This window comes from Mobula birostris, chromosome 13, assembly GCF_030028105.1.
Source record: "Mobula birostris isolate sMobBir1 chromosome 13, sMobBir1.hap1, whole genome shotgun sequence".
NCBI classification, from domain to species: domain Eukaryota; kingdom Metazoa; phylum Chordata; class Chondrichthyes; order Myliobatiformes; family Myliobatidae; genus Mobula; species Mobula birostris.
The window spans coordinates 90,273,842-90,345,930 of NC_092382.1; the positions used below are offsets into that span (position 1 = coordinate 90,273,842).

The window sequence follows — 72,089 nt, forward strand, 5'->3', positions numbered from 1 at the left end:
AAAAGTGGCATTAAAATCGTGGACCCTGTACAGATTAAAGAAGAGGAGATGTTTGCCTTCCTGAGGCAGATTACCATGGATAAATCTCCAGGGCATGGCAAGATGCTCCCTCGGACCCTTCGGGGCCCTAGCAGAGATAATTAAATCATCCTTAGTGACAGGAGAATTATCAGAGGATTGCAGGATAGCCAAAGTTACTTCACCGTTCAACATAGAACATAGAACACAGAAATCTACAGCATATTCCAGGCCATTCAGCCTACAATGTTGTGCCAACCATGTAACTTATTCTGGAAGCTACCTAGAAATTCCCTAACGCATAGACCTCTATTTTTCTAAGCTCCATGTATCTATCTAAGAGGCTGTTAAAAGACCCTATTGTATTTGCCTCGGCCACCACTGCTGGCAGTGCATTCCATGCACCCACCACTCTCCGCGTAAAAAACTTACCCCTGACATCCCCCTCGGTATCTATTTCCAAGCACCTTCAAACTATGCCGATCGTGTTAGCCAATTCAGCCCTGGGAAAAGCCTCTGGCTATCCACACGATCAATGCCCCTCATCATCTTATCCACCTAAAAAAGGCTCTAAGCATAAACAAGGAAATTATACATTGCTTTGAGGTTTTGTTGGAAGTATACAAAAGTATGAGGGTATAGATAGGGTAAATGCAAGCAGTTTTTTCCACTGATGTTGGGTGGGACAACAACCAGAAGTCGTGGATAAGTTACTTCCCCATTTAGATAACACAATACAGGCCCTTCGGCCCACAATGGTGTGCCAAACATTACTTACTTTGGAAATTACCTAGAGTTCCCCATAGCCCTCTATTTTTCTACGCGTGATGTATCTATCCAGGAGCCTCTTAAAAGACCCTGTTGTATCCAGCCTCATCACAGTCGCCGGCAGCCCATTCCACGCACTCACCACTTGCGTAAAAACTTAAAACTTGTGGTGATATCACGTGTCAGGACGTGACTGGACAGAGTTCCCAGCATGCGCAGAAATGAAGACTGATCGAGAAGCATGACAGTGTAAAACGCAGTTTTTGTTGCTGTTAAATAAAATCCATCGGTTCCCATTCCCTCATCGGCCGGAAGCTCCCTGAGGCCTGTGTACGGATCGTGGGGCTGAGAGAAAGGGAAGAGAACAGGACTGTCCTGTGATAGCGGGTCACGGTGTCCGGAGTCACAACGATTGTCCCGAAGTCGGTGTTGAAACCCCACCCCCCACCCCCTCCCCTTCTCCCTTACCCCTTACAAGCAGGAGACTCGCTCTTACCGGCAGTTGCTTTGCTGAGGCCTTTTGTGTACAAACATTCGGCAACGTCACAACCCTGACTCCTGCGCATTTGACGGTGCTTCGGCAACGGCGAAATTTTTAACGCAGGGCTTTACGGGTAATTACGGTGTCATTAAAAGTTTCTGTAACCACCTGTTCCATGCCCATACTCAGCAGCTGTTTTAACGCAGAAAGCGGCTCCCATAAACAATACACTTAATATCAATGTTTATCTAATGCCAAAGTACAATCCTCTTACAAGTGTAGGTATAAAACACAAGAGATTCTGCAGTTGCTGGAAATACAGAGACGCACACACACAAAATGCTGGAGGAACTCTGCAGTTCAGGCAACAACCTAGCAGAGGAGTACACAGTCTCGGTATGCTTAAGGGGCTCGGCCTAAATGTTGTCTATTTATTCCTCTTCACATTTGTTGCCTGGTTTGTTGATTTCCACGAGTAATTTGCAGAAAATAACCACCCTTTTTTCCAATCGATCTGTTTCAAAATGCTTCTGATCTTTCATTTGTAGCCACATCCTGCCGGTCTGATTCCTCTTCCTCCTTGTAAACTCTAGGTCCCATCTCTTTCTGGAGCTGCAAAGCCCTGAGTCAGGCTGATAACTCTTTGGTTTCTGACTCTGCTCCATCGAAGATTCACTCGCCAGTCCGCTGTCAGACTTTAGAGGCGCATTGCAACAACCCAGCTGTCTGAGGCACCTTCTTTTGAAATGAGTGAAAATGACACAAAACGTTGAAAAGAGCTGGGAAGAAGGAGTTTAACCAACTTCATCCAAAGCCCTGAAGGATGTCAAAACCACAAAACCATCGTCTTATTCAGCCTGGAGAGAAACATGCAGGAAATTCATGCAGATGTATAGAATGATGAGAGAAATTGGTCGTGTGTATAGCCAGAGGCCTTTTCCCAGGGCTGAAACGGCTAACACGAGGGGGCATAGGTTTAAGCTGCTTGGAAGTAGGTACAGAGGAGATGTCAGAGCTAAGGTTTTAAATAAAGAGTGGTGTGTGTGTGGAATGCACTGCCAGTGTCAGTGGTAGAGGCGGATACGATAGGGTATTTTAAGAGACTCTTAGATATTACATAGATGTTAGATAGTACATGGAGATTAGGAATATAGAGGGCTATGCAGTAGGGTAATTCTAGACAGTTTCTAGAGTCAGTTACACGGTCGGCACAACACTGTGGGCCGAAGGGCCTGTAATGTGCTGTAGATTTCTATGAATCTATGAAATTCAAGGGAAATCTCCTATCCCACGGAGTGGTGACTAGCTGCAACCTGTCATCACAGGGAGAGTGAGAGGGGAGCAGCAGGGATAGATTCTGATATACTGATATGGAACAGAAACATGGACAGGGACCAGATGGGCCAAGTGGTCTCTCTAGTGTACATTGTGAGTGCGATAGAGACAGTAAGTACCTGAGACACGGGATTTGATACAGAACTGATTTATCTTTCACAGATCCACAATATTAAACACCAGTCTAGTTTAAGGCTAACATCAGCAGAACGGACTTCCCCAATGCTCAGTGACCAGGGTTCAGTCCTGGGTGCGATGAGCAGCCGCAAGAACTGCAGAATCTGACAGTGACAGTTCCTCATGAACCTGCAGCTGCCTTCAGTCACCGTGATGGTTAAACATTTGACACAGAGCTCATCTGAACTTCCTCCCTTATGTGAATTGTAGTTGTAGCAGCCGGGATGATGAGTAAAACTCTTTGCTCACTCTGGACAGAAATGTGGCCTCTACTTATTGTGAACTCACTGGAGCATCACAAGGTGGGTTAACTGAATGAGTCTCTTCGCGCACACGGAGCAGGTGAACGGCCGCTTCCCAGTGCGAAGCTGCTGGAGTTTTGGACATAATGAATGATGTTGTCACGCTGCATCAATCGCAGGGTCAAACAGTTAAGCAAAGCTGGAAATTGCATTAACAAAAGAGAGAGAGAGAGAAAAAATAAACAAAACAGAACTTACAGGATACTGGATAACTCGGGCCGAAATTCACTGGGCAAGGATCAGGCGGACAGAGCCCCAGGAGTTAACACTGCCCCTTTAGATATACTCCAAGGCATGAAGGAATCCAAGCCCAGACTCGGGAAAAGTTTACATGGAACCAATCTGATGAGGGTCAAAAGTCCAAGGGCACTTGATTGGATACCTGCACAGTCTGAAGGAGAATTAATTAGAAGTATCCAAGGAAAACTGCAATGGGATGGAAAACTATAGAAGACACTAACATAAAAAACTCGAAGTGCAACAAGACATTACAACTAGAAATTAATAAAACTCAGACAACACACAAAAAAGAGCAAAAAAAAAAAGGCCATGCAGAGACCTGAGAATCCAGCACCGCCGACCCGAGGTTGCGACAGATCCCTTCCCACTATGGCCGGCACCTGACGGCCCAGTACTGTCCGGAATGTCCTTTGGAATTCTGAGTTAAGGACAGAATCCAAACCATCCCTGGATCTTCCGGACCAGATCCCTCCCAAATGACCAAGTGTTGTAGTTGTCCCTTTAATTTCCATGAATGAAGCAGTCCATGGACTGTGCAGACTGACTCACCGCTGATGATCCTTGGTGGTGAGGGGAGGGGGAGGCACGTGTGGCTTCCGATGCGGGGCCAAGTAGGGACAATGTAAATATTTAAATTCCAATACATGTAATGTGGAATGAATTCTTAGAGAACGAGGAAGATCTGATATGTATGTTGCAGGGGCAGATTTCCTTATGATTTTAAAGAGACCGATAAAGCGAGGGACTAGTTTCCGCGATTCCGGTTTGAGCGGACGATCTTTAGTTGAACAGAGACCCGCTTATCAATATTGAAAGAGTGGCCAAACCACCCATCTGTTGGCCTTGGTCTGCTGCCGGGCTGAACTTTCCTTCAGAGTCTTTTCCCATTGAGACACCTTTGAACAAATTACTCGGCGGAGGGGACTCCGACATCTAATTCCTGATCAGGAGACGGAGTGGGCAGAAACTCAATTTGACATTTGAATGGGGCCATACCCAGTGGTGAATGCTGAAGGGTATTGTGGGCGAACTCGGCCCAGATTAAATGGTTACTCCAAGAGGACAGATTTCTGGACAGAAGACAGAAGGCTCCAGGTCCTGGTTCGTCCTCTCAGCCCGTCCATTAGTCTGAGGGTAAAAGCCTGAGGAAAGAGAAGACGTAGTCCCGAGCAGCCTGCAAAGAGCTTGCCGGAGATTGGAGGTGAGTCAGGACCTCTGTCCGAAACAATATCTGTGTGAAAACCATGCATACGGAAACCCTGTTTATGAGAATTTCTGCGACCTGTCGGGGGAATGGTAGTTTGTTTCGAAGAATGTATTCAAAAGCCTTGGGAAACTTATGGAACATAACTGAAATAGTGGTAAAGGACTGTGATGGGGGCAGACAGATAATAATATCTACAGAAAGGTGAGACCGGGGCGTGAAGATATGGGTAGATCTTGTAGAGAAACTCGGCTTATCTCAAAAAACCCTGCATTCACCAGGCTCAGAAGGTTTAGTTCAAAAACATTGATAATTTCCTTTTCCATTTCAGATGATGCTCGACCCAATCCTCCATCAGTTGCGTCCAATAGCAGGTTCAGTAATTTAGCAAGTACACGGAAGTTAACGTGGATACTTGAGAAGCGGAGTTTACCCTTAGTACAAATACAGTTCAGGTCTGATTCTACAAACAACGTGAAACATTTGAATAGGTGTCAATGAGACGGCATGCTGGTGGAGGCTTCGTGGTCTGAGAGGGAGAGATTGACGGTGACTGGAACATCACGATACGTCTTACAACGAATCAGTGGCTATGATTTGAAAGGAGCTCTCTGATACTCTGATGGAGATGGGTTCACCAGGAGTCTTCAAAGGTAACTGCATACACAACTGACGGGCGATTTATGTGTAGATATCAAAAGGATATAGGAAGCACAGTTAGCGAGACGGCTCAAATGGTAGTCTGCGCAAAGGAGGTAAGACCATAATGTATAGGCGCAGAATTACTGCATTTGGCCGTCGAGTTTGCTCCGCCATTTCATCGTGGCTGATCCAATTTTCCTTTCAGCACTAATCTCCTGCCTTCTCTCCATTTCCCTTCATGCCCAACAATGAAGAACCAATCACCCCCTGCCTTTAATATTCAAAAAGACGTGGCTGCGAGTGGCAAATAAGTCCACAAATGCACCACTCTCTGGCTAAAGAAATTCACCTCATTGTCGTTGTAAAAGGACGCTGCTCTACTCTGTGGCTGTGTCCTCTGATCTTGGACTCTCTCACCAGAGAAAACATCCTTTCCGCATCCACTCTATCAAGGCCGTTCTTCACCATTCGATAGTTTTCAATGAGGTCACCCCTCATTCTCCTAAGTTCTAGTGAATACAGGTCCAGAGCCATCCAACGGTTTTCATATGACAAGACGTTCAATCCTGGAATCATTTTTGTGAATGAAACCCTCTGTAGTCTCAGCACATCCTTTCTCAGATAGTCCCTAAAACTGACAACAATACTTAAAGTGAGGCCTTACCAGTGCTGTATAAAGTCTCAGCATTAAATTAGATGGGCCAGTGACCTTTTTTGTACGGCTGACTGGGATAACTGGAGAAATTAGTTAGGCCAGAGGGTGGTAAATCAGTGGAATTTGTTGCCATGAGCAGCTGTGCAGGTCAAGTCATTGGGTGCATTTAAGGCAGAGATGGATAGTGTTGCACAGGGCAACTCAGGAGAACCCAAGTGCAGAACAACGGCACGTAGACGTGAACGTAGAACAGCAAACCGGAGGAACCTTGACAAGGAGACAGGATCTACAGGGACTATCTTGAAACTACAGCAGAACTTGGAGCTAAACTGAGAACTAACGGTTCTAAGCAGACAAGAGAACGAAGTATCACGCGAGTATAAACCAACAAACCAACAATCTATGATAGAAAAGCCATCGTATTTATTTCACAGTCTCTAATGAAAACCAGGTGTACTGTAATTAGGTAAACTAGCAGCAATTGGAAATCTAATGAATGAAATTAAGGCATAATCAGGGAGAAAGGAGCGTTAAAGGGGAACAGCCAAACGGAACCATGACAGATAGATTCTTGATTAGGGTATGGGGTGAAAGCAGGGGAGTGGGGATGACTGGATGAAGTGGATCAGCCCATGACTGAATGGCGGAGCTGACTTGATGGGCCGCATGCTATACCTCTGCCCTATATCTTATGATCTTATGGTCTTAATTCACCGGTGGTCACAGGTGCTCCTTTCTCAAAGTGTGACCATCTCTCTTTCTCTCCTTTTCCCTATTATGAATCAGATGATTCTCACTTTTATCGCCCTGATAAACCTGGCTTGTGCTGATACAATCAATGTTGACGTTTACTCCCGACGGGAAACCGCAGAATGCCGATCGAAGCAGCACCAGGTCAACATACCATCAGGGGGCTCCGTGGGAACGGCTGTTGTGGAGTTATGGGCCCACAGAATCGTTCAGTGCCTTGATCTTGTTTTTCTGGCCAGGCCAGTCATGGGGCGGAGAAGCGGGTCTGGTGCAGGTGGGAGAACCGCTTCAGAGTCTGGTGGGTGCGATATGGGCTGGGTGGGTGCTCGATAGTGGTCTGTGGTCACAGTGATATGCCTGGGAGCCGTGGGGTCTGCTGGGGCAGTCTGATCGCAGTGTGTGCTGCTGGGGAGGAGTAGAGTGAGTGAGAATATGGGATCTGTGTGGTCATTGGGGAAGCGGGGAGCGAGCTGTCAGTGGGAATTAATGGAGCAGCGGTTTATGGCCAGTAGGGTGGTTTACAGTGAGTGAGAATAGCTGGAGAGCTGTGCAATCATTTGGGACGTGCAATATTTGAGGGCAGTGGGGGCTGGTGGAAGTGTTGTGGTTTTAGTTATAACGTGGAGGCAGTATTGCATCAATGGGACCTAGAGGGGGTGTCAAGACATTCTGACGCGGGCCGCCAGTAGAAACTACTGGGGATGTGTGAAAATGTGTGGTATCGTGGGGGACCGGTGCAGGAGATGAGGTGTTAATTGGAACATGCAGGAAGTGTGAGGTCAGTAGGGAATGTAGAGCATTTTTTGGGTCTTGGGGATGTGGAGCAATGTGTGATCAGTGGGAAATGTTGATCTTTTTTGGGTCTTTGGGGAGTTGGAGCAATGTGTGATCAGTGGGAAATGTTGATCGTTTTTTGGGTCTTTGGGGACGTGGAGCAATGTGGGGTCAGTTGGGATTGCTGGGCAGATGTAGTGCTCTGTGCAATGTGGAGGAAATCTGCTGTCAGAGATAATCTGTGAGGAGATGAGTAACCAGTCGAGGTTGGCGGAGATGTGTGGGTAATTGGGAACCGTGGGTATGAGTGAGGTCAGTGCAGAATAGTAGGAACTGCGGTTTGTTGGGGAGATATGGATTCAAAGGAGCTGTTGCAAATGTGCTCGGTCAGAAGAGGCTGCCTCGGATGTGGAGACCGTGACGTCTGTGGAGCTTGGCGGGAGGATGGAGGCTGGTGGGGAGGTGGAGTCGGAGCGGTCAGGTGGGGAGGTGGAGTCAGATGGTTCCGACGGGGAGGTGGGGGAGGTGGGGTCGGAGGGGTCCGGCGGGGAGGTGGGGTCAGAGCTCAGCCGTTAAACTTCTCAGCACAAGCATAGCAACGCGCGTGTGACGTCAGGTACGCGCAAGGGGAAACCATGTGTGACGTCAGGCGCGTGGGAGAGCGCTCGTATTTAAAAGCACCTTAATGGCTGTTTCTTCTGATTTCAGTGGGACAACAACATTAATCACGGGTTTCATCACTGAATCCAGTGTTGTGAGATGTAAAGTCCCCTGTTATGTGTCCGGCTGTGCCGTGTTGTTGGTGGAGTGGGCAGCGTGGTGTTTGTCTCGATTCGGGTCACAACACCAGAATTGCCAGCGGGGTCCACACACAGTGTATTAGTGACCAGAAAACCTCCCGTCCCTGCAGTCTCTGTCTCCTGGTAAACTCAACACCCTGACAATGTGGACCATAGATACCCCTTCCTCACCCGCTCCGTTTCTATTCAGATATGTTTCCCCTTCCTTCTCGGTCCTAAAGAAGGGTCTAGTGGTAAAATATACATATATATATATATGTGTGTGTGTATGTATGTATGTATATATATACACACATATACACACACACACATATATATATATATATACACACACACACACACACACACACACACACACACACACACACACACACACACACACACACACACACACACATATATAGATAGTAACTGGGTTACCTGTCTGGACACGCCTCTCTGCTGACTGCCCTTGTGGCTCCTCCCATAGACCCCGAATAAAAGCGATTTCACCGTTGCTCCTCCTCCTCCGTCCAGGGGCAGACACTCAGCATGTTGGAAGTCACATTTTACTGTGAATAAAAGCCTTTCAGTATTTACCCTACTTCCAGTCTTTTGGAATTATTGATGGTGCATCAGGTCTCAACCGGAAACGTCGACTGTTGACTCTTTTCGATAGATGCTGCCCGGCCTGCTGAGTTCCGCCAGCATTTTGTGTGTGCGGTTCTGGATTTCCAGCATCTGCAGACTTTGTGGTATTAGTGATTTACCTTTTCGTTGTCCCTCCGGCCTCCGGCCACTGGTGGCTCTGTAGGGACCTCCGGCCACTGGCGGCGATGTGCAGCCCTCCGGCCACTGGTAGCGCTGTAGGGCCCTCCGTCCACTGGTAGCTCTGTAGGGACCTCCGGCCACTGGCGGCGATGTGCAGCCCTCCGGCCACTGGTAGCGCTGTAGGGACCTCCGGCCACTGGTGGCTCTGTAGGGACCTCCGGCCACTGGCGGCGATGTGCAGCCCTCCGGCCACTGGTGATGCTGCCGCGAACCCCCTGTCAAACGCGGGTGCGGTGCCCACCGCAGCTGTCACCGGCGGTTCTCCTCTGAGGCGGCGGTGAGGAAGGAACTGATCCCGGGATTGTGTAAGTCGGAGGTCGGTTGCATTGCGAAAGGGCCCAGGACCGAGTTCTACCGGACGGCTGCAGGCTCCGGGCTCTCCGGTCCCGCAGCCCCGGTTTTAGCTTTGCGCCCGAGCCCGGGCTGTGGGATCAGTTAGTTGTGGTTCCCAGGCTGGGAGGGGGTTTGGGGTGAAGAGGATCTGTCTGTGTGTGTGTGGGTAGAGGTTACGGGTGGACTGTGGGTGGGGGGTGAGTGGTCGGAAGGTTGTGGGGGCGGGTGGGGGGGGGGGTGGGGGCGGTGTTGCTGATGTGAGAAAGTGGGATGATCAGACGTTCTGTGACCCGGGTCAGATAAAGTTGTGAACAAGGGAGGATCCACTCCGTTGTATTGGATGCTCGGATATCCTTTGAGTGAGCAACAATTCTCTCTTCATATGAATTACTGATTAATCTTGCTGTTAACATTGTGTCTGGGAAGAGCTGTCACCGTCATGGGTTGTTAGTGCAGATTGGGAAGGTGGTGGGGTGTCAGTGACCTCTGTATCAGAGAAGGACACGGGTTTGTTCAGCCTTCTCTGAGATATAAATGTCCTTACGGTGGGTTCAGATCTGCTGGCATACCTGGAGTTTGCAAGGGGCAAGGGAGAAAGGAAGGGACTGAGAAGGGAGAGTTTTAAGCAGTGAAACATGGTCAGGGGTGGAGGAGTACAGGAGCTGTCTGATAGATCGTTTTAATTGTGTTTTTTTATGTATATAACCTCACAGATGGTGACTGAGGAAGAAGCTTGTTGAGGGAGGATACCCAGAGGTGAGTAGGTCAGGCATAATATCAGGAGAGTGACAGTGATGTGATTCCCTGTGTCACGGGTATAGACAGTTGTCTCAAGTGAGGAGTTTGTGTGGGGATGCAATTCCATTCGGATCAGTGAAGTGTCTATCTATCTAGCTGAGCGTACAATCTTTGGGATTCGCTGCCCTGAAGGTGTGAAGGTCGATAGCTGGCTACAAGACATAGAACATAGAATAGTACAGCACAGTACAGGCCCTTCGGCCCACAATGTTGTGCCGACCCTCAAACCCTGCCTCCCATATAAGCCCCCACCTTAAATTCCTCCATATACCTGTCTAGTAGTCTCTTAAACTTCACTAGTGAATCTGCCTCCACCACTGACTCAGGCAGTGCATTCCACGCACCAACCACTCTCTTAGTAAAAAACCTTCCTCTAATATCCCCCTTGAACTTCCCACCCCTTACCTTGAAGCCATGTCCTTGTGTATTGAGCAGTGGCGCCCTGGGGAAGAGGCGCTGGCAATCCACTCTATCTATTCCTCTTATTATCTTGTACACCTCTATCATGTCTCCTCTCATCTTCCTTCTCTCCAAAGAGTAAAGCCCTAGCTCCCTTAATCTCTGATCATAATCCATACTTTCTAAACCAGGCAGCATCCTGGTAAATCTCCTCTGTACCCTTACCAATGCTTCCACATCCTTCCTATAGTGAGGCGACCAGAACTGGACACTGAACTCCAAGTGTGGCCTAACCAGAGTTTTACAGAGCTGCATCATTACATCGCGACACTTAAACTCTATCCCTCAACTTATGAAAGCTAATACCCCATAAGCTTTCGTAACTACCCTATCCAGCTGTGAGGCAACTTTCAGGGATCTGTGGACAAGTACCCCCAGATCCCTCTGCTCCTCCACACTACCAAGTATCCTGCCGTTTACTTTGTACTCTGCCTTGGAGTTTGTCCTTCCAAGTGTACCACCTCACACTTCTCTGGATTGAACTTCATCTGCCACTTCTCAGCCCACTTCTGCATCCTATCAATGTCTCTCTGCAACCTTTGACAATCCTCTACACTATCTACACCACCACCAACCTTTGTGTTGTCTGCAAACTTGCCAACCCATCCTTCTACCCCCACATCCAGGTCTTTAATAAAAATCACGAAAAGTAGAGGTCCCAGAACAGATCCTTGTGGGACACCACTAGTTACAATCTTCCAATCTGAATGTACTCCCTCCACCACCACCCTCTGCCTTCTGCAGGATAGCCGTTTCTGAATCCACCTGGCCAAACTTCCCTGGATCCCATGCCTTCTGACTTTCTGAATAAGCCTACCGTGTGGAACCTTGTCAAATGCCTTACTAAAATCCATATAGATCACATCCACTGCACTACCCTCATCTATATGCCTGATCACCTCCTCAAAGAACTCTATCAGGCTTGTTAGGCACGATCTGCCCTTCACAAAGCCATGCTGACTGTCCCTGATCGGACCATGATTCTCTAAATGCCCAGAGATCCTATCTCTAAGAATCTTTTCCAACAGCTTTCCCACCACAGACGTAAGGCTCACTGGTCTATAGTTACCCGGACTATCCCAACTACCTTTTTTAACAAGGGGAAAACATTTGCCTCCCTCCAATCCTCCGGTACCATTCCCGTGGAAAATGAGGACATAAATATCCCAGCCAGATGCTCAGCAATCTCTTCCCTTGCCTCGTGGAGCACCCTGGGGAATATTCCGTCAGGCCCGGGGACTTACCCGTCCTAATGTGTTTTAACAACAGCAACACCTCCTCTCCCTTAATATCAACATGCTCCAGAACATCAACCTCACTCATATTGTCCTCACCATCATCAAGTTCCCTCTCATTGGTGAATACCGAAGAGAAGTATTCATTGAGGACCTTGCTCACCTCCACAGCCTCCAAGCACATCTTCCCACCTTTATCTCTCATTGGTCCCACCTTCACTCTTGTCATCCTTTTTTTCTTCACATAAATGAAGGATGCCTTGGGGTTTTTCTTTACTCTACTCGCCAAGGCCTTCTCATGCCCACTTCTTGCTCTTCTCAGCCCCTTAAGCTCCTTTCTTGCTTTTCTATATTCCTCAATAGACCCATCTGATCCTTGCTTCCTAAACCTCATGTATGCTGCCTTCTTCCACCTGACTAGATTTTCCACCTCACTTGTCACCCATGGTTCCTTCACCCTACCATTCTTTATCTTCCTCACTGGGACAAATTTATCCCTTACATCCTGCAAGAGATCTCGAAACATCGACCACATGTCCATAGTACATTTCCCTGCAAAAACATCATCCCAATTCACACCAGCAAGTTCTAGCCTTATAGCCTCATAATTTGCCTTTCCCCAATTAAAAATTTTCCTGTCCTGTCTGATTCTATCCTTTTCCATGACGATGCTAAAGGCCAGGGAGCAGTGTTCACTATCCCCCAGATACTCACCCACTGAGAGATCTGTGACCTGACCCGGTTCATTACCTAGTACTAGATCTAGTATGGCATTCCCCCTAGTCAGCCTGTCCACATACTGTGACAGGAATCCGTCCTAGACACACTTAACGAACTCTGTCCCATCTAAACCCTTGGAACTAATCAGGTGCCAATCAATATTAGGGAAGTTAAAGTCACCCATGATAACAACCCTGTTATTATTGCACCTTTCCAAAATCTGCCTCCCAATCTGCTCCTCTGTATCTCTGCTGCTACCAAGGGGCCTATAGAATAGCCCTAATAGAGTAACTGCTCCCTTCCTGTTCCTGACTTCCACCCATACTGACTCAAAAGGGGATCCTGCTACATTACCCACCCTTTCTGTAGCTGTAATAGTATCCCTGACCAGTACTGCCACCCCTCCTCCCCTTTTTCTGCCCTCTCTATCACTTTTAAAGCACTGAAATCCAGGAATATTGAGAATCTATTCCTGCCCTGGCGCCAGCCAAGTCTCTGTAATGACTACTACATCATAATTCCATGTATGTATCCAAGCTATCTGTATATTTGAGGTGGAGATAGATAAGTATTTAATGGAGTGAGGGGGATGGCGACAGAAGCATAGGTCAGACACGGCTGTGTTAAATAATCATAAGATCATGAGATACAGCAGCAGAATTTCTCCTCATTTCTGGTCTAAATTGATTTCCATCTCATCTCAGGGTGTGCCCCCGGTCCTGGGCTGTGCACTATGGGAAACATCCTCTCCACATCCTCTCTATCTCAGCTTTTCAGTGTTTGGGAACTCCCCCCTCCTTATTATTCTAAACTCCAGCGGGAGCAGGCACAGAGACATCAGATACCATGAGCTGTGATCTTGTTAGGCAGCCTCATGTGGAGCGCCTTTTTAAAGACCGTCTGAAAATCCAAACGAACAACATCCACCGCCTCTCCTTTGTCAATCCTGTCTGTTATTTCATCAAAAAATTCCAACAGATCTGTCAGGCAAGATTTCTCTGGAGGAAACCCATGCCGACTTTGGCTGTACTGTATCATGCACCTCCAACTACCCCAAATCCTCATCGTTAAAAGACTCCAACATCTTCCCACCTACTGAGGTCAGACTAACTGTCCTATAATTTCATTTCTTATGCCTCCCTCCCCTCTTAAAGAATGGAGTGGCATTTGCAACTTTCTAGTGCGCCATAACCATTCTCAAATCTAGTGATTCTTGAAAGATCATTACTTTTTCTTTAAGAGAAACATGAGGGGGAACTTCTTCACTCAGAGGTGGTGAGAATGTGGAATGGGCTGCCAGAGCAAGTGACAGGGTCGATTTCAACATTTCAGAGAAGTTTGGATGGGAGGGGTATGGGGAATATGGTCCCAGTGGAGCTTGCTGGAACTCGGCAGATTGATGGGTTGGCTGAAAAGCATTATTCTGTGCTGTAGTGCTCTATGTCTTCAATGTCTGCACAAACTCTTTAGGTACCCCTTCCTGAACCCTTGGGTGTACACCATCTGTCCGGAAGTCTTATCTACCTTCAGACCTTTCAGCTTCCAAAGCACATTCTCTCATTAGCAACCTATTCTCACTTCTCCTTTGATATTTTTGAAGTATTGGCATTTTTGTAATAAAAAAGATGCTAAGCCAGGGTAAGGAATGTAGAGGGAACAGGGGAGGAAGAAGTACAAGAGTCATGGGTGAAACTGGAGATGGGCAGGGGTGAAGTAAAATATCTAAGGATATATTTTTCCTCAAAGAAACCAGGATTCAGCACTCCATGCCAACCTGTGTAACACTAATAAGAAGTACACACCACTTAAGTTAAATGAAAGCACAATCCAGAAAACTGAAGAAATGGTGACTATAGAAGATCAAGTTCACCACTCATGTCCCTCCATAGAAGACATCCTGCAATCTGAGCAGACAGATTCCTCTCAAACTGAGAAGTGATTATGCTTTGCGATGCCTGCACCTCAAGTTTTACCAGCTGGAGCTGAGAAACAATAATTATTATAGGTTGACAAACTGTCTATTGACGGACAACTGTTAGACATAAAGTCTTAGTTTCCAGAACTGCCCGTGGCAATGAATTCCACAGAATCACCACCCTCTGTCTAATCTCATCTTCGTTCCAAAGGGACGCCCCTCTGTTCTGAAACTGTTTCCTCTGGTCCTAAACTCTCCCACCATGGGACATATCAGTCTATTGAGGCCTTTCAACATTCAATAGGTTTCAATTATATCACCCTTCATTCATTTGAATTGCAGTGAATACAGGCCCAGAGTCATCAAACGGACTTCATATGACAAGACTTCCAATCCTTTAAACTCACTCCAGTGTTAGCCAATCCTTTCTAAGATAAGGGGCCCAAAACTGTTTACAATATTCTAAGTGTGGCGTCACCAATGTTTTATAAAGCCTCAACATTAAGTTCTTGCTTTTATATTCCAGTCCTCTTGAAGTCACATTTGTCCTCCTCACCGCTGACTCAACCTGCAAATTATCTTTTAGGGAATGCTGCACAAGGGATCCTAAGTTTAGTCTATTTAGAAAATAGTCTACCCCGGTATTTCTTTTCGCAATGTGCATGATTGATTATACACTTCACTACACGGTATTCCATCTGCTACTTTTGTGCCCATTCCTCTAATCAGCGGTCCTTTTGTAGCCCCTCTACTTCCTCAAAACTACCTGGCCTCTGCCTATCTTGATATAATCGGCAAATTTTGCAACAAAGCTATTATTTCTGCCATCCAAGTACTGTGGGTCATCACTAGTCACCGGCAGCCAACCAGAAAATGTTCCCTTTATTACTATTCTTTGCCTCCTGCCAATCAGCCACTGTTTTATCCATGCAATAATCTTTCCTGTAATATCATGGGCTCATACCTAGCGAACCTGCCTCATGTGTGGCACCTTGTCAAAGACCTTCTGAAAGTCCAGGTGCACATCATCAACCGATTCTCTTTTGTCTATCTTGCTTATTACCACTTGAATAGATTCAAAGAATTTCAACACACTTTTCAGGCAAGATTTTCCCTTGAGGCAAACATGCTGAAAATGGCCAATTTTATCATGTGCCTTGAAATGCCCTGAAAACACATCCTCAACAACCAACACTAATATCTACCCAACCAGTGAGGTCAGAGGAACTGTCCTAAAATTTCCGTTCTTCTATCCCTCTCCCTTCTTGAATGGTGGAGTGACATTTCCAAATTTGCAGCTTTCCACAACCATACCAGACTTCACTGATTCTTGAAACAATCTCTTCGGGCACCTCTTTCCGAACTCTGGGTGTACACCATCTGGTTCAGCTGATCTATTTACCTTTAGATTTTTCTGTTTCCCAGAAACCTTCTCTCGAGTAATGGCAACTTCACACACGTTTAACCACCAACATCTGGACTTTCCACCATTCCACTAGTTGCTTCCACAATGAAGACAGATCTGAAATACTTATTCAGTTGATATGTTTATTAATACATCCATCTCATTGTCCCCATTACAAACCCCCCCGCATCGTTTTCCCCAGTCCGATATCTACTCTTGCCTCCCTTTTACACTTTATGCATCTAAAGAAACATTTGGTATCACCTTTAACGTAATTATCTAGCTTTGTATTCCACCTTTTCTTTCTTAATTACTTTTTTAGTTGCCTCCTGTTGGTTTAAAAAAGCTTCCCAATCATCTAACTTCCCACCAATTTTGCTCTGTTATCTGCCCTCCCTTCGGCTTTTATGTTGGCTTTGCCTTCTCATTAGCTGCGATTGTATGATGTTGTCTTTTGAATAGTTCTTCCTGTTTGGGAATGTATATATCCTGTGTCTTCCGAATTGCTTCCAGAAATTACAGCCATTGATGCTTTGTCGTGATCCCTGCCACTGTTCATTTCCTATCAAATTTGGCCAATTGCTCTCTCATGCCTCTGTAATTGTCCTTATTCCACGGGTGTACTGATACATCTCACTTTAGATTCTCCTTATTAAATTTCAGGTTGAATTCAATTATATTAAGATCGCTTGCCCCTATGGCTTCTTTTACCTTAAGTGCTCTAAATAACTCCAGTTCATTGCACAACACCAAATCAAGAATAGCTGATCCCCATCTGGGCTCAACCAGGAGCTGCTCTAAAAAGAATCTTGTGGGGATTCGAGGGATTCTCCCTCTTGGGATCCAGCACCAACCTGGTTTTCCCAATATGTCTGAATGACTATATTCCATAACTATTGTTGCATTGCCCTTTTGGCCAGCATTTTCTATCTCCTGTTGTAATTTGTGGGCAATATACCTACCTACTGTTTGGGGTGTCTCGATAACTCCCATCAGAGTCTTTTCACACTTCTTGTTCCTTAGTTCTTCCCAAAATGATTCAACACCTTCCAACCCTATGTCACCTTTCTGATGATTTGATTTGATTTTTTACCAACAGAGCCACAGCACCCTCTCTGCCTACCTGTGTGTCCTTTCCAGAAACATACAAGTCTATGATGCTGGAAGTCTAGAACAATACACGCAATGTGCTGGAGGAGCTCAGAAGGTCAGGCAGCATCCATCGGTAGCAATAACTGTTTTGGCCCAGGTATCTGGAATATTGACAGGCAAAGAAAATAGAAAATTGCGTGAAAATGAAAAAAAATAACATTTGACAAAATTTAATTCAGGGCTTACTAAGATTTGCCAAGCAGATCTTCATGGTATAGCGAATACAACAAAGGCAGTAAACACCTTTGTTTATATCCATATTAGCATATTCATTCAGCAAAATATCTTGGTCCCATTCCGATCTGGAAACTGTACAATGAAAAATAAAACACTATTTACCACTTAGATTAAAACTACCAAGGACAGAAGGAGGAAGAGCGATAACAAACATTCGTTAAAAATCACCCAGCAGTCCGATAAGATTTCTAAAGTATATATTTTCATACAAAATAAACAGGTTTCAGCATACCAGGCAGGTATACGTAATTCTGATAAGAAATGCAGACCAGAAAACTTAAATGACAGGCCAACTCAGAAAAATGAATCATCACTATGGAAAAAAGCATTAACCAGTGGAATGAGTATGACCCTGCATGGGAGACATCCCAATGATCTGAGCAGACTAGATGTTGACAAGGAAGCATCGAACTCAGAGAAACACAGATTCCTCGTGGAAATACAGGACAAGGTTAACATAAAGAATATCAAAAATACATAAAAGACAAACAAACAACACGACAAATGCAGAAAATGCCAAGACAAACCAGACACAATCCAACACATTCCAGGATCCTGCAGCAGTTTAACTCAATCTGATTACTTACACAGGTAAAATCAAGTAGCAAATATCATTCACCAAAATCTTACCTTAAAATACAAATTCATGAATGACCACTGTAACTTCATAAACGCACCATAAATTCAAGTCTGATCCAGTTTTAGAGTCAAAATCTTACAAATTATATGATAATCAATACATTGTTACAGATAGGACAATCCATAATAACCATCTGGATATAATATTACACGATAAACAAGCAGGAACAACTCCCTCAATAGATGTAACCATTCCCAACACAGACACGATCCTCGACCAATGGAGCACCTCACAACAGGCATTGTTTGTGTCATCAGTCAGGCAACCAAATTATTTTCTCTGTCAATCAGTTTCCAAATGTTGCTACTCTATCATTCATTGCCAAGCCCCACTACTCATTCCCTTCTCTTCATCATACGTTCTTACCCTGACTATCATCCAGAGCCCCAAACTCTGCCCTGTGCAGACCTGCCTCTGGTTTCTGACCCTGCTCCATTGAACATCAAACTAATGGTTTCCCATTCTGCTCTCAGACTTTAGGAGCAGGGAAAATGACCCACAGTGTGGAAATGAGCCATGATTAAGGAGGTTAACTAACAATGTCATTCTTCCTCAGCCCAGAGATCTAAGGGGTGAGGAACATATCAGACAGAACTGTAGTCAGCTCGACTTCTTCAGTCTGCAGAAAATTCAAGGGAAAGCCTCTTCACCCACAGAGTGGTAACTGTTTGGAACCCATCACCACACGGAGAGTGAGAGGGGAACAATAGGGGAGGATTTAAATGGATTGTCGTGGAACTGAATCACTGGCAGGGCCCAACCGGCCTGAGTTGAGTGTCTACTGTACACTAGGTGTGTTATAAATTCACTAAGTACGAAAGACAGAGTTTAAAATAGAACTGATTTATTTGTCTCAGATCCAGATGATTAAACTCCAGTCCCATTAAAGGTGAATATGCCGCAGAAGAAACTCCTCCCATGCCCAGCGACCAGGGTGCAGAACTGGGTGTGGTGAGCAGCAGCAATAATTGCAGAGTTCAGCATTGACAGTCACTTTTGAAATTGCATTCAGCAACGGTGATGGACAAATATCCGGCATGCAGCGTATTGAAACTTTCTTCCCAGTGTGAACCCGGTAGGTTAGATTACTGAGTCAATCCCTTCCCACAGTCACAACAGGTGAATGGCGTCTCCTCAGTGTGAACTCAATGATGCACATTTGGTGGAGATGGCTGAGCGAATCTCTTCCCAATGTCTGAGCAGTTGATTGTCCTCTAACCGGTGTGAACTCGCTGGTGTTTCAGTGGATGAGATGACCGAGAGAATCCCTTCCCATATTCACAGCAGGTGAATGGCCTCTCCCCGGTGTGAACTCGCTGGTGTACCAGCAGATCAGATAACCGAGTGAATCCCTTCCCACAGTCTGAATGGCCAGTCACCCGTGTGAACTGTCTGATGTGCCAGTTGTTTGGATGACTGAGTGAATCCTGTTACGTACCCCGTAACTGGGTTGCCAATCCAGCAGAAATGGATCACTCAGTTGGAGTCTGGATTACTGGAACTAAGAAAGTTTTATTAAAGAAATAAGCAACACAGTACTCTAATCAAAAGGATAACAAATACAACAGTTCAGCAATGATAAACACGCATGTACACAGAACTGGGATAATAGGATCAATCAAGCTCTATCGTCGTCTGGGGGTAAATGACCAGTTTCAAAGTGACGCAAAGTTCAATTCAATTGAGTTCAGTTCAGTTCACAGTAATCACTGCCGTGCTGGTGGACGGGGAAGTGGGGGGGAAGGAGAGAGAGGGCGAAAGCGAATGAATATTCAAAACGGCTTCCACACAGACCCTTGATATTCCTCGCAGTCAGCTTTCGGGCGAGCCCTTTGTAATGTCTTCTGAGGTCACCGACTGTGACCCCTCGGTTTCAGATACGATCGTTCCTCAGCGGTGAACCCGGCACCCAGGCAAGGGCGGACACACACCAGGTTCCCGCCGATCGTACCTTTCCATCCTGTGCGTCTCTGGCTTGGTCCCGTGACCAGCCCTCCAAAAACTCCCACCGACTTGTGGGAGGCACACCGCTTCCAGGGTCTTGTTACCTCGTGGTGTCGTGTGTGTCCTGCCTTAGCGAACCTGTCCCTTTTTATCCCCCTGCTGGGGTATCGCCTGTCCATCACACTTCAAACAGTTCAGTGTTCAAAAAGGAGCCGATCTTGACAGTTCTCAGACCGGTGTCTCCTTCCGTTAAACTCTCTCGTCTCTTCATTAACATTTCCAAATGCTGCTCCATTGTCTTCCTCATCTCTCTTTCTCCTGAAGACAGGTGGCAGATCAACTGCTGATCCCACTGGTGCCAGCACAGGACAGTTAACATCTTAATCTATGTGTACTTTTTGTAACCCTCTTTCGTCACAATCCCTTCCACAGTCTGAGCAGGTGAATGGCCTCTTCCCAGTGTGAACTGACTGGTGTCTCCGTAGGGTGGAAGAGTGATGGAATCTCTTCCCACAGTTTGAGCAGGTGAAACCCTTTCCCCAGTGTGAATTCGCTGGTGTCTCAGTAGGGTGGATGTCTGAGCAAATCCCTTTCCACAGTCTGAGCAGGTGAAATGCTTCTCCCCAGTGTGAACTCGCTGGTGTTTCAGTAAGTTGGATGACTGAGTGAATTTCTTCCCACAGTCTGAGCAAGTGAATTCCCTCTCTGCAGTGTGAACTGACTGGTGTCTCTCTAGGTTTAGATGAGCAAGTGAATCCTTTCCCACAGTCTGAGCAGGCGAATGTCCGCTCCCCGGTGTGAACTTGCTGGTGAGTCATTAGGTCAGATGACCGAGTGAATCCTTCCCCATAATTCAGCAGATGACCTGCCTCTGCCCAGTGTGAACTGACTGGTGTGTCCACAGGTAGGAAGACTGACTGAATCCCTTCTCACACACAGAAGAGGTGAATAGCCTTGCCAGTGTGAACTCGCTCATGTACCTTCAGTTGAGATGACCGAGTGAATCCATTCCCAGAGTCTGAGCAGGAAGGATGGTCAATTGAATCCCTTGCTCCACTTCTTAAATAATTAGACAGACAGCAAAAGTGGTGTGTTGTGTTTGAACTCTTGTAGGCAAATTCCTTGTCGTTTTTAACCTGTAAAAAGATTTAGAAAATCCATCAATGGGTGTCGCCGACAACATTTCAGATGAGATCACTTGAGTTGTCAAGGTGTGAACTGACATCATACTGTTACAGTGAAGTTCAACGCAAGTTGAAGACAGAAATCATCTTCTAACTGGGCACAGTGCTGGTATCTCGAATGACCATCAAACTCTCTGATGCTCTTCCTGTCTCTATAAGAATGGGCATTTCTGCCATCTCCAATCTGTGACCTGGCTCAGTCTGACTCTCTACATTGGTATTATTCCCTGTTCCCACTGAGCTGCATGGGTGCCTGGCCCCACAGTAACTGAAGCACTCTCACGCAAATAGTCTTTGTTGACGTGCAGCTGGGATTTTCTTTTATGTACTGTAAATTTAAAGTGCCAATTAAAATTTTAATACCATGTAACTATCTCCTAGTCAGATGTATGGTTGGTCTGCACAGCTGTTAAAAGGAATTCGAGGGAATGTAAGTATTATTTCAGGTTCTTGTCACAGTCGTAGAAAAGTACAACACAGAAAGAGACCCTTTGGCCCATCTAGTGGGTGTTGAACTATTTAAACTGTACTCCGTACCCCTACCATCCAGGTACCTATACAAACCTCTTAAATATTGAAATTGAGTTCACACGCACCACTTTTGCTGGCTGCTCATTCCACACCCGGATGACAGTCTGTGTGAAGAAGTTTCCCCTCATGTTCCCCTTAACGTTTCACCTTTCACCCTTAACGCATGACCTCCGGTTGTAGTCCCACCCAATCTCAGTGGTAAAAGCCAGCTTGCATTTACCCTATCTATAACGCTCATAATTGTGGTATACCTCCATCAAATCTCCCCTCAGTGTTCTACATTCCAAGGAATAAACCCCTGACCTGTTCAATTTCTCCTTATAACCCAAGTCCGCCAGACCTGACACCATCCTTGTGAATTTTCTCTGAACTCTTTCAAACTCTTTTACATCTTTCCTGTAGGTTGGTGACCAAAACTGCACACAATACTCCAAATTAGGCCTCACCAATGTCTTGTACAACGTCAACATAACATCGATCTCCTGTACTCAGTACTTTGGTTTATGAAGGCCAAAATGCCAAAATCTTTCTTTCCATCCCTATCTACCTGTGACACCAGTGTCAGTGAAATATAGACCTGCATTCCCAGATCCCTTTCTTCAACAACACTCCTCCATGCCCTACCAGTCACTGTGTAAGACCTACACTGGTAGGTCCTACCAAAGTACAACACCTCGCACTTGTCTGCATTAAATTCCATTTTCCATTTCTCAAGCCATTTTTTCAGCTGATCCGGTTCGCACTGCAAGCCATGATGGTCTTCTTGCAGTCCACTAAACCCACAGTCTTGGTTTCATCTACAAATCTGCTGATCCAGCTAGCTGTGTTATCATCCAGATTACTGATATAGATGACAAACAACAACAGATCCAGCACTGATCCCAATGACACACCACTAGTCACAGGCTTCCGGTCAAAGGCAGCCATCTGCTACCACACTCTGGCTTTCCCCAAAACAAGTGTCTCATCCAATTTACTATCTCCTCCTGATCGCTGAGCGACTGACCCTTCTTGACCAACCTCCAATATGAGACTCTGTCAAGTGTTACGTACCCCGTAACTGGGTTGCCAAACCAGCAGAAATGGACCACTTAGTTGGAGTCTGGATTACTGGAACTAAGGAAGTTTTATTAAAGAAATAAGCAACACAGTACTCTAATAGTAAGGATATAAGTGCAAGGGGTTAGCAATGATAAAACACACATGTACACAGAACTAGGATAATAGGATCAATCAAGCTCTATCGCAGTCTAGGGGTAAAATGATCAATCACAAGTGACAGAGTTCAATTTAGTTCAGTTCGCAGTAATCGCTGTTGTGCCGTTGAAGAGAGGGAGAGAACGAATGAATATGCAAATCGGATTCCAAACAGACCTTTGATATTCCTCGCAGTTAGCTTTCGGGCGAGCCCTTTCTAATGTCTTCTGAGGTCACCGACCGTGACCCCTCCGTTCCAGATACGATCATTCTCCTGCGGTGAACCCGACACCCAGGCAAGGGCGGACACACACACCAGGTTCCCGCCGACTGTATCTTTCCACCCTGTGCGTCTATGGCTGGTCCCGCAACCAGACCTCCAAAAACCCCCACCGACTTGTGGGGGCACACCGCTTCCAGGGTCTTGTTACCTCGTGGTGTCGTATGTGGTGTCTGTTGCCTTAGCGAACCTATCCCTTTTTATCCCCCTGCTGGGCTATCGCCTGTCCATCAAACTTCAAACAGTTCAGGGTTCAAAGCAGCCAGTCTTGACAATACTCAGACCGGTGTCTCCTTTCATTAATCTCTCTCGTCTCTTCATTAACATTTCCAAATGCTGCTCCATTGTCTTACTTATCTCTCTCCTGAAGACAGGTGGCAGATCAACTGATGATCCCACTGGTGATAGCACAGGACAGTTAACTTCTTAGTCTATGAGTACTTTTGTCACACAAGTGCCTTGCTAAAGTCCATGTAGACAACATCCACTGCCTTGCCTTCATCCACTTTCCTGATAACTTCCTTGAGAGACTCTATAAGATTGGTTAGACATGACCTACCATGCACAAAGCCATGGTGTCTATCCTTAATCAGTCCACATCTATCCAAATACTTATTTATCTGGTTCCTGCACATACGTTCCAATAACTTTCCCACCACTGATGTCAAGCTCACCAACATACAATTTCTTAGTTTATTTTTAGAGCATTTCTTGAACAGCAGAACAACATTGGCTGTCCTCTAATCCCCCAGTACCTCGGCTGTCACTAAGGATGATTTAAATAACTGTGCTTGTGCCCCGACAATTTCTGCACTTGTCTTCTGCAGGGTCTCAGGGAACAACTTGTCAGGCCCTGGGGATTTATCCACACTACTTTGCCTTAAGACAGCAAACACGCCCACCTCTGTAATCTGTACAGGGTCCATGAAGTTGATGCTGCTTTGCCTCACTTCTTTTGGCTGTGTCCATCTCCTGTGTAAATACGGATGCAAAAAAAAAATCTCCTCCATCTATTTTGTCTCCACATATAGATTATCATTCTGATCTTCTAGAGGAATAATTTTTTCCCTTGCAATCTTTTCACTCTTAACACATCTGCAGAATCCCTGAGGATTCTCCTTCACCTTGTCTGCTGGGCCCTTCTTTTATTTTTTTCATACGTGTTCACTTGAATTTCCTGTATTTCATAAGTACCCCATTTATTCCAATCTGCCTGTACCTGGTATGCAACTCCTTTTTATTGATCTGGGAGATGAAAGTCAAAGGGGTGATAGAGCTGCATGGTGGGAGGTGGGGGTGGTGGGGGGGTTAAACTGAAGTTGCAGGGGGAATGGGAGCCTGAAGAACAGAGCAGATAGTGGAGGGGTTGTGGAAACAGATGTTGTTCAGTCCTCAGACAAAGTCAGGAATGAAAAACGTTGAGCATGGTGCAGTGAATATGCTGAGCCCTGTATATCTCAATACAAGGAGCAGCGTAGGAAAGGCGGATGTGTTCGGGGCATGGATCCGCATCTGGAATTATGACACTAGGATCTGGCAACTGTGGACGGGGACAGGCTCTTTATGGCAAAGGTATACTTGGTAAATGGGAGGCCTTCAGAGTGAAAATTTGAAAGTACAAAGCGGGTATGTGCTTGTGAGAATAAAAGGTAAAGATAGAAACTCTAGGGAACCTTGGTTTGCAAGAGACATTGAGATCCTGGTGAAGCACAAAATGAAGTTGCAGAACGGGGATAGGCAGGTAGGTTCTTATGGAGTGTAAGAAATGCAAGAGAACAAATAAGAAATCAATCAGAATGGCTAAAAGAAAGCATGAGATTGCCCTCGCAAAAAAGATGAAGATTAATCCTGAGGGATTCTAGAGATAGATTAAAAGCAAAACAATTACAAGGGACAAAGTTGGTCCTGTGGAAGACCGAAATGGCAATCCACGTGTGGAACCAAAGCAGATGGGGGAGTTCTTAAATACTTTCTTCATCTCTATTTACTTAGGAGATGAACGTAGGGTCTATGGGAGTGTGGAAAAGTAGCATTAAAATCATGAACCCCGTACAGATTAAAGAAGAGGAGGTGTTTGCTGTCGTGAGACAGATTACGGTGGGTAAATCTCCAGGACACGACAAGGTGCTCCCTCGGACCTTACGGGAGGCAAGTGCAGAAATTTCGGGGCCCTAACAGAGATAATTAAATCATCCTTAGTGATGGGGGAGTTATCAGAGGATTGTAGGATCTACCAGGATTTATTTATTTTGCTGTTTGACATAAAACATAGAACATAGAAATCTACAGCATATTCCAGGCCATTCAGCCCACAATGTTGTGCCAACCATGTAACTTACTCTAGAAACTGCCAAGAATTTCCCTAGTGTATAGCCCTCTATTTTTCTAAGCTCTATGTACCTATCTAAGAGGCTGTTAAAAGACCATATTTTATCTGTCTCGACCACCACGGCTGGCAGTGTATTCCATGTACCCAGCAATCTCTGTGTAATACCCGGAGAAGTGTGAGGTGGTACACTTTGGAAGGACAATCTCCAAGGCAGAGTACAAAGTAAATGGGAGGATACTTGGTAGTGTGGAGGAGCAGAGGGATCTCAGGGTACATGTCCACAGATCCCTGAAAGTTGCCTCACAGGTGGATAGGGTAGTTAAGAAAGCTTATGGGGTGTTAGCTTTCATAAGTCGAGGGATAGAGTTTAAGAGTCGCGATGTAATGATGCAGCTGTATAAAACTCTGGTTAGGCCACACTTGGAGTACTGTGTCCAGTTCTGGTCACCTCACTATAGGAAGGATGTGGAAGCATTGGAAAGGGTACAGAGGATATTTACCAGGATGCTGCTTGGTTTAGGAAGTATGGATTATGATCAGAGATTAAGGGTGCTAGGGCTTTACTCTTTGGAGAGAAGGAGGATGAGAGGAGACATGATAGAGGTGTACAAGATAATAAGAGGAATAGATAGAGTGGATAGCCAGCGCCTCTTCCCCAGGGCACCACTGCTCAATACAAGAGGACATGGCTTTAAGGTAAGGGGTGGGAAGTTCAAGGGGGATATTAGAGGAAGGTTTTTTACTCAGAGAGTGGTTGGTGCGTGGAATGCACTGCCTGAGTCAGTGGTGGAGGCAGATTCACTAGTGAAGTTTAAGAGACTACTAGACAGGTATATGGAGGAATTTAAGGTGGGGGCTTATATGGGAGGCAGGGTTTCAGGGTTTCAACATTGTGGGCCAAAGGGCCTGTACTGTGCTGTACTATTCTATGTTCTATGTTTAAATTCTCTCTCTTCAGGTCCAGTACTGAAATCTCCAACAATTATCGTGACATTGACTTTCTGAGATGCCTTTTCTATCTCTTGCTAAATTTGCAATCCACAACACCACTGCAGTTTGTAGGCCCGTATACAACTGTTATTAGTGTCCTTTTACCCTTGCCATTTCTTAATGCAACCTATAGAGACTCCACAATCCTATGCAATCTCTTTCCAATGATTTAATTTTATTTCTTGTACACAGGGCCACACCACTTGCTTTGCCTACTAACCTATCTTTCTGATACACCGTATATCCTTGGACGTTCAGCTCCCAATGGCAGCCATCCTTTAGCCAAGTTTCAGAGAGGGCCACAATGTCATATTTGCCGATCTGTAGCTGGATTTCAAGATCGTCCATTTTATTCCCTACGTTGCATTCAAATACAACAGTCTCAGTCCAGTATTTGTTGCTTCCTGTTTTATTTGTACCACGCCTCCGTTGCCCTGTAACTTATGCCAGTGGCTTTGATTAAGCTTTATCTCCTGCCCGTTCTTTCTATAATCTCTGTTGCACGCTATATTTGATTTATTTCTGTTTTTCCCTTCCTCAACCCAATCACTCTGGTTCCCCCCTGCCAAATTGGTTTAAACCCTCACTAACAGCTCTATTAAATGTGCCCGCTAGGATATTGGACTCTTTGGGTTCAGGTGTAACCTGACCTTTTTGTACCGGTCGTATCTCCCCCAGAAGAGACCCCAATGATCCAGGAATCTGAAGCCCTGCCCCCTACACAAGTATCTCAGCCACACATTAATACGCCTGATGATGCTATTCTTACATGGCTAGCACGTGGTGCAGGCAGCAATCCTGAAATTACTACCCCAGAGGTCCACAGGGGTCTGTGTTGGCAACGTTTCTGTTTGCGTTCTATGTCAATGCATCGGATGACAGTATTGATGGCCCTGTGGCCAAATTTATGAATGAAGTCAAATATTGAAAGGCCTGGGTAGAGAGGTCGTGGAGGGCTATAGTATCTGGTTATCACAATGTTATAACTTACAACTTAAATATACAAACGATAGGCTTGCTCCCTGGCTTGAGATTCTAAATTGGAGAATGGCGCTTTATTCACAAAGTCCTCACAGCCCACAGTGACTGTACACTGGTCCCAGCAGTGGAACCTGCCACGGCAGCCGCACAGTGCACTATGTACTGATTGCAAAGCTACGAAATTGCATGTGAATAGCCTCCCCTCCCCAAACTCCACTGTTTCTGCATCATCGGCAGACTGGGACATCTCACATCTCGCTGCTTCCGCCAGGCCATTAAACTGTGAACAACTGTGGTCAGGGACTGATCTCTGGGGAACTCCAAACGTTACCTCGTTCCAGTCTGAAAATGACCCACTCATCCAGCCACACACTACCGGCAGTTTATCAATCTCCAACAAAAAAGTCTAATCACCTACTCCTGAGGTTCAATACCATGGCTGACTCTGAGTTTACCACCGTTAAATGCCAGGAGGGACTTAATAATCAGAAAGTCTCTTGTCGCAGCCGTGTAAATAAAATGTGATGTTAGTGGGTGTGTGGGTGCACGTTCAGAATGCGAAGGAGACAGACAAACTGAGCCAAGTCACAGACTGATGAAGGGGAGGAATGATCCATTTTGATACAGAGAGGGAAGCAGAGAGTTTGATATTGTTCCTGATGCCGGAACTGTAGCCAGCTAGAAGATGAAGTCTTGTTCCTCCAATTGTTTTGAGCTGTGACAGTGTTTTTATCAGAAGGCACCATGGAGACTAAAATTATCTGAGTTGAAATGTTGGAATGCCGCTGATCCTTGAATGTGGAGGCGGAGATGCTGGAGAAGACAGCGCCCCACTCGCTACAAGGAGACCCCGATCACGTGCCCATGTCCGTGATCTGATTGGATACATTGCTATGATGTTGACACAACCAACGCCTCTTATCATCCTATGCACCTACATGAATTTCCTGCATGGTTTCTCTAGACTGAATAAGACAGTGAGCTCACTGTGGTTTTGACCTTCTTCAGGGCTCTGGACGAAGTTGGTTAAACTCCTTCTTCCCCACTCTTTTCAACATTTTTGGTCATTTTCACCAATTTCCTGTGCCTCAGACAGCTGGGTTGTTGTATTGCACCTCTAAGGTCTGACAGCAGACTAGCGAGAATCTTCGGTGGAACAGAGTCGGAAACCAAAGATTGCCAGCCTGAGTCAGGGCTTTGGGATTCCAAGAGAGATGGGATCTAGAGTTTATGAGGAGGAGGAAGAGGAATCAGACCAGTAGGACATGGCCACAAATGAAAGATCAGAAACATTTGTTAATTGGTTGACCGAAAAAAAGGGTGGTTAATTTCTGCAAATTACTGGTGGAAATCAACAGATCAGGCAACAAATGTGAAGAGGAACAAATCTAAGTTTAGGCACAGCCCCTTCAGCATGCCTAGACTGTGTACTCCTCTGCTTAGTTGTTGCCTGACCTGCTGTGTTCCTCCAAAATGTTGTGTGTGTGCGTCTCTGTATTACCAGCAACTGCAGAATCTCTTGTGTTTCAAATCTGAATTTGTAAGAGGATTGTACTTTGGCATTAGATACACATTGATATATTGAGTATATTGTTTATGGGAGCCGCTTTCTGCGTAAAAACAGCTGCAGAATTCTTTGAAAAACTGAGGTATGGACATGAAACCGGTGCTTGCAGAAACTTTTAATGGTAACCTAATTACCTTTGAAGCCCTGCGTTAAATATTCCGCTTTTGATTAAGCAACGATCAAATGCGCAGGCGTCATGGTCGACGTCAGCGGATATTCCGCATTCGCGCAAGAGACTGAAGGCCTCCGCAGCAGGGTGACAGGTAGGGAGTGGGAGCTGGGGTGGTGGTAGCTTCTCTGAGAGCGAGTTTTGACCACCGACTGAGGAACAATTGCTGTGAACTCCTGACAATGTCACCCACAACCCCGTTATAGTCCAGTTCTCTTCCCACGATCCGTACACGGGCCCGGGGGAGCTTCCGGCTGATGAGGGAATAGGAACCGATGAGCTCCAGCTGTCTAAATGCAAGGATTGGGAACTCGGAGAAAGGGAACAAAATCTTTTACATCACCAGTTAAGAAAATCACCTTTGTTCTGCCTCCAATCACAAACAAGACATAATCTGCAGATATTGAAAATTCAAGCAACACACACAAAATGCTGGAGGAATTCAGCATTAGTACTGTTTTGCATAGATGCTGCCTGGCCTGCTGAGTTCCTCCAGCATTTTGTGTGTGTTGCTTGTTCTACATCCTCTTGTTCTGGACTTTTCTACCCGTGAGAACATGTTTTGACCCATTCTCTCTGGGTACATAATGATATCAAACACCTTTGCCCTGGGCAACAAGAAGCTTTCACGTCACAAATGTGCCAGACTCCAATGAGGCTACGTCCTCACTACGCTGGATAATTTTGAAAACGAAGCTTTTTGTCTTTATTTTGACCCTCCATCCACACTGAAACGGTGTTTTCATCCCCCGAAAACGGAGCTTTTCTGAAACATTCTCCAGAGTGTGTAAATTTCAAAACGATTGTTCGGCGTTGCAGTGTGGACGGGGTAAACAGAGATGTCTGAAAACACAGTCATGACAACACCACAACAACAATGCTTTTTCTGCTTCTGCTTGGTACTGCGCAAGCACTGCCGGGCGGCTGTTATAACGCGCAATCGGTGTGAACAGCGTGAGAGTTAAATTGTAAAGTGAGCTTTTTTGACTAGATCCCCTAAATTGATTTGAGTCTATCTTTAAAAATATTAATGTCAGAAATACTGCTCCGGTCTGGCAGCAGAAGATTCCAATCTCTTGTTGATCTTGGGTAGAGGACGGCTTCATGCATGTGTTGTTTACTTTATTGTCTACGTTAATAGCTTGTTTGGAGTTAAACGTCTCCACGTTCTCCACTGCTTTGTTGACTTTGTAGTCGTTTGTAACTCGCAGAAACAGCTCGACTTCATTGTCTGTCTAAACGAAGAAGTCCGGTCTAATTTTTCCAGCGGAGGTTTTCTTTGTATTCCTCGAAGACATTGTTGAAAACTTTGTTTCGCTGTTCTTGTTGGTACTCTAGTTTTTGACCAATGGAAATAGCACAACGCCACTGCTGAAACGTAAATACTATACCATTTCCTCTTCAGTTGTTTTCTGTAGATGTGTCTGCGTATGCCCAGTAGAAGTAGCTTCGCCCAAATATGCGTTCTGTGTGGACAGAAATATTTTGAAAAATGCGTGGTGTGGACGCCTGTCATTTTTACTCGAAACCGTGTTTTCAAAATTATCTGATCTAGTGTGGGCGTAGCCTGAGACAGACTACTGCCCTTACCTACATATTCATTGGTGATTGCCATCACTGAGTTCACCACCATCAATCACATGGGGGAGGTTTCAGGGGAAATATTTATGTACAATATAGAAACTGGTGGTACCTGTGTGTATTGTGGCAATGCAAAAGTTGCTTGAGAATTTACAAGTGGGAATAATTGGAGTGATATTTGGAAATCTGACTTTTTAAAGCGTCATTTAGCAAGCAAACCACATGGACGGTGTGCAAAAGCTCTGGTGAGAAAATCCTTCATTACCCATTACAGGCCTGCTACATAGGTTGTGTGAGAGTGCAGATGAACTCAATCATACCCAGAGGAGATTGAAGTTCTTATCGACAGTGATTTGCTAGTTGTTAAAATGAAGACCTCTCTATATAAACTTCACTGTACACATGTTATCACTGAGTAAAGGAATGCACAGTACAAGATTTATGTGCACACTGGTCATTACAAATTAGAGGGGACATTGGTGGGAAGGTGGGGAGACCTCCAGTGTCCCTGATGCCCTAACCTACAAGATGTGCATCCAGCTGCAGCTTGTAGTAACCCTGCACTTTAAGGAGTTGGAACTTGAAATGGATGAATTCTGGATCATCCAGGTGTTTGAGGGGGTGATACATATGACATGAAGAGAGGTTTAGACCCAAGGTGCAGGACACAGGAAACTGGGTGAGAGTCAGGAAGGGGAATGAGGTTAAATAGCCATTGCAAAGTACTCTTGTGGCCAACCCCCACAACAACAGGTAGACCGCTTTAGAAACTGTTGGGGGGATTACCTGGCAGAGGAAATTCAAAGGGGTGATAGGGGATTCCTTATTTAGGGGAACAGAACAAGAGGGGACTAATATTGTAGTGATAAGGCTTGTTAGTGCTAGTGTGGGGGGAGGGGGGTGATGTGGTTAAAGTAAGTTTTTGTGGGAATGGGAGCCAGAATGACAGAACAGATAGTGGAGAGGATGATATGAATTGAATTGACTTTATTACATACATCCTTCATATACATGAGGAGTAGAAATCTTCACATCAGGTCTCTGTCTAAATGTGCAATGTGTAATTTATAATAAATAGTTTGCACCTAGGACAGTCAATATAACATAGAAATTCAATTGTATCAGCATGAATTAATCAGTCTGATGGCCTGGTAGAAGATGATGTCCCAGAGTCTGTTGGTCCTTTTGCTGTGGTACCATTTCCTGGATGGTAGCAGCAGGAACAGTTTGTGGTTATGGTGAATTGGGTCCCCAAAATCCTTTGGGAACATTTTACACACCTGTCTCTGGAAATGTTCTGAATAGTGGGAATTCACATCTACAGATGTTCTGGGCTGTCTGCACCACTCTCTGCAGGTTCCTGTGATTAAGGGTAGTACAGTTCCCATACCAGGCAGTGATGCAGCCAGTCAGGTTGCTCTCAATTGTGTCCCTGTAGAAAGTTCTTAGGATTTGGGGCCCCATACTTCTTCAACCATCTGAGGTGAAAGAGGTGCTGCTGTGCTCTTTTCACAACACAGCTGGTACGTACAGACCATGTGAGATCCTTGATGATGTTTATGCTGAGGAACTTAAAACTGTTCACCCTCTCAACCCCAGATCCATTGATGTCAATATGGGTTAGCCTGTCTCCATTCCTCCTGTCGTCCACAATCAGCTCCTTTGCTTTTGTGACAATGAGGGAGAGGTTGTTTTCTTGACACCAGTCAGATTTTGTTCAGACCTCAGATAGAGTCAGCAATCAGAAGGTTGAGCATGGTGCGATGAATGTGCTGAGCTGTTTATATCACAATGCAAGAAGCGTCGTAGGAAAGCCAGATGAGCTCAGGACAGGGAATTATGATACTATAGCCAGTATTGGGAATTGGTTGCACCCAACAGTCTGAGGGATTTAGAGGAACAAATTTGTAGAGAGATTGCAGACCATGCTAAGAAACAAAGTTTGATTCAGTAAGTGATTATAACTTTCCATATATTGACTGAGACTCCCATACTGTAAAAAGACTAGATGGGGGTACAGTTTGTCAAATGTGCCCTTAATCAGTACATAGAATTCCCGATGTAGAAGTGTGCAATATGCTGTTCGGAAATGATCCAGGGCTGGTGACAGAAATGAGTGATCATAATGCCATGAAATTCAAAGTAAATATGGAAAAAGAGTGGTCTGGACCACGGGTTGAGATTCTAAATTGGAGAAAGGTCAATTTTGATGATATCAGAAAGGATCTGACAAATTTGATTTGGGACAGGCTGTTTTCTGTCAAAGGAGTACTTGGTAAGTGGGAGGCTTTCAGAAGTGAATTTTTGAGGGTGCGGTGTTTGTATGTGCCTGCCAAAATAAAAGTTGAAAGGTAACCGGTGCAGGGAACCTTGGTTTTCAAGAGAAATTGTGGCCCGGAATATTTTCTTCCTCTAAATGCCTCAGACTGTTGGGTGCTACCAAGACTCATTAATGACTACAATATAATTCCACGCCCTGAGCTCATCTGACTTTTATTTTAGTCGTCTTCTGTTGGTTTCTAAAAGTTTCCCAACAGTTTTTGCTCTTTTGTTTGCCCTCTCGTTGGCTTTTATGTTGGCTTTGGCTTCTCATTTCTGCCACAGTTCTGTCCTCCTGCCTATCCACTGCTTTCACTTCTTTGGGATGTATCTATCACTCAGCTCCCGAATTGCTCCCATTGCTGCTCTGTTGTCACTCCTACCTTTCCCTTCCAAACAAGTTTGGCCAGCTTCTTTGTCATGGAAACATGGGGAAAGTTCAGTACAGAAACAGGCTATTTGGCTCATCCAGTCAATGCCGAAAAAGCATTTAAGCTGTCCAATACAACTACCTGCACTGGCACCATCGCCCTCCGTACCCCTACCATCCAGGCTCCCATCCAAACCTCTTTGAAATGATGAAACCGAGCTCATATTCACCACTTGTGCTGGCATCTCATTTCTCATTCCACATTCTCACGACCATTTCAGTAAAGAGCTTTTCCAAATGTTCCCGTTAAATTTTCACCTTCCCCACTTACCCATGACCTCTGGTTGTCATCCCATCCAACCTCAGTGGAAAAAGCTGCTTCCATTTACCCTATCTATACCCTCATAATTTTGTATACTTCTAATAAATCCTCAAAGCAATGCATAATTTCCTTGTTTATGTTTAGAGCCTTTTTTAGTTGTATAAGATGATGAGGAGCATTGATCGTGTGGATAGCCAGAGGTTTTTTCCCAGGGCTGAAATGGTTAACACGAGGGGGCAGAGTTTTAAGGTGCTTGGAAATAGATACCGAGGGGTGTCAGGGGTAAGTTTTTTTTAACACAGAGAGTGGTGGGTGTGTAGAATGCACTGCGGGTTATTTGTGTGAGAGTGTTTCAGTTACTGTGGGGCCAGGAAACCCATGCAGCTCAGTGGGAACAGGGAATAATACCAATGGAGAGAGTCAAACTGAGCCAGGTCACAGATTGGAGATGGCAGAAATGCCCCATTCTTATAGAGACAGGAAGAGCATAAGAGAATTTGATGGTCATTCCAGATACCAGCACTGTGCCCAGTTAGAAGATGATTTCTCTCTCCATCTTGGGTTGAACTTCACTGTAACAGTGTGATGCCAGATCACACCTTGACAACTCAAGTGATCTCATCTGAAATGTTGTCCTTCACCCACTGATGGATTTTGTAAATCTTTTTACAGGTTAAAGATGACAAGGAATTTGTCTACAGGGATCTTGAACACAACACGCCAGTTTTGCTGTCTGTCTCCAGATATTTAAAACGTGAAGCAAGGGATTCACTCGATCATCCTTCCTGCTCAGACTGTGGGGAGGGATTCACTCGATCATCTGACTGACTGACACACCCGACATTTTACTCAGGGGGAAACCCATTCAGAGAGTGGGAATGGATTCACTCGGTCATTTCAACTGAAGGTACATCAGCAAGTTCACACTGGGACAAGGCCATTTACCTGTTCTGTGGGTGAGAACTGATTCAGTTGGTTTTCCCACCAGTCAGTTCACACTGGGCAGAGGCTGGTCATGTGCTGAATTTGTGGGGAAGGATTCATTCGGTCATCTGACCTAATGGCTCACCAGCGAGTTCACACTGGGGAGCGGCCGTTCACCTGCTTGAACTGTGGGAAGGGATTCACTCGGTCATCCAACCTAATGGCTCACCAACGAGTTCACACTGGCGAGAGGCCGTTCACCTGCTTAGTCTGTGGGAAGGGATTCACTTTGTCATCTCATCTACTGAGACACAAGTCAGTTCACACCGGAGAGTGGCCATTCACCTGCTTAGACTGTGGGAAGGGATTCACTGAATCATCTCAACTGAAGGTACATCAGCGAGTTCACACCGGAGAATTCACTTGCTCAGACTGTGGGAAGGGATTCACTTCGTCATCTCAGCTGAAGGTACATCAGCAAGTTCACACTGGGGAAAGGCCGTTCACCTGCTCAGACTGTGGGAAGGGATTCACTTGCTCATCTAAACTGAAGGTACATCAGCTAGTTCACACTGGAGAGAGGCCGTTCACCTGCTCAGACTGTGGGAAGGGATTCACTCGTTCATCTCAACTGAAGGAACATCAGAGAGTTCACACTGGGGAGAGGCCATTCGCCTGCTCAGACTGTGGGAAGGGATTCACTCGGTCATCTGAACTGAAGGTACATCAGCGAGTTCACACTGGGGAGAGGCCGTTCACCTGCTCAGACTGTGGGAAGGGATTCACTCAGTCATCCCAACTGAAGGTACACCAGCGAGTTCACACTGGGGAGAGGCCGTTCACCTGCTCAGACTGTGGGAAGGGATTCACTTCGTCATCTCAACTGAAGGTACATCAGCGAGTTCACACTGGGGAGAGGCCATTCACCTGCTCAGACTGTGGGAAGGGATTCACACAGTTAGCTAGCCTGCAAGCACACCAGTCGATTCACACTGGGGAGTGGTCGTTCACCTGCTCAGACTGTGGGAAGGGATTCACTCGGTCATCTCAACTGAAGGAACATCAGCAAGTTCACACTGGAGAGAAATCTTTCATCTGCTCAGACTGTGGGAAGGGATTCACTCGGTCATCCACCCTCATGGCACACCAGCGAGTTCACACCGGGGAGAGGCCGTTCATCTGCTCGGACTGTGGGAAGGGATTCACTTGCTCATCCCAACTGAAGGTACATCAGCGAGTTCACACTGGGGAGAGGCCGTTCACCTGCTCAGACTGTGGGAAGGGATTCACTTTGTCATTTCCATTCCTGAGACACCAGTCAGTTCACACCGGGGAGTGGCCATTCACCTGCTCAGTCTGTGGGAAGGGATTCACTTTGTCATCTCACCTACTGAGACACCAGTCAGTTCACACCTGGGAGTGGCCATTCACCTGCTCAGACTGTGGGAAGGGATTCACTCGGTCATCCCAACTACTGGCACACCAGTGAGTTCACACTGGGTAGAGGCCAATCTCCTGCTCAGACTTTGGGAAGAGATTCACTCAGCCAAATCAACCAAATATGCATCATTGAGTTCACATTGGGGAGATGGCATTCACCTGCTGTGAATGTGGGAAGCGATTCACTCAATCATCTAACCTATCTAACTCTCACTTCAGCTAGCAGCTTAATATAGGGGGTGATAGCCCCCAGCCCGGCCAAACTTAAGAAATCTCATTTGGGTGGAAGCTGCGTGATGTGTCCCCTGTTACAAATCAGTACTCCGAAATTACAAACAGTACACAAAATGTGATTAAATGATTGACTTTTATAATTCTTACTTTGAGGATTTGGTTAGAGAAGTTAACAAAAAAAAAAGCAAAAAGGGCCCACTCTCTCCATTTGCGTCTTCTCATCTCTCCCCAGCAAAAGACACGAAAATCTCTCTTCCGGACTCACAAGAAAGAACAACATTTCTCTTATTGGATAGCCCCGCATTCCAAAACCCTTTTATCTCTAGTTGTAACCTAAACATTTTCATTTTAAAATCATTTTATTAATATATAATCTTCTACAGAAATTCAACAAAGTATATATATAAAATTAATAAAGCTGAAGAAAAACATATATGCTAATGAAAAAAAAAATTATAAAAGAAAAAGAAGGAAAAAAGAGAACCCCAGCTAACTAAAAAAAAAACCCACTAACTATAAAACAAAAAAAAAGAGAGAAAAAAACCATTAGGAACCAACTCCCTGAGCCATACATCTTAGAATCATATATATATATATAAAATTACATGTTGGTTTGAAAATGAACTACTCTGAATATGATGCGAAACTATTCCAAATAGAAGACAATGTATTAGGTTGTAAATTAATTTTCAAAGCTTTAGAAATTGTAGAAACTAAAGATTTCCAAAAAGATTTCAATGAGGGACATGACCAGAACATGTGTGACAAAGTAGCTACTTCATTTTTGCACCTATCACAGTAATTATCTATATTAGCAAATACTTTGGATAGCCTCTCCTTTGTTAAATAATAGTGGTGAACAATTTTAAAGTGAATTAAACAATGATTGGCACATATTGAAGAAGAATTAACCATTTTCAAAACCCACGACCAGTCTTCATTAACAAAAGTCATATTAAATTCTCTCTCCCAATCTTGTTTAATCTTAAGTGAGAGGTTATCTTTTTGTAGTAAGAATAAATTATAAATTCTGCCAATGGAACCTCTCACTAGGGGATTCATATTCAAAATAGTGTCCAACAAATCAGATTCTTTTATATATGGAAACGTAGAAATATACTTTTGTAAAAAATGTCTGACCTGTAAATATTGCAAGAAATGTGTGTCAGAGAGAGAATATTTACTAACTAACTCTTCAAAAGACATCAATCGACCATCACTAAATAAATCTGCAAAAGAACAAATCCCCTTATTTCTCCATAAAAGAAAGATGGGATCAGTAATTCAAGGTTTAAATAGCAAATTTCAAAATACAGGACTAGACAACTTAAATTGTTTGAAATTAAAAGAATTGCGAAACTGAAACCAAATCCGTAAGGACTGTTTAATAACGGTAGAAATTTTAGCAAGTTGTGAAGGTAACGGAGCTCCTAATAGTGAAGTTAAATAAAATTGATTAATAGTTGATTAATAGCTTTAAATTCTACATCAATCCAAGCTGGTTTTTGGTTCTTATCAAGCCAATATAACCAAAAACATAATTGTCGAATATTAACAGCCCAATAATACAATCTTAAATTAGGTAGCGTGAGTCCACCTTTTTTAGATTTTTGTAAATGAAACTTATTAACTCTTGGTTTTTTATTTTTCCAAATAAAGGACGAAATACTAGAATCAATTTGATCAAAAATTTTTTAGTTAGAAAGATAGATATATTTTGAAAAATATATAAAAATCTAGGTAAGATCATCATTTTCACAGCATGACCTATTAAAGAAAGTGTAAGAGGATTCCATCTGGAAAATAATTGTTTCACAGAGTCCAATAAAGGAGCTACATTAGCTTTATAAAGATCTTTATATTTTTTTGTAATGATAATACCCAAATATTTAAAAGAATTCACAATTCTAAATGGTATGTCCTTGTATATAAAAACAGGAACATTGAAATGGAACAATTCACTTTAAATTAAGTTTATATCCTGAAAATTTTCTAAAATCATTCAATAATTCCAAAAGATTAGGAATAGACATTGCTGCTACAGGGAAACCATTACCTCAGCAGTGAATCATTGCAGAGCGGCCATTACATTAGCAGTGAAACCGTACAGCACGTTATACTTGTGACACACTGCCGGGTTCACACTGGAGAGAAAGTTTTAATAAGCTGCATGCTGGATATTTGTCCATCACCGTTGCTGAATGCAATTTCGAGAGTGACTGTTGGTGCTGAACTCTGCAATTATTGCTGCTGCTCACCACACCCAGTTCTGCACCCTGGTCACTGGGCATGGGAGGAGTTTCTTCTGCTGCACACTCTCTTTTAATGGGACTGGAGTTTAATATTCTGGATTTGAGACAAATAAATGAGTTCTATTTTAAACTCTGTCTCCAGTACTTAGTGAATTTATAACACACCTAGTGTACAGTAGAGAGTCAACTCAGGCTGGCTGGACCCTGCCAGTGATTCTGTTCCACAACGGTCCTTTTAAATCCTCCCCTGTTGTTCACCTCTTGCTCTCCCTGTGGGATGGGGTCCAAACAGTCACCACTCTGTGGGTGAAGAGGTTTCCCTTGAATTTTCTGCAGACTGAAGATGTCGAGCTGACTGCAGTTCTGTCTGAGATGTTCTTTGCCCCTCAAGTCTGTGGGCTTGAGGAGGTTAACCTACTTATTCAGGGCTCATTTCCACATTATTGGTCATTTTCCCTGCTTCTAAAGGGCTGTTAGAAAACTCTACTGGCCTCTAAAGATTGAAAGCAGAATGGGAAACCATTAGTTGGATGTTCAACGGAGCAGGGTCAGAAACCAGAGGCGGGTCTGCACAGGGCAGAGTTTGGGGCTCTGGACGATGGTCGGGGTAAGAACATATGATGAGAAGGGAATCAGCAGTGGGGCGTGGCAACGAATGACAGAGTAGCAACATTTGGAAGCTAATTGGCAGAGAAAATAATTCCGTTCTCTGACTGATGACACAAACAATGCCGGTGGTGAGGTGCCCCACTGGTCGAGGACATGTGTGAGTTGGGAATGGTTATATCTATTCCTGCATGTCTATCCAGTAATATTATATCTGGATGGTTATTTTAGATTATCCTATCTGTAATAATGTATTGATTATTGTAAAAATTGTGAGATTCTGCCCTAACTGGATCAGGCTTGAACTTATGGTGCCTTTATGTTGTGGTGATCATTCATGAGATTCTATTTTAAAGCAAGATTTTGGTGAATGATATTTGCCACTTGATTACTTACTTGCATAAGTAATCAGATTGAGTTAAACTACTGCAGTTTCCTGGAATGTGTTGAATCGTGTCTGGTTTTTCTTGGCATCTTCTGCATTTATTGCCTTGTTTGTTTGTATTATATGTATTTTTGATTTTTTTTTTCTTTTTGTTAAATACCTTGTCCTGTATTTCTGCAAGGAACCCCTCTGTTTCTGGGAAGAGGTCTCCAACTCTCAGTCAGGTGCTCGATGCTTCCTTGTCAAAATCTCGTCTGCTCAGATCGTTGGGATGTCTCCCATGGAGGGTCATACTCATTCCACTGGTTAATGTTTTCTTCCATAGTGATGATTCATTTTTCTGAATTAGCCTCTCACTTAAGTTTTCTGGTCTGTATTTCTTATCACGATTGCATATACACACATGGAGCGTTGAATCCTGTTCATTTTTGATGAAAGTATATACTTAGAAGTTTTATCTGACTGTTGTGTGATTTTTTTTTTTCGTGTGCTTATTCCTCTTCCTCCTCCTGTACATGGTAGTGTTAATCTAAGTGGGTCTGAGTGTAAATAGACTTTTCTAAAGTTGTCATTTCAGTTCTTATTTATCTTTGTAATTCTTACTGATTGAAATGGGACCAAGATATTTTCATTAAAAAGTCAATGTCAATATTGATGAGAGTGTTTATTGCCTTTGTTGTATTTGTTATCCATTGAGCACTGTTTGGCAGGGTTTTTTTTCGGCCTTGAACTGAATTTTGTCAAAGGTTTTCCTCATTTTCCGCTACTTTCTATTGTCTTTGCTTGTTGATTTTCCAGATAGGAGGAAGCGAAGATGGTGGCGTGACGCAGTTTGCGCGGCCACTCCCGTGAATGATATCTGTAATCTGTCAAGTAGGGTGCCTTGCACAATCCTGATTTGATGGAGACAAACATGAGAGAACAGAGGAACATCTGGAGAAACTTCTGAAATGCCTTTTTTGCTGCCACTGTTACTGTGTGGTCCTGAATCTCCGGAGGGGAATCCTCAGCTTTGCTTGTTGCTCGGTGGCCAGGACGGGGTCGAGGCGCTCAGCAGAGATGGTGCTTGGTGTCGAAAGGCTGGTCGGAGGCTCAAAGTTTTCGGATGGACTCAGGGTCGGCTGTGGTTGGGTGCTTCCAATGCATCGACAGTTGTCGGTGCCTGGAGGTTTATGGCAGAGAGAGTTTTTCCCTTCTGCCGCCTGCTATCAGGGACTCTCGGGAGTTGATCGGAACTTTGAGACTTTTTTTTTACCTTTCCCATGCTCTGCTCTTTATCAAATTATGGTATTGCTTTGCACTGCTGTAACTATATGTTATAATTATGTGGTCTTGTCAGTGTTAGTCTTTGGTTTGTCCTGTTTTTTTGTGATATCACTCTGGAGGAACATTGTATCATTTCTTAATGCATGTATGCATTTCTAAATGACTATAAACGGGGACTGAGTGTCCTCATAATCTAATCCAGCGGTCCCCAACCACCAGGCCGCGGACCGGTACCGGGCCACGAGGAAACGATATGATTTGGCGATATGAGTCAGCTGCACCTTTCCTTATTCCCTGTCACACACTGTTGAGCTTGAACGCACGCGAGGTCATTATTCGCGCGTCATCCATGTCAGCGCGGAAAGAAGATCAACTCCTTGAGCTTGCAAATGACGGCGGACTGAAAAGTATGTGTGACATAACATCTCTGCCGGCATTCTGGATCAAAGTCAAGGCTGACTATCCTGAGATAGCCACGAAAGCACTGAAAACGTTGCTTCCATTTCCAACGTATCTGTGCAATGAATGCAATGAAAACTAAATTGTGGAATAGACTGGACATAAGGAACCCAGGTCGAGTATCGCTGTCTCCCATCACCCCTTGATAGGACTGTCTTGTTGCAGGAAAACAAGCCCAGGGCTCCCACTGATTCAGCGATATTGGTGCGTTGCAATGATTTTATATGTTCATATGGGGAGAATATGTGCTGTGTGTTTAATATCCAAACGTTACTTAAAATATTATGATGCTATTGACTTACTTATATAACCATATAACAATTACAGCACGGAAACAGGCCATCTCTGCCCTTCTAGTCCGTGCCGAATGCTACTCTCTCCTAGTCCCACCGACCTGCAATCAGCCCATAACTCTCCATTCCTTTCCTGTCCATATAGCTATCGAATTTTTCATTAAATGATAATATCGAACCTGCCTCTACCACTTGTAATGGAAGTTCATTCAACACTTACTTCAGCTCCCCTGATAATTGACTTATCACTATATTCATGCGAGGAAAATATGCGCTGTGTGTTTAATATAAATTCATCAGAGAACCCTTTTAGAAACAAAATTGAGTGTATTAGCAATTTATCACCTATATTCCGGTCGTGATTAACACCCCCCTCCCCGGACAGAATTGCCAAAAAGGATTTGCAGAGAGAATTTCGGCATGTACGCGCATGCGCACTGGTGCCCACGCAAGGCTTCATGGTCATTGTAGTCTTTCTCGGGGTAAACCCAACGTATTTGACTGCTACTCTTGTCTGTCCCACTCCCCCGGATCCGCCGGTCCACAGGAATATTGTCAATATTAAACCGGTCTGCAGTGCAAAAAAGGTTGGGAACCCCTGATCTAATCTAATCAAGAGTCCCAAAGGAGGGTCTTGGCCCGAAATGTTGATTCCCATCCGTAGATGATGCCTGACATGCTGAGCTCCTCCAGCACTTTGTGTGTAGTTCTCTAGATTTCTAGCATCTGTAAGTCCTCTTGTTTCCAAGATACTTATATGTTTCTTGAAAGAACAAACTGGTAGTGGGATTGTGTGGCTCTGTTGGTAAAATATTAAATAAAATCATTAGAAAGAGGTGGCAAAGGGTTGGAAGGTATAGAATCTGTGGGTAGAACTAAGGAACAGCAAATGTAAAAAAAAATCCCTGATGAGAATTGTATAGAGACATCCAAACAATAGTGAATATGTGGTCCACAAATTACAATGGGAGATAGAAAATGTGTGCCAAAAGGGCAATGTTACAGTAGTCATGGGGGATTGTCATGCAGGTGATTAGGAAAATTAGGACGGTGTTGGTCTCAAGAGGAGGAATTCATAGAATGCCTACAAGATGCTTTTTTAGAGCAGCTCATGGTTGAGCCCAGTTGGGGATCAGCTATTCTGGATTGGGTGTTGTAACTGTCACTTAACTTCAAAGAACCCTTAGGGGCAAGTGACCTTAATATGATCAAATCCACCCTGACATTAGAGAAGGAGAAGCTAAAGTCAGATGTGGAATGAGGCATGAGAGAAGAATTGGTTTGAAAAGAACACAGGCAGGGATGAAAACAGAGCAGCAATGGCTGGAATTTCTGGAAGCAATTCTGAAGGCACAGGATCTATACATCACAAAGAGGAAGTAGTATTCTGAAGGTAAGGTGACAAAACCATGGCTGATATGAGAAATCAAAGACAACATAAAAACCAAAGAGAGGGCATAGAGCAAAAAATTACTGGGAAGTTAGAGGATTGGGAAGCTTTTAAAAGTCAACAGAATGCAACTAAAATAATTAAGGAAAAGATGGAATACATAGGTAAGCTAGCCAGTAATATTAAAGAGGATACCAAATTTTTCTTCAGGGACATCTTGTGTAAAAGAGAGGCGGAAGTGGATATCAAACCACTGGAAAATGATGCTGGAGAGGTAGTAATGGGGTGGGGGTGCAAGGTGATGAACTGAATAAGTATGGTACATCACTCTTCTCTGTGGAAGACCCTGCCAGGAATATGGAAGTCGCAGATGTCAGTGGTCAGAATGTGTAAAGTTATATTACTCGGGGAGAAAGTTCTTGGGAAACACAAAGGTCTGAAGGTAAATAGGTCACCTGGACCAGATAGTGAACACCCAGAGATCTGAAAGAGGTGGCTGAAAAGATGTGGAAACATTAGCAATGATCTTTTGAGAATCGTTAAGGAAATTATATCCTAAGAAGTCTTTTCCTTCACTACTCTCCCTCTCCTAGTTTCACCTATCACCTTCCATTTCTTCCACTTCTTTCACCCCCACACTTCTTCCACTGATGTCTCATCTTTTTTTCCCCCAGTCCTGATGTAGGGTCTCTGCCCAAAACGTCGACTGTTTACTATTTCCCATATATGGTGCCTGGCCTCTTAGGCTCCTCGAGCATTTTGTGTATGTGTTGCTTGATTTTCAAGCATCCACAGATTTTCTCCTGTTTTTGATAAAAGCAAAAACAGGGTCATATAATATAGTAAGAAAATAGTGAAGTTAGAGGGTTGGAAAGCTTTTACATAACCAACAGGAGACAACTAAAAAAAAAACACACAGGAGAGACAAGATGATAAATTAAGGTAAGTGAGCCAATAATATCAAGTATCAAAAGTTGTTCAGATATATAAAAAGTAAAAGAGAGACAAGTTGATATTGTACCGTTGGAAGATGATGCTGGCAAGTTAGTAATAGAGCAAAGTAACAGCCGAATGTAATAAGTATTTTGTGTCAGTCTTCACTGTGTCAGAGAATTCCACAGATTCACTGCTCTCTGACTAAATAAAATCCTCCCTTAACTACTCTAAAAGGTCACTCCTCAGTTTTGGAATCATCTTCTTGAACATCCATCGGACTCTATCCAATGACAACACACCTTTTCTGAGATACGGGTCCGTGTCTTATAAAGTATCAGCATTATCTCCTTGCTTACATATTCTACTTCACTTTAAATAAATGCCAGCACTGCATTTGCCGCCTTTGCCACAGGCTCAACCTGTAAATTAACCTTCTGGGAGTCTTGCCCAAGTACATTTCCTTCTGTACTTCTGTTGTTTGAACTTCCTCCCCAATCAGATAATAGTTCACTGTTGTTCCTTTTGCCAAAATGCATTATCGTCCATTTCCCAATATTGTATTCCATCTGCCACTTCTTTACCCATTCTTCAAATTTGTCTGTGTCCTACTGCCCTCATGCTGTGCATTGCTTCCTCAGCACTACCAATGCCTCCACCTATCTATGTATCTTCCGCAAACATTGCCACAAAGCCACCAATTTCATTATCCAAGTCATTGAGAAACAATGTGAAAAGTAGCGGACCAAATACTGACCCCTGAAGACCACGAGTCACTGCTAGCCAACCAGAAAAAGCCCCTTTCATTCCCACTCGTTGCCTCTTCGCTGTCAGCCATTCCTCTATCCATGCCAGTATTCCTTCTGATTTTTATCCTGTTAAGCAGTCTCATCTGTGACACCTTATCAGAAGCCTTCTGAAAATCCAAGTAAATGATATCCACTGCCTCTCGTTTGTCCATCCTGCTTATTACTTCCTCGAAGAGCTCTAACAGATTTGTCAGGCAAGATTTCCCTATACAGAAGTTATGCAGGCTTTGACCTATTTTATCATTAGTCTCCCAAAACCTCATCTGTTATAATAGACTCCAACACTTTCCCAGCCACTGAGGTTCGGCTAACTGGACTATAATATGCTTCCTTTTGCCTTCCTCCCTTTTCAAAGAGTGGAGTGACATTTGCAATCTTCCTGTCCTCAGAACCATGCCGGAATCAAGTGATTCTTGACAGGTCATCTGTTATCTCTTCAGCAAACTCTCTCAGGTCTCTGGGATATAGTCCATCTGGTCCAGGTGACTTATCCACTTTAAGAACCTGAGTTTGACTAGCACGTTTTCCTTCGTAATAGCAATAGCACTCACTCCTGTTCCCTGACACTCACGGACGTCTGGCACACTACTAATGTCTTCCACAGAAAAGATGGATGCAAATCAAGTTCATCTACCATCTCTTCCCCATTCCACCTCATGAGCGTCATTTTCCAGCAGTCCAATATAAACTCTCGCCTCCCTTTCACATTTTTTATAACTAGTTTATATTATTTTCTAGTTTGTCCTCATATTTCACCTTTCCCCTTCTCATAGATTTTTTTTTTAGTTACCGGTTGTTGGGTTTTAAAAGCTACCCAATTATCTAACTTCTACTCACTTTTGCTACCTTATATGCTTTTATACAGTACTTAACTAACTTTGTCAGCCACGGTAGCCTAGCCCCACCATTTGAGAAGTACTTCTGTGGGACATATCTATCCTGTATATTATGGACTCTTCCCAGAAACATCAGCCATTTCTGCTCTGGCGTCATCCCTACCAGAATCCTTCTCCAATCCACCTGGGGAATCACCAAGTAGGCTCAACTGCTCTGAAAAGCCATTTCATAAGTATTCAATACATTCCCTTTCTTACGATCTCACACCAATCTGACTTTCCCAATCCTCCTGCAGATTGAAGTCACCCACTACAATTGTGTCATTAAATTTATTACATAAATGCCAAACATTCAGGAGTATCTGGGGCAGAAGTGAGGATAAATGCGTTCACCAAGGAGAGAAGGTGTTTTGGAAGCTGAAAGGCCTAAAGGTAGATAAGACTCCTGGACCAGAAGGTGAACACCCCAGGGTTCCGAAAGAGGTAACTGAAGAGTCATGAAACACTACAACACAGGAAAATGCCATTTGGCCAATCTAGTCCATGCCAAAGCATTAATCTGGCAAGTTCCAACAACTTCCAACTGGACAATAGCCCTTCATATATATGCCTCTCATTCATGGACTTAAAAAAAAATCTGAAAGGTTGAAATCGTCCCTGCCATTTGCTCTGGCAGCTCGTTGTACACCCTCCCTGCCTCTGAATGAAGAAGTCCCTCCGTAGTATTCTCTTAAAGTAATGAGTAATGATCTATCACGAATCACTAGATTTTGGAACGGTTCTGGAGGACAAGAAAGTTGCAAATCTCACTCCACTCTTTAAGAAGCGTGGGAGGCAGAAGAAGGAAAATTATAGGACAGTTATTCTGACTTCAGTTGTCAGGAAGATGTTATAGTGTATAAGTTAATCAATATTTGGGAATTAAAATCTCCCATCACGACAACTCTTATTATTACAAGATTTGTTTCCCTATCTGCTCCTCGATATCCAGGTTGCTATTGGTCAGCCTATTAAAAAAACACCCTGTAAAGTTATTGACCCCTTCCTGTTCCTGTTCCTGTTCCTAACCTCCACCCACAGGGACTCCGTAGACAATCCATCCATGGCGTCCACCGTTTCTGCAGCCATAACACTATCTCTGATCAACATTGCCACGCCCCCACCTCTTTTGCCTCCCACCCTGTCCTTTCTGAAACATCTAAAACCCGACACTTGAAGTAACCATTCCTGTCCCTGATCCATCCAAGTCTCTGTAATGGCCACCACATCATATCATATACAGAATGAAACACACACCCTCACACTGTGCACTGTAGCAGAGACTGACAGATACTGAATGAATTACACACTATCACACTGTAGCAGAGACTGACAGATACAGAATGAAACCCACACTCTCACACTGTAACAGAGACGGACAGATATAGAATTAAACCACAGACTCTCACACTGTGGAACAGACCGACAGATATAGAATTAATCCTACACTCTCACACTGTAGCAGAGACCGACATACAGAATGAAACCCACACTCTCACACTGTAGCAGAGACTGACAGATACAGAATGAAAGTCACACTCTCACACTGCAGCAGAGACGGACAGACACAGAATAAAACCCACAGTCTCACACTGTAGCAGAGACTGGAATTTACAGAACTAATTCACTGAACCAGAGAGTGACACCTACAGAACCCCACACTCTCAGTCTGTACCAGGGACTGATTTAAAATGATCCCCACACTCTCACATTACGCCGGAGACTGGTGGGTACAGAATGAACCACCCCTCTTCACACTGTACCGGCGACAACAAAGTGCAGAATGAAACGCACACACTCATATTATCCGACTGAATGTCTCCCGTTCATTGATGGTCTCTGCACTGCTGACCTTCTCTACCACTAATCCGTATTTTATGTGAATTTCATGGCAACACCCTCCTTATTTTTGGATTGAAACGTACTCTTTGTTCTCCCACCTCACTTTTTTTTATTCAAGCTGCTACCATGGCATTCTTTCTGCAGCATGGCCGTATGACAGTTTCAATGTTGTTTCTGTTTTTTACTGTCCCTTAATCTACTTGCAGACTCAACTGTTAAATATCTTTCTAATGCCTTCGGTATCGGGAGAGAAAGGCATGAACAGGGACATTGGCAAATAGTTTAATACGTGAACTGCCGAGAGATCAAGCGCGTGAGTGAGAGAGAGCGAGAGAGTGATATATATATATATATTTATTTATTCACATACGGGGGGGGGAGGGGAGGGAGAGAGAGAAAGAGATGAAGGAAGTGAGTGCGTGTGTGTGTGAGAGGGTGTGCGTCTGCGAGTGAAAGATGCAGAAAGTGTGTGTGTGTGTGTGTCTGTGCGTGTGTATCTGTGATGATAATGGTCTCTAATTTTAATTTATTTGGTGTGTGACCTGGTTTGGCTGTCCAGCGTCTATTTCCACCAGGACACTGCGGTGATAATCCCAAGTACACCAGTATTTTATGATAAAGCAGGAGATGAAGGCATTTGTTTACTGATTGAATCTATAAATAGCAGAAAATATCATGCCAGTATTTACACCAGAGTCAAACATGTTGATTGCTGTGCTCATAACTCACAGGGCAGAGAATGGCAGCCTTATCAGCCCATTGTATTCCTACAGACAATTGAACACCACTGTATTTCAGCATCAAACTGTTCCTCAGGTGGATTCAACAGCGGCTGTCTCCGTTACTTTACCGTTTCAGAATCCATGGCAGGAATCGGAAATTTTATTCATATTCTTTATAAGATATATAAGAGGTACTTCTACACACAAACACTCATATAGTCACACATACATATATATATATATACACACACACACACACATAAACGCGCATACATATAGATACAGATACTACAGATGTGGAGAAGATAGCTTAAGAACTGAACTGAAGAAAACTGTGGACAGCTCTGGACATCAATAGACAATAGGTGCAGGAGTAGGCCATTCGACCCTTCGAGCCAGCACCACCATTCACTGTGATCATGGCTGATCATCCACAATCAGTACCCTGTTCCTGCCTTTTCCCTATATCCCTTGACTCCGCTATCTTTAAGAGCTCTATCTAACTCTCTCTTGAAAGCATCAGGAGAATTGGCCTCCACTACCTTCTGGGGCAGAGCATTCCACAGATCTACAACTCTCTGGGTGAAAAAGTTTTTCCTCAACTCCATTCTAAATGGCCTACCCCTTATTCTTAAACTGTGGCTTTTGGATCTGGAATCCCCCAATGTTAGGAACATGTTTCCTGCCTCTAGCATGTCCAATCCCTTAATAATCTTACATGTTTCAATCAGATGCCTTCTCATCCTTCTAAATTTCAGTGTATACAAGCCCAGTCACCCCAATCTTTCAACATATGATAGTCCCGCCATCCTGGGAATTAACCTCGTGAACCTACGCTGCACTCTTTCAATAGCAAGAATGTCCTTCCTCAAATTTGGAGACCAAAACTGTACACAATACTCCAGGTGGTCTCACCAGGGCCCTGTACAACTGCAGAAGGACCTCTTTGCTCCTATACTCAACTCCCCTTGCTATGAAGGCCAACATGCCATCAGCTTTCTTCACTGCCTGCTGTACCTGCATGCTTACTTTCAGTGACTGATGAACAAGGACACTTAGATCTCATTGTACTTCCCCTTTTCCTAACTTGACATCATTCAAATAGTAATCTGCCTTCCTGTTCTTGCCACCAAAGTAGATAACCTCACATTTAGCCACATTAAATTGCATCTGCCCACTCACCCAACCTGTCCAAGTCACCCTGCATTCTCATAACATCCTCTTCACATTTCACACTGCCGCCCAGCTTTGTGTCATCTGTAAATTTGCTAATGTTACTTTTAATCCCTTCATCTAAATTATTAATGTATATTATAAATAGCTGTGGTCCCAGCACCAAACCTTGCGGTACCCCACTAGTCACCGCCTGCCATTCTGAAAAGGACCCGTTAATCCCTGCTCTTTGTTACCTGTCTGCCAACCAATTTTCTATCCATGTCAGTACCCTACCCCCAATACCATGTGCTCTAATTTTGCTCACTAATCTCCTATATGGGACTTTATCAAAGGCTTTCTGAAAGTCCAGGTACACTACATCCACTGGCTCTCCCTTGTCTATTTTTGCCAGTTACATCCTCAAAAAATTCCAGAAGCTTAGTCAAGCATGATTTCCCCTTCGTAAATCCATGCTGACTCGGACCGATCCTGTTTCTGCTATCCAGATGTGCCGCTATTTCATCTTTTATAATTGACTCTTCCCCATCACTGATGTCAGGCTAACTGGTCTATAATTCCCTGTTTTTTCTCTCCCTCCTTTCTTAAAAAGTGGGATAACATTAGCTACCCTCCAGTCCACAGGAACTGGTCCTGAATCAATAGAACATTGGGAAATGTTTACCAATGTGTCCATGATTTCTAGAGCCACTTCCCTAAGTACCCTGGGATGCAGACCAACAGGCCCTGGGAATTTATCAGCCTTCAGTCCCAGCAGTCTACCCAACACCAGTTTCTGCCTAATGTGAATTTCCTTCAGTTCCTCCATTACTCTAGGTCCTCTGGCCACTATTACATCTGGGAGATTGTTTATGTCTTCCCTAGTGAAGACAGATCCAAAGTACCTGTTCAACTCATCTGCCATTTCTTTGTTCCCTATAATAAATTCACCCGTTTCTGTCTTCAAGTGCCCAGCTTTGGTCTTAACTAATCTTTTCCTCTTCGCATACTAAAGAAGCTTTTACTATCCTCCTTTATATTCTTGGCTAGCTTACCTTCGTACCTCATCTTTTCCCCCCATGTTGTCTTTTTAGTTACCATCTGTTGCTCTTTAAAAGTCTCCCAATCCTCTGGCTTCCCGCTCATTCTTGCTATGTTATGCTTCTTCTCTTTTATTTGTATACTGGCCTTGAATTCCTTTGTCAGCCACGGTCACCCCTTACTCCCCTTAGAATCTTTCTTCCTCTTTGGGATGAACTGATCCTGCACCTTCTGTATTGTTCCCAGAAATACCTGCCAATGTTGTTCCACTGTCATCCCTGCTAGGGTATCTTTCCAATCAGCTTTGGCCAGCTCCTCCCTCATGGCCCCATAGTCCCCTTTGTTCAACTGTAATACTGACACTTCCGATTTTCCCTTCTCCCTCTCAAATTGTAGATTAAAACTTATCATATTATGGTCACTACCTCCTAATGGCTCCTTTACCTCAAGTTCCCTTATCAAATCCGGTTCATTACACAACACTAGATCCAGAATTGCCTTCTCCCTGGTAGTCTCCAGTACAAGCTGCTCTAAGAATCCATCTGTGAGGCATTCCACAAACTCCCTTCCTTGGGGTCCAGTACCAACCTGATTTTCCCAGTCTACCTGCATGTTGAAATCTCCCATAACAACCGTAGCATTACCTTAGCAACATGCCAATTTTAACTCTTGATTCAACTTGCACCCTATATCCAGGCTACTGTTTGGGGGCCTGTAGATAACTCCCATTAGGGTCTTTTTGCCCTTACAATTTCTCAGTTCTATCCATACTGACTCTACATCTCCTGATTCTATGTCGCCACTCACAAGGGACTGAATTTCATTCCTCACCAGCAAAGCCACCCCCTCTCCATCATCATTTCTCTTTATCTTCCTCTTGTTTTCTTCCCTTCAATCTTTCCCATAATTACCATGCATTCTAACTCCTCTTTCCTAATCACATGTCCAATGAAGTTATGTTGCCTTTTCATGATCTCATACATTATTTCTCTTTTTGTGTTTGCTCTGTTCATGACATCCTCATTAGATATTTGTTTCATCCATGATATTCTTTGCATCTTCCTCAAAAACCACATCTCTGCTGCTACAATTCGTTTTCTCATGTTACTAGATATCGTCCAACATTCTGAGCCATAAACGTAACATTCCAGTGCTCTGAGGTGGGTTGTCAAGCCTAGTTTAGTATTGGTCAGTATACTCTTCACTCTCGTAAAGGTGTCCTTTGCCATCCGTATTCTTCTTTCAATATCCAAGTCACACCTGCCATCTGATGTCACCCAGCTTCCTAAGTAGCAAAAGTTCTGTACTTGCTTAATGTCTTCCCCATTTATACTCAGCCTGCAGATAGGATTCTCCTTCTTTTTGGATATCACCATACATTCTGTCTTTTTGCAATTGATAGATAGACCCACTTTTGCATTTTCTTGCAACTCATCACCACCCCATCAGAGAAAAGATTTCTCTTGAATTTCATAGAATCATATTAATCTACAACACATTACAGGCCCTTCGGTCTACAATGTTTTGCCAATCATGTAACCTGCTCGAGAAACTACTCAGAATTACCCTACCGCATAGCCCTTTATTTTTTAAGGGTACATGTACCAATCTAAGCATCTCTTAAAATGCCCTATTGTATTTGCCTCCACCACCATCACCGGCAGTACATTTCACACACCCACCACTCTTTGTGTAAAACACTCACCTCTGACATCTCCCTTGCAACTACTTCCAAGCACCTTAAAACCACGCCCCCATGTGTTAGCCATTTCTGTCCTGGGAAAAAGCCTGTGGCTAACCACACGATATCCACACGATGGCGAGACCCGACTCAGACTGGGAGATTGTTTTGCTGAACACCTACAAAAAACACCTAGAAAGCAGGATCTCCCAGCGGCCACATTTGAATTCCACATCCCATTCCCATTCTGATATGTCTATCCATGGCCTCCTCTACTGTAAAGATGAAGCCACACTCAGGTTGGAGGAACAACACCTTATATTCCGTCTGGGTAGCCTCCAACCTGCTGACATGAACATCAATTTCTCTAACTTTCGCTAATGCCCCACCTCCCCCTCATACCCTATCCGTTATTTATTTATATACACACATTCCTTCTCTCTCTCTCCTTTTTCTCTGACTATACCCCTTCCCCATCCTCTGGGTTTTTTGCCCCCCGCTTTCCTTCTCCTTGGGCCTCCTGTCCTATGATCCTCTCATATCCCTTTTGCCAATCACCTGTCCAGTTCTTGGCTCCATCCCTCCCCCTCCTGTCTTCTCCTATCATTTTGGATCTCCCCCTCCCCCTCCCCCTCCCACTTTCAAATCTCTTACTAACTCTTCCTTCAGTTGGTCCTGACGAAGGGTCTCGGCCCGAAACGTTGACCGTACCTCTTCCTAGAGATGCTGCCATAATGTGTTCACCAGCAAATTTGATGTGTGTTGCTTGAATTTCCAGCATCTGCAGAATTCCTCGTGTTCACAGCTACCTACACGATCAATGTCTCTCATCATCTTATACACCTGATGAATTCCCTGCATGATTTTCTCCAGACTGAATAAGACAATAAGCTCACTGTGGTTTTGTCATTCCCCAGGGCTCTGAACTAAGGTGGTTAATTTCCTTCTTCCCTGCTCTTTTCAACGTTTTGGGTCATTTTCACCAATTTCAAAGGACTGTGCCTCAGACAACTGGGTTGTTGCAATGCACCTCTAAAGTCTGACAGCAGACTAGTGAGTGAATCTTCGATGGAGCAGAGTCAGAAACCAAAGTTGCCAGCATGAATCGGGGCTTTGGGGCTCCAGAAAGAGATAGGGCCTAGAGTTTACAAGGAGGAGGATGAGGCAGCAGGATGTGGCTACAAATGAAAGATCAGAAACATTTGGAAACTGGTTGATCGAAAAAAAACTTGGTTATTTTCTGCAAAATACTAGTGGAAATCAACAGATCAGGCAGCAAATGTGGAGACGTTTAGACCCAGCCCCTTCAGCATGCCTGGACTGTGTACTCCTCTGCTTAGTTGCTGTCTGAACTGCAGAGTTCCTCCAGAATTTTCTGTGTATGTGCCTACATTTCCAGCAACAGCAGAATCTCTTGTGTTTTATATCTGCATTTATAAGAAGATTCTACGTTGGCATTAGACACACGGGAAATTTGCTGATATTGTGCATTGCTTACGGGAGCTGCTTTCTGCTTTAAAAGAGCTACTGAGTTTTCCACACACACACACAAAAAAAACCTGAGGTATGGACATGGAACCGGTGCTTGCAGAAACTTTTAATGACACCGTGATTAACTCGAAAGCTCTGCGTAACAATGTTCGCAGATCGAATGCGCATGCGTCAGGGTTGCGGATGTTCCCGAAAATCGCGCATGTGCGCAGTACACAAAAGGCCGCGAGAGATCGGCTCAAGGTAGGAGTTCCTCCAGCATTTTGTGTGTGTTGCTTGTTCCACTTCTTCCTGTTCTGGACTTTTCTACCTGTGAGGACATGTTTTGACCCATCCTCTCTGGGTACATAATGATATCAAACACCTTTGCCCTGGGCAACAAGCAGCTTTCACGGAGGTTGGAGTTGGCTGGGCTGGAAGGTGCATGCGTGAATGCGGTTGCGGAACTTGTTGAGGGAAAGCGAGTGGAGAAGGAGCGGGATAGGGATTTGGGATCAGAGATAGGCAGCTGGGGAGAAATGGCTTGTTGTGAAGGGAGAAAGAAAGGGAATGAGGAGATAGTGAGGGGACGGATGAATGAAAACCGAGACAAAGGGAATAAAATCATATTAAATGACAGTGGAGAGAGCTCTGAAAGTGAGGAAGATGAAAATTAACCTGTTTGTGCTAACAACAACTCTGGCAAATAAGATAGGGGAAATAGTATTTGCAAAAGTCCTTAATGATGGCAACCTATTGGTAAGATGTGCAAATGAGCAACAACTTGAGAAAGCACTCAAGCTAAAAGAGATGGAAAAATGCAAGGTGGAATACGCAGGGAAGGTGGGAGCACGAAATGGCAGTGGACGTCAAGGAGTGATCACGCGGGTATCAATGAGGAGGAGTTAAAGAGGAACATCAAAGGAGGAAAAGTAATGAATGTTCAAAGACTGACAGCAACAAAGGAGGAGATGAAAAAAGAAAGTGAAAGTGAAAGATTGAATCTGAAGAAGAAAGAGTGCCAAGGAAGGTGTTCCTGGGTTTCATGAGTTACCCAGTAAGGGCGTATGTGCCAAAGCCATTGAGGTGCTATATTTGTCAAAGGTTTGGACACATAGCTAAAAACTGTAAAAGGCAGAGGAGATGTGCTAGATGTGGGGGTGATCATGAATATGGACAGTGCGGAACAGGAGTTCAACCAAAATGCTGCAATTGTGGAGGAGCTTACAATGTTGCATATAGTGGGTGTGAGGTTATGAGACGGGAAGATAAAATTCAAGAAATAAGAGTGAAAAGAAAGATCACTTATGCAGAAGCTGTAAGAATGTCAAGAGAACAGAATAATGCTCCTAATGAACAGGGAGCAATGGGGATATGAGAGATGCAACAAAGAACAAATGACAGGATTTATGTAGACAAAAAGGCTCTAGTAACATTCATTGTAGGAGTGATTAATATTACAGCTGAGGTAAAGTCAAAAAGTGACAAAATTCAGCTGGTGGTAAAAGCAACAGTAAACCATTTAGGATTAGTAGGACTGACATGGGAGGAAGTAAGGGAGAACCTCACTAATCAGTCAGGCCAGGAAGTGTCATGGTGATTCTTTTGCAATGGAATGCAAGGAGCTTACCGGCCAATAGCCAGGAATTCAAGCACTTTATTAAAGAAATGGTTGTAAAACCGGATGTAGTGTGTATTCAGGGAACTTGGTTGAAACCAACTTTAGACTTTGTGGTATATGGGTATACAATGATAAGGAAAGATAGAAATCTAGGGGGAGGAGGGGGTTGTGCTATGTTAATCAAGCAAGGTATACCATATAGGGTACTGGAAAAAGGAGATGATCAGGAATACACAGTGGTGGAAGTGTGGGAGAGAGGGGAGGGAGTGGTTATAATTAACTACTACAATCCACGTAAAAGGTTGGATTTGGACAGCCTATAAGGATACAAGGACAAAACAGACATAAGGTAGTGTGGTGTGCAGATTTCAATGCTCATAGCACAATATGGGGGAATCCGATTACCGATTCAAATGGAAAGGTAATTGAAGATTTGATGGAAGAAGGGGATTTGGTGTTGGCAGAAATGGTGAAAGCAATAAAGAGATCGAGACTGGGCCGGCTGGTGGCGCAACGACATCGGCGCCGGATCCGGGAGCGGAGGTTCCTGGGTTCGAAACCAGTTGGGTCTGCCCCCGAGCATGCTTTCCATCCGTGCCGGGTTGAGTGTCAAGATCGCAACTTGACCTCGTAAAAAACAAAGGGAAAAATCTCTGTGTGAGGAGTGGCGCGCCACACAGTCTCGCTCTCTCGCTCTGTGCCTTGGAAAAGCCATGAAAAATCCATCATCACGGACGCACGCAGATGCACACTGTTACGTACCCCGTAACTGGGTTGCCAAACCAGTAGGAATGGATCACTCAGTTGGAGTCTGGATTACTAGAACTAAGAAAGTTTTATTAAAGAAACAAGCAACACAGTACTCTAATCAAAAGGATAATGAATGCAACAGTTCAGCAATGATAAACATACATATACACAGAATTCAGATAACAGGATCAATCAAGCTCTATCGTTGCCTAGGGGTAAATGACCAGTTTCAAAATGACGCAAAGTTCAGTTCAGTTTAGTTCAGTACAGTTCGCAGTAATCGCTGCCATGGGAGATGGACAGTGGGGGGGGAGGGAGGAGAGAGAGAGCAAAACGAATGAATATTCAAGGCTTCCACACAGACCTTCACAGTCAGCTGTCGGGCGAGTCCTTTGTGATGTCATCTGAGGTCACCGACCGTGACCCCCCTCCGTTTCCAGATACGATCGTTTCTCTGTGCTGAGCCTGGGACCCAGGCAAGGGTGGACACACACCAGGTTCCCGCCGATCGTGCCTTTCCACCCTGAGCGTCTATGGCTTGATCCCGCGATCAGCCGTCCAAAAGCTTCCCACCGACTTGTGAGAGGCGCACCGCTTCCAGGGTCTCGTTACCTCGGGTGTCATGTGTGTCCTGCCTTAGCGAACTTGTCCCTTTTTATCCCCCTGCTGGGGTATCGCCTGTCCATCACTTCAAACAGTTCAGGGTTCAAAGGGGGAGCCGCTCTAGACAGCTCTCTCTCCCGTCCCTTCATTACACATCTCCAATTGCTGCTTCATTGTCTTCCTTATCTCTCTCTCTCCTGAAGACAGGTGGCAGACCAACTGCTGATCACACAGGACAGCTAACATCTTAATCTATGTGTATTCCTGTCACACTTCCCCCCCCTTTAAGGGTTTTTACCGGGGGGGGGGTAAAAATTACAAACATGAATACATTATTTGATACACACACAAATATACATCGTTATCAGCTAGTTGGCTAATACAGCGAATTTGAAGTTGTCAACACCTGACAGACAGTCAGCCATCACATTTTCTGTTCCTTTTATATGTGTTATTAATAATCCCTTAGACCAGGCTCCAACTTAGCAAGCTTCATAGTGGCCAAAAACACTGATGAATTGTGATCAATGTAAACTCTCATTTGGTTTTTGTCCTGGACCACAATAACAAGGGTCGTCCCATTCCGACTTAGTTTTCTCTCGCAAGGGCTTAGTAGGAGGGGGAGGGGTAGTGACCGCAGAGTTATTGCAAAACTTCCTACAGTACCCCACCATCTCCAGGGCCTGACAAGTTGTTCCCTGGGACTCTGTGGAAGACAGGTGCAGAAATTGTTGGGGCCCAAGCACAGATATTTAAACCATCCTTAGTGACAGGTGAGGTACAGGAGGATTGGACGACAACCAATGTTGTTTCGCTGTTCAAGAAAGGCTTGAAAAATAAACTAGGAAATTATACGTTGGTGAGCTTGACATCAGTAGGGGGAAAGTTATTGGAACGTATGTGCAGGAACTGGATATATACTGTAAGTATTTGGATAGGTGTGGACTGATTAAGGATAGACAACATAGCTTTGTGCACAGTAGGTCATGTCTAGCAAATCTTACAGAGTCTCTGGAGGAAGTTATCGGGAAAGTGGATGAAGGCAAGGCAGTTGATGTTGTCTACATGGACTTTAGCAAGGCACTTGACAAAGTCTCATATGAGAGGTTGGTCAAGAAGGTTCAGTCGCTTAGCATTCAAGATGAGATAGTAAATTGGATGAGACACTGTCTTTGGGAGAAGCCAGAGTGTGGTAGCAGATGGTTGTCTCTCTGACTGGAGACCTGTGACTAGTGGTGTGCCACAGGGATCGGTGCTGGATCTGTTGTTGTTTATCATCTATATCAGTAATCTGAATGATAGTGTGGTTAACTGGATAAGCAAATTTGTGGATGACACCAATATTGGGGGTGTAGTGGACAACGAGGAAGACTATCATGGCTTGCAGTGCGATCTGGACCGGCTGGGAAAATGGTTTGAGAAATGGAGAAAAAGTAATTTCATCTTGAAATGTTGTCCTTCACCCATTGATGGATTTTGTAAATCTTTCTACAGGTTAAAAATGACAAGGAATTTGTCTCTGGGAATCTCAAACTCTGCACGCCAGTTTTGCTGCGTCTGTCTAGATATCTAAGAAGTGGAGCAAGGGATTCAGTCAGCCATCCTTCCTGCTCAGACTGTGGGGAGGGATTCACTCGGCTATCTCAATTGAAGGTACATCAACAAGTTCACACTGGACAAGGCAATTCACCTGTTCTGTGTGTGAGAAAGGATTCAGTCAGTCTTCCCACCTGTGGACACACCAGTCAGTTCACACTGGCCAGAGGCCGGTCATCTGCTGAATTTGTGGGGAAGGATTCACTCGGTCATCTGACCTAATGGCACACCAACGAGTTCACAGTGGGGAGCGGCCATTCACCTGCTCGGACTGTGGGAAGGGATTCACTCGGTCATCTAACCTAATAGCTCACCAACGAATTCACACCGGGGAGCGGCCGTTCTCCTGCTCGGATTGTGGGAAGGGATTCACTATGTCATCTCACCTACTGACACACCAACGAGTTCACACTGGGGAGAAGCCGTTCACCTGCTCAGTCTGTGAGAAGAGATTCACTCAATCTTCCACCCTACAAAGTCACCAGCGAGTTCACACTGGGGAGAAGCCGTTTACCTGCTCAGAATGTGGGAAGGGATTCACACTGTCGTCCCACCTACTGGCACACCAGTCAGTTCACACTGGGGAGAGGCCGTTCACCTGCTCAGACTGTGGGAAGAGATTCACTCAGACATCAACCCTACAGAGTCACCAGCGAATTCACACTGGGGAGAAGCTGTTCACCTGCTCAGAATGTGGGAAGAGATTCACTCGATCATCTAACCTACTGACACATCAGCGAGTTCACACTGGAGAGAGGCCGTTCACCTGCTCAGACTGTGGGAAGAGATTCACTTATTCATCCACCCTTCAGAAACACCAGCGAGTTCACACTGGGGAGAAGCCGTTCACCTGCTCAGTCTGTGGGAAGAGATTCACTGAGTCATCCAACCTACAGAGACATCAGCAAGTTCACACTGGGGAGAAGCAGTTCACCTGCTCAAAATGTGGGAAGGGATTCACTTGGTCATCCGACCTACAGAGTCATCAGCGAGATCACACTGGGGAGAAGCCATTCATCTGCTCAGAATGTGGGAAGAGATTCACTCGATCATCCCACCTACTGGCACACCAGTCAGTTCACACTGGGGAGAGGCCGTTCACCTGCTCGGTCTGTGGGAAGAGATTCACTCAGTCATCCACCCTACAGAGACACCAGCGAGTTCACACTGGGGAGAAGCCGTTCACCTGCTCAGTCTGTGGGAAGGGATTCACTCAGTCATCCGACCTACAGAGTCACCAGCGAGTTCACACTGGGGAGAAGCCGTTCACCTGCTAAGAATGTGGGAAAGGATTCACTCAGTCATCGAAACTACTGGCACACCAGTCAGTTCACAGTGGGGAGTGGCTGTTGTTATGAATCCCTTGGTTTTGTTTGCTGTGGACTGTCATTTTAAGAGAGAGAGAGAGATTAAGAAGGTGAATCAGTCTGACTTGCAGCTTGTTTAGTTTTAACCGAGGACACAGACACTCAGAGTCAGACGGACATGAAGGAGGAAAAATAGAAGGATCGAAACCAGGGAACTAGTGGCCAAGGGTCACTGTTTAGAACTTTCCTATGCCCACAAGGGTGGGTTAATTATCGATTCAGTGAACATCGAATGTGTGGTTATCACCTCGCTTGATCCATAGGAGTGGATCGGATTTGGGGTATCCTGTGAAGACCACTTATGTGTTAACCCTTGCCTGGGTGTGGTCTGGTAATTCACTTGAAGACAATACCCCTTGTGACAAGTCATAGAAACATAGAAAACCTACAACACAATACAGGCCCTTTGGCCCACACAGTTGTGCGCAACATGTCCCTACCTTAGAAATTACTAGGCTTACCTACAGCCCTCTAGTTTACTAAGTTCCATGTACCTATCTGAAAGCCTCTTAAAAGACCCTATCATATCCGCCTCCGGTTGCCAATACACCATATGATTTCTTAACCAGAGTCAACCTGTGCAGCTGCTATGAGCGTCCTGTGGATTCGGACACAAGATCCCTCTGATCCTCCACACTGCCAAGAGTCTTACCATTAATGCTATATTCTGCCATCATATTTGACCTACCAAAATGAACCACTTCACACTTATCTGGATTGATCTCCATCTTCCACTTCTCAGGTCAGTTGTGCATCCTATCAATGTCCCGCTGTAACCTCTGACAGTCCTCCACACTATCCACAACACTTCCAACCTTTGTGTCATCAGCAAACTTACTAACCCATCCCTCTATTTCCTCATCCAGGTCATTTATAAATATCACGAAGAGTGAGGGTCCCAGAACAGATTCCTGAAGCACTCCACTGGTCACCGACCTCCATGCAGAATATGACCCGTCTACAAGCACTCTTTACCTTCTGTGGGCAAGCCAGTTCTGGATCCACAAAACAATGTCCCCTTGGTTCCCATGCATCCTTACTTTCTCAGTAAGCCTTGCATGGGGTACCTTATCAAATGCCTTGCTGAAATCCATATACACTACATCTACTGCCCTTCCTTCGTCAATGTGTTTAGTCACATCCTCAAAAAATTCAATCAGGCTCGTAAGGCACGACCTGCCCTTTACAAAGCCATGCTGACTACTACAAATCATATATACCTTTCCAAATGTTCAGAAATCTTGCCTCTCAGGATCTTATCCGTCAACTTACTAACCACTGAGGTAAGACTCACTGGTCTATAATTTCCTGGGCTATCTGTACTCCCTTTCTTCCTTTCTTGAATAAAGGAACAACATCCGCCACCCTCCAATCCTCCGGAACCTCTTCCATCCCCATTGATGATGCAAAGATCATCACCAGAGGCTCAGCAATCTCCTCCCTCGCCTCCCACAGTAGCCTGGGGAATATTTCATCCGGTCCTGGCGACTTATCCAACTTGATGCTTTCCAAAAGCTCCAGCACATCCTCTTTCTTAACATTTGCATGCTCAAGCTCTAGTCTGCTGCAAGTCATCACTAAAATCACTAAGATCCTTTTCCATAGTGAATACTGGAGTAAAGTATTCATTAAGTACCTCTGCTATTTCCTCCGGTTCCATGCACACTTTCCCACTGTCACACTTGATAAGTCCTATTCTTTCACGTCTTATCCTCTTGCTCTTCGCATACTTGTAGAATGCCTTGGGGTTTTCCTTGATTCTGCCTGCCAAGGCCTTCTCATGGCTCCTTCTGGCTCTCCTAATTTCCTCCTTAAGCTCCTTCCTAGTAGCCTTATAATCTTCTAGATCACTAACAATACCTAGCTCTCAGAACCTTTTGTAAGATTTTCTTTTTTTCTTGACTAGATTTATTACAGCCTTTGTACACCACGGTTCCTGTACCCTACCATAGCTTCCCTGTCTCGTTGGAACGTACCTATACAGAACTCTACACAAATATCCCCAGAGGTTTGCCATATTTCTTCCGTACTTGTCCCTGAGAACATCTGTTTCCAACTTAAGCCTCCAATTTCCTACCTGATAGCCTCATAATTCCCCTTACTCCAATTAGACGCTTTTCTAACTTGTCTGTTCCTATCCCTCTCCAATGCTGTTGTAAAGAGATAGAATTATGGTCACTATCCCCAAAATGCTCTCCCACTGAGAGATCTGACACCTGACCAGGTTCATTTCCCAAACCAAATCAAGTACAGCCTCTCCTCTTGTAGGCTTATCTACATGTTGTGTCAAGAAACCTTCCTGAACACACCTAACAAACTCCACCCCATCTAAACCCCTCGCTCTAGGGAGATGCCAGTTGATATTTGGGAAGTTAAAATCTCCCATCATGACAACTCTGTTATTATTACACCTTTCCAGGATTTGTTTCCCTGCCTGTTCCTCGATATCCCTGTTACTATTAGACCTATAAAAAACGCCCAGTAAAGTTATTGACCCCTTCGTGTTCCTAATCTCCACCCATAGAGACTCCGTAGACAATCCCTCCATGGTGTCCACCTTTTCTGCAGCCCTGACACTATCTCTGATCAACAGTGCCACGCCCCCACCTCTTTTGCTTCCCTCCCTGTCCTTCGGTCTGAGCACGTCCCTTCTCTATCACCTGCCTATCCTCCCTTTTGCACTGTCTACAAACTTTCTCTATTTGTGAGCCAACCTCTTCTTTCCCAGTCTTCTCAGTTCGGTTCCCACCCCCAACAATTCTAGTTTAAACTCTCCCCAGTAGCCTTAGCAAACGTCCCTGCCATCCCCGCCAAGATATTGGTCCCCCTGGGATTCAAGTGCAACCCGTCCTTTTTTTACAGGTCACACCTGCCAAAGAGGTCCCAATGATCCAGAAATCTGAATCCCTGCCCCCTGCTCCAATCCCTCAGCCACGCATTTATCCTCCACCTCATTCTATTCCTGTACTCACTGTCGCGTGGCACAGGCAGTAATCCCGAGATTACTACCTTTGTGGTCCCGCTTCTTAACTTTGTTCCTAACTTCCTGCACTCTGTTTTCAGGACCTCTTCCCTTTTCCTACCTACGTCATTGGTACCAATATGTACCACGACTTCTGGCTGTTCTCCCTCCCACTACAGGATATCTTGGATGCGATCTGAAACATCCTGGACCCTGGCACCTGGGAGGCAAACTACCATCCGAATTTCTTTCCTGTGTCCACAGAATCGCCTGTCTGACCCCCTAACTATAGAGTCCCCTATCACTACTGCCTTCCTCTTCCTTTCCCTACCCTTCTGAACCACAGGGCTGGACTCTGTGCCAGAGGCATGGCCAATGTCACTTCCCCCAGATAAGCTGTCCCCCCCCCCCCCCCAACAGTACTCAAACAGGAGTACTTATTGTCAAGGAGTACAGCCACAGGGGTACTCTTTGGTACCTGACTCTTCCCCTTCCCCCTCCTGACTGTGACCCACTTGTCTGTCTCCTGTGGCCCCAGTGTGACCAGCTGACTATAACTCCTTTCCGTCACCTCCTCACTCTTCCTGACCAGGCGAAGGTCATCGAGCTGCAACTCCAGTTCCCTAATGTGGTCCCTTAGGAGCCGCAGCTCGACACACCGGGTGCAGATATGGCCGTCCGGGAGGCTGGGAGACTCCAGGACCTCCCACATCTGACACCAAGTACAGAAAACTGGCCTTGCACACATAGTAATTCCTTTCTGCAATTAACACAGGTAAACCCCCTACCTTCACTTGTCCCATTACCGCCTAAGCCCGTTTGAGCCAAGCCCACTCTGCTACCCTCTCACTCTGCTGCCTGCTCCGAATGCTGCCTGCTGGATATGGCGGTCTTCTTTTCAAACTTTTCCTGCTCTTCTGGCTGACGTTACATGCCTGCGTAGTCTTGCCTCTCTTTACCACGAGTAGTAAAATGCCTTCCCTCCAAAAAATCCTCAGCCATTCCATTCACAGCCACCTTGGTTCGAATCTCGAAGAAATATAGACGAAAAATAGTAATAGTAATAATAAATAAGTAAATCTTATTCATTATTCTTTATACAGTGTACAGACATTTAATAGATTAAAAGTCTTGCAAAAAAACAGAAACAATGTATATTTAAAAAGTGAGATAGTGCCCAGGGGTTCAGTGTCCATTGAGGAATCAGATGGCAGAGGGGATGAAGCTGTTCCTGAGTCACTGAGTGTGTGCTGTCAGGCTTCTGTACTTCCTACCTGATGGTAACAGTGAGAAAAGGGCATGCCTTGGGTGCTGGAGCTCTTTAATAATGGACACTGCCTTTCTGAGATACGGCTCCCTGAAGGTGTCCTGAGTACTTTGTCGGCTAGTACCCAAGATGGAGCTGACTAAATTTACAACCCTTTTTACAAACAAGGAGGTACAGACAGATACGAACAAATGGAGTACAGGAAATTCAAGTGAGCACTTATGAAAGAAATTAAAGAAGGCATGAGGTTGCCCCAGCAGACAAGGTGAAGGAGAATCCTCAGGGATTCTGCAGACATGTTAAGAGCAAAAAGATTTCAAGGGAAAAGATTAATCCTCTGGAAGGTCAGAATGGCAATCCACATGGGAAGACAAATAGTCATAGTCATACTTTATTGATCCTGGGGGAAATCGATTTTCGTTACAGTTGCACCATAAATAATAAATAGTAATAAAACCATAAATAGTTAAATAGTAATATGTGAATTATGCCAGGAAATAAGTCCAGCACCAGCTCAGGGTGTCTGACCCTCCAAGGGATGAGTTGTAAAGTTTGATGGCCACAGGCAGGAATGACTTCCTATGATGCTCTGTGTTGCATCTCGGTGGAATGAGTCTCTGGCTGAATGTACTCCCGTGCCCAACCAGTCCATTATGTAGTGGATGGGAGACATTGTCCAAGATGGCATGCAACTTGGACAGCATCCACAAAATAAATGTGGGAGATTTTTTTGCATCCGTATTTACTCAGGAGGTGGGCACAGAGTCTATAGAAGTGAGGCAAAGCAGCATCAACTTCATGGACCCTGTGGGGTGTTTGGGGGTGGGGTGTTTGCTGTCTTAAGGCAAACTAGCGTGGATAAATCCCCAGGGCCTGACAAGTTGTTCCCTAGGACCCTGCAGAAGACAAGTGCAGAAATTGTCGAGGCCCAAGCACAGATACTTAAGTCATCCTCAGTGACAGGTGAGGTACTGGGGGATTGGAGGACAGCCAACGTTGTTCTGCTGTTCAAGAAGTGCTGGAAGAATAAACTAGGAAATTATACATCGGCGCGCTTGACATCAGCAGTGGGAAAGTTATTGGAACGTATATGCAGGAACCATATATGTAAGTATTTGGATAGATATGGACTGATTAAGGATAGACAACATGGCTTTGTGCATGGTAGGTCATGTCTAGCCAATCTTATAGAGTCTCTTGAGGAAGTTATAAGGAAAGTGGATGAAGGCAAGGCAGTGGATGTTGTCGACATGGACTTTAGCAAAGCACTTGACAAAGTCTCATATGGGAGGTTGGTCTAGAAGGTTCAGTCACCCAGCATTCAAGATGAGATAGTAAATTGGATGAGACACTGTCTTTGGGAGAAGCCAGAGTGTGGTAGCAGATGGTTGCCTCTCTGACTGGAAACCTGTGACTAGAGGTATGCCACAGGGATCAGTGCTGGATCTGTTGTTGTTTGTCATCTATATCAGTAATCTGATGTTAACATGGTTAACTGGATCAGCAGATTTGTGGATGACACCAAGATTGGTGGTGTAGTGGACAGCGAGGAAGACTATCATGGCTTGCAGTGTGATCTGGACCAGCTGGAAAAATGGTTTGAGAAATGGGAAATGGAATTTAATGCAGACAAGTGCGAGGTGTTGCGCTTTGGTAGGATCTACCAGTGTAGGTCTTACGCAGTGGCTGGTAGGGTACTGAAGTGTGCTGTACAAGAAAGGGATCTGGGAATACAGGTCTATATTTCACTGAAAGTGTTATCACAGGTGGATAGGGATGGAAAGAAAGATTTTGGCACCTTGGCCTTCATAAACCAAAGTACTGAGGACAGGGGGTGGATGTTATGTTGACATTGTACAAGACATTGGTGAGGCCTAATTTGGAGTATTGTGTGCAGTTTTGGTCACCAACCTACAGGAAAGATGTAAAAGAGTTTGAAAGAGTTCAGAGAAAATTCACAAGGATGGTGTCAGGTCTGGTGGACTTGGGTTATAAGGAAAGATTGAACAGGTCAGGACTTTATTCCTTGGAATGTAGAAGATTGAGCGGAGGTTTGATTGTGATAGAGGGGTATAGATAGGGTAAATGCAAGCTGGCTTTCTCCACTGAGATGGGGTATGACTGCAACCAGAGGCCATGGGTTAAGGGTGAAAAGTGAAACATTATGGGGAACATGAGGGGAAACTTCTTCACATAGATGGTCATCCAGGTGTGGAATGAGCAGCCAGTGCACGTGAGCACAATTTCAACATTTAAGAGGTTTGTATAGGTCCCTGGATGGTAGGGGTAATAGGAGTGGGCAGTTTAAATAGTTCAGCACAAACCAGATGGGCGAAAGGGTCTGTTTCTGTGTTATACTTTTCTATGACTGAGACAGGAACCCGAAATAATACTAATATTCACTCTAATTCCTTTTAACATCTGGGCAGGAAATTTTTACATGGCTTTAAAATTGGTACTTTAACAGTACATAAAAGAAAATCCCAGCTGCACGTCAACAAAGGCTATTTGTGTGAGAGTGTTTCAGTTACTGTGGGGCCAGGCACCCATGCAGCTCAGTGGGAACAGGGAATAATACCAGTGGAGAGAGTCAGACTGAGCCAGGTCACAGACTGGAGATGGCAGAAACATAGGAAAATAAACCTACAGCACAATACAGGCTCTTTGGCCCACAAAGCTGTGCTGAACATGTCCTTACCTGAGAAGTTACCCAGGGTTATCCATAGCCCTGTAATTTTCTGAGCTCCATATACCTGTCCATCTATCGTATCTGCCTCCGCCACCGTCGCCGGCAGCCCATTCCATGCACTCACCACTCTCTGCGTAAAAAAACTTACCCCTGATATCTCCTCTGTACCCATTCTTAGAGAGACAGAAAGAACATCAGAGAATTTGATGGTCATTCCAGATACCATCACTGTGCCCAGTTAGAAGATGCTTGCTCTTTCCATCTTGGGTTGAACTTCACTGTAACAGTGTGATGTCCGATCGCACCTTGACAATTCAAGTGTTCTCATCTGAAATGTTGTCCAACACCCATTGATGGAATTTGTCAATCTCTCTTCAGGTTAATAACGACAAGGAATTTGTCTTCGGGAATCTTGAACTCAACACGCCAGTTTTGCTGTCTCTGTCCAGATATTTAAGAAGTGGAGCAAGGGATTCACCCAGTCATCTGACTGACTGGCACGCCCGTCGTTTTACACTGGGGAGAGGCCGTTCACCTGCATAGATAGTGGGAATGGATTCACTCTGTCATCTCAACTGAAGGTACATCAGCAAGTTCACGCTGCACAAGGCCATTCACCTGTTCAGTGGGTGAGAAGGGATTCAATCGGTCTTCTCACCTGTGGACACTCCAGTCAGTTCACACTGGGCAGAGGCTGGTCATCTGAATTTGTGGGGAAGGATTCACTCGGTCATCTGACCTAATGGATCACCAGCGAGTTCACACTGGGGAGTGGACGTTCACCTTCTCAGACTGTGGGAAGGGATTCACTTGCTCATCTAAATTGAAGGTATATCAGCAATTTCACACTGGAGAGAGGCCATTCATGTGCTCAGATTGTGGGAAGGGATTCACTCGGTCATCTGATTTGCAGATACACCAGCAAGTTCACACCGGGGAGTGGCCATTCACCTGCTCAGACTTTAGGAACAGTTTCTTTCAGCCAAATCGACTGAATGTGCATCAATGAGTTCACACTGGGGAGAAAGTTTCAATAAGCTGCATGCTGGATATTTGTCCATCACCATTGCTGAATGCAATTTCGAGAGTGACTGTTGGTGCTGAACTCTGCAATTATTGCTGCTGCTCACCACACCCAGTTCTGCACCCTGGTCACTGGGCATGGGAGGAGTTTCTTCTGCTGCATATTCACCTTTAATGGGACTGGAGTTTAATATTCTGCATCTGTGACAAATAAATCAATTCTATTTTAAACTCTGTCTCTGGTACTTAGTGAATTTCTAACACAACTACTGTACAATAGAGTGTCAACTCAGGCCGGCTGGGCCCTGCTAGTGATTCTGTTCTATGATAGTCCTCTTAAATCCTCCCCTGTTGTTCCTCTCTCGCTCTCCCTGTGGTGATGGGTTCCAAACAGTCACCACTCTGTGGGTAAAGAGGTTTCCCTTGAATTTTCTGCAGACTGAAGAAGTTGAGCTGACTGCAGTTCTGTCTGAGATGTTCTTTGTCCCTCTCATCTCTGGGCTGAGGAAGAATGACATTGGTAGTAAACCTCCTTATTCAGGGCTCATTTCCACATTATGGGTCATTTTCCTTGCTTCTGAAGGGTTGTTAGAAAACACCACTGTCCTCTAAAGACTTAAAGCAAAATGGGAAATCATTAGTTTAACGGTGTAGGGTCAGAAACCAGAGGCGGGTCTGCACAGGGCAGAGTTTGGGGCTCTGGACGATGGTCGGGGTAAGAACGTATAATGAGGAGAAGGGAATCAGCAGCAGGGTGTGGCAACGAATGACAGAGTAGCTACATTTGGAAGCTGATTGACAGAGAAAATCTTTTGGTTGTCTGACTGATGAAAGAAACAATGCCTGTGGTGAGGTGCTCCACTGGTCGAGGACGTGTGTGTTGGGAATGGTTTTATCCATTGAGGGAGCTGTTCCTGCTTGCTTATCCCGTAATTTCACCCCCCCCCCCCCCCCGGCGAATCAGCCCGGACAGACAGGAACAGCAGGGCTCTCACAGCTAATGGTTTAAAAAGTTCATCTGTTTGGTGAGGTAAGTGGGTGAGTAGACTTACTTTTCCTGTAGAATTAGATAGCATGCCTGCAGGGTTAGTGCTTTGTTTAGGGTGTGAGTGCTCTATTCAGGGTGTCTGATGTGGGAATCCTGGGACACCTCCAGCCTCCCTGATGACCACATCTGCGCCAGGTGCACTGAGATGCAGCTCCTCAGAGACCGTGTTAGGGATCTGGAGCTGCAGCTTGATGACCTACTGCTTATCAGGGAAAGTGAAGAGGTGATAGACAGGAGCTACAGGGAGGTAGTCATGCCTATGCTACAGGGGTCAGAAAACTGGGTCACTGTCTAGACAGGGAAGGGAAATGCCCGGATAGTGGAGAGCACACCTGTGGCTGTCCCTCTCAGCAGCAAATATCTTGTTCTGGGTGCTGTTGAGGGGGATGACCTGACAAGGGATGCCCACGGTGACCGGGTCTCTGGCACTGAGCCTGGCGCTGTTGTGCAGGAGAGAAGGAGGGAGAAGAGGAATGCGGTAGTCGTAGGGGATTCCATAGTCAGAAGAACGGACAGGAGATTCTGTGAGCCTGACAGAGATACCCGCATGGTGTGTTGCCTCCCAGGTGCCAGGGTACAGGATGTCTCGGATCGGGTCCTGAATATTCTTAAGGGTGAGGGTGAGCAGCCAGTTTTCTTGGTACATGTTGGTACCAATGACATAGATAGGACAAAGGAGGAGATCCTGAAGAGAGATTTCCAGGAGTTAGGAAGGAAGCTGAGAAGCAGGACCTCCAGGGTAGTAATCTCGGGATTGCTACCTGTGCCACGTGCTAGCGAGGGCAAGAATAGTAGGATCAGGCAGATGAATGCGTGGCCGAGAGGCTGGTGTAGGGGGCAGGGCTTCAGATTCTTGGATAATTGGGATCTCTTCTGGGGAAAGTATGACCTGTTCAAAAAGGACGGGTTACACCTGAACCCTGGCGGGAAAGTTTAGTAGAGCTGTTAGGTAAGGTTTAAACTAATTTGGCAGGGAGATGGGAGCTGGAATGACAGCGGAGGAAGGGGAAAACAGAAATCAATCTAAGCTAGTGAGCAGTAAAGATGTCAGGAAAGACAGGCAGGTGATGGGGCAAATTTGTAGCCATTGGGATGAGTTGCAGTGCAATAAAGTTGCAGTGAAATCAAAGCGAAAGTACCAAATACTGGCCTTAAGGTGTTGTACTTAAATGCACGCAGCATAAGGAATAAGGTGGATGATCTTGTTGTACAGCTACAGATTGGCAGGTATGATATTGTGGCCATCACTGAGACGTGGCTAAAGGATGCATGTCTCTGGGAGCTGAACGTTCAAGGATACACGGTGTATCGGAAGGATGGGAAGGTAGGCAGAGGGGGAGGCGTGGCTTTATTGGTAAGAAATGATATTAAATCATGAGAGGTGATATAGGATCGGAAGGTGCAGAATCTTTATGGGTTGAGCTAAGAAATAGCAAGGGTAAAAGGACCCTGATGGCAGTTATTTATAGACCTCCAAACAGCTGCAGTGATGTGGACTACAAATTACAACAGGAAATAGAAAAGGCTTGTCAGAAGGGCAGTGTTATGATAATAGTGGGGGATTTTAACATGCGAGTGGATTGGGAAAATCAGGTCGGCACTGGATCTCAAGAGAGAGAATTTGTAGAATGTCTGCGAGATGGCTTTTTAGAACAGCTTGTTGTTGAGCCCACTAGGGGATCGGCTGTACTGGATTGGGTATTGTGTAATGAACCGGAGGTGATTAGAGAGATTGAGGTGAAGGAACCCTTAGGAGGCAGTGATCATAACATGACTGAGTTCACTGTGACATTTGAAAAAGAGAAGCCGAAATTGATGTGTCGGTACTTCAGTGGAGTAAAGGAAATTACAGTGGCATGAGAGAGGAACTGGCCAAAGTTGACTGGAAAGGGACACTGGCGGGAAAGATGGCAGAGCAGCAGTGGCTGGAGTTTATGCGAGAAGTGAGGAAGGTGTATTCCAGAAAAGAAGAAATTTTCAAATGGAAAAAGGATGCAACCATGGTTGACAAGAGAAGTCAAAGCCAAAGTTAAAGCAAAGGAGAGGGCTTACAAGGAAGCAAAAATTAGTGGGAAGACAGAGGATTGGGAAGTTTTTAAAACCTTACAAAAGGAAACTAAGAAGGTCATTAAGAGGGAAAAGATTAACTATGAAAGGAAGCTGGCAAGTAATATCAAAGAGGATACTAAAAGCTTTTTCAAGTATATAAAGAGTAAAAGATAGGTGAGAGTAGATATAGGACCGATAGAAAATGATGCTGGAAAAATTGTAATGGGAGATAAAGAGATGGCAGAGGAACTGAACGAGTATTTTGCATCAATCTTCACTGAGGAAGACAGCAGTATACCGGATACTCAAGGGTGGCAGGGAAGAGAAGTGTGTGCAGTCACAATTACGACAGAGAAAATACTCAGGAAGCTGAATAGTCTAAAGGTAGATAAACCACCCAGACCAGATGGAATGCACCCTCGTGTGCTGAAGGAAGTAGCTGTGGAGATTGCGGAGGCATTAGCGATGATCTTTCAAAAGTCGATAGATTCTGGCAAGGTCCCGGAGGACTGGAAGATTGCAAATGTCACTCCGCTATTTAAGAAGGGGGCAAGGAAGCAAAAGTGAAATTATAGACCTGTTAGCTTGACATCGGTGGTTGGGAGGTTGTTGGAGTCTATTGTCAAGGATGTTACAGAGTACCTGGAGGCATATGACAAAGGGAGAGGGTGGGACCACTCAAGGACAAAGGGGAGGGGAACATTTGATTGGATACAAATTATGTGGCTGAGGTTTATAATGAGTACTTTACATCAATATTTACCAAAGACAAAGATGTGAAACGTGCGGATCAAGGCAGAGAGTATTATATGCTCGAGTATTTTGAAGTAATTGAGGAGGTAGCTTTGGGGTTTTAAATAACATTAAGGTGGATAAACCCCAGGGCCTGATGGGATACACCACAAATTATTGACAGAGGCAAGTGAAGAGATTGCTAGGGCTTTTACCAATATCTTTGTGCTCTTCCTACCCACTCGTAAGGTCCTGGAGGACAACTGAGCAGTCAGTGTTGATCTATTATTCAAGAAGGGAACCAGGGATAATCCTGGAAGTTATAGACTGTCAGTGGTAGGGACAGGATTTATGAGTATTTGTAAAACCATAGCTCTATTTTGGGAGCCAACATGGCATGGCTTGGAGCAAATAGTGTCTTACTAACTTAATTGATTTTATTCATGCAGTGATGAGGATGATTGATGAAGGTCGAGCTCACACCTTCACACATTTTTGTGAGGCCTTTGACAATGTCCCACATGGGAGGCTCATTCGGACGATTAAGATGTACGGGATCCATGGTGAATTGGATTCAGAACTGGGTCACCCATTGAAGACAAAGGGTGGTGGTTGAAGGGAGCTATTCTAACTGGAGGTCTGGGTTAGTGGTGTTCTGTGGGGATCTGTACTGGGACGTCTGCCATCTGTGATGTATGTTAAACAACCCAGATGAAAACATCCATGGGTGTGGATAGAATAGATGACACTCAGAGAATATAGCGGGATATCCTGTAAATCGGCTGCAGATATGGGCAGAGAAATGGGAGATGGAGACTTACCTGGCCAAATGTGAAGTGTTGCACCTCGACAGGTTAAACATAAATAGTTGGTACACTATTAAGTGCAACAGTGTCGATCAGCAGGGGGATCTTGGAGTTCAAGTTCATCGCTCCCTGAAAGTGGCTGCACAGATTTGCAGGGGGGTTAAGAAGGCAAATGGCAGGCTTGACAT

The 72,089-nt window shown here is 44.7% G+C and overlaps 2 protein-coding genes across 5 annotated transcripts; both read left to right on the forward strand.

Moving 5' to 3' along the window:
* The first annotated feature begins 5,133 nt into the window (after positions 1 to 5,133).
* On the forward strand, positions 5,134 to 40,100 carry LOC140207161 (uncharacterized). Of its 3 annotated transcripts, none has more exons than XM_072275504.1 (2): positions 5,134 to 5,178; positions 34,287 to 40,100. In XM_072275504.1, exon 2 carries the CDS (start codon positions 34,675 to 34,677, stop codon positions 36,025 to 36,027), a length of 1,353 nt encoding a protein of 450 aa, XP_072131605.1. In that variant the 5' UTR covers positions 5,134 to 5,178; positions 34,287 to 34,674; the 3' UTR covers positions 36,028 to 40,100. The 3 variants fall into 3 exon arrangements, with proteins under 3 accessions (XP_072131605.1, XP_072131603.1, XP_072131604.1); XM_072275502.1 differs by lacking the exon at positions 5,134 to 5,178 and adding an exon at positions 29,070 to 29,116; XM_072275503.1 differs by lacking the exon at positions 5,134 to 5,178 and adding an exon at positions 29,129 to 29,367.
* Positions 40,101 to 53,635: 13,535 nt separating this feature from the next.
* Positions 53,636 to 67,445, forward strand: LOC140207162 (uncharacterized). Of its 2 annotated transcripts, XM_072275505.1 has the most exons (4): positions 53,636 to 53,652; positions 57,857 to 60,067; positions 60,192 to 60,608; positions 66,622 to 67,445. In XM_072275505.1, the coding sequence occupies exon 2, from the start codon at positions 58,180 to 58,182 to the stop codon at positions 59,233 to 59,235; it is 1,056 nt and encodes a 351-aa protein (XP_072131606.1). In that variant the 5' UTR covers positions 53,636 to 53,652; positions 57,857 to 58,179; the 3' UTR covers positions 59,236 to 60,067; positions 60,192 to 60,608; positions 66,622 to 67,445. The 2 variants fall into 2 exon arrangements, with proteins under 2 accessions (XP_072131606.1, XP_072131607.1); XM_072275506.1 differs by lacking the exon at positions 60,192 to 60,608.
* Positions 67,446 to 72,089: the final 4,644 nt, after the last annotated feature.

Excerpts from the sequence above, each read along its gene's own strand:
- LOC140207161 (XM_072275504.1), top strand. The coding sequence starts at position 34,675 with ATGGCTCACCAGCGAGTTCACACTGGGGAGCGGCCGTTCACCTGCTTG.
- LOC140207162 (XM_072275505.1), top strand. The coding sequence starts at position 58,180 with ATGGCACACCAACGAGTTCACAGTGGGGAGCGGCCATTCACCTGCTCG.